Below are 72089 nucleotides of genomic sequence, written 5' to 3'. Positions count from 1 at the left end.
CAGCGGTGGGCAAGCAGGTGGCTGTTGCTAATCTCCCAGCAGATCTTGTACACTGAATCCGGGGGCTACAATTTACAGCAAAAGAAGGGCCTGCTCCTTGGAAGCGCTCTTGATATCTGAGAACTGCCAGAGAATCCCAATGTTAAAATCAATACCGTAAGACTTTGGGCAGCCACGGCCGCCCGGAAGCAGCTCTCGGGCACGGTTTTAGCCCGCTCAGTGGCCGAAGGCAGCTTTGTGGCGCGCTCTGCTCTTCCTGTCTTTCCTCCTTCTCGTGCGGTTTGGCTTCTGTACCAGTTCTGCACCGATTCCACCAGTAGTCGGGGAGGGGGCTGCCCCCACAGCAACAAGCAGGCCGCGCTGGGGCGTCGCGCAGGGCACCTCCATCCCGCCGCCGCTCACCTGCAGACAGCATCACATTTCGCAGGCCAAGTTGCCACGGCACCGCCTTCCGCTCCAGACACACACGGGAAGTCCATGGTGTGATCTGTATCTCTGACCTTCCGGTTGGAAATGAGAGGTTCCCACGACCTCTCCCTTGGCTTCCGTTAATTTGCCAGCGGGGCTCGCAGAACTCAGCAAACCCGTTTACTCACTAGCTTGCTGGTTTAGTGCCAAAGAAATTAGACGATGCCAGTCCACAGCCGGATACAGAGATGCACAGCCCAGGGTCTTCCAGGGTCTCCACATGCTCACAAACCTGGAAGGCCTCTGAACTCCTTCTTTTTGTGTTTCTATGGAGACTGTATCATGTAGGTGTGATTGATTAATAGGTGTCGTTGGCCCTTGGCAATTGATTGAGCCTCCAGCCCCTGTCTCCCTCCCGGAGGCCATGGGTGGACGTGGGACTGGAATTTCCGGCCTTCTGATCACATGGTGGTTTCCCCTGGAAACAGCCCCCATCCTTAGGTGCTTTCCAAAAATCCTCTCATTAACATGACACAAGACATATATATATATATTTTCTTTCATCCCATAGGACATTCCAAGGTTTGTAGGAGCTCTGTGCCAAAGGGACTAAGACCAACTATATATTTATTTCTTACTTTATGTCTTATTATAAATCACAACATCACAAATGTCAAACGAATACTGAGAGCAATCCTGATTCAATTCAACCTATCTAAGGGAAATTAGAATAAGAAGGGGGAATAAAGTGTGGGATATCCTGCAGATGTGCCCAGGGAAGCCATTTTCTTCAATGGCATCCATCACTGGAAGATGCACTTGTCCTCTTACCCCCATCTGCTGAATACCCATCCCTGGCCGTGGGAATAGGAAGCCTTTGACGGAGGGGAGGTCCCTGATTCCCTTGGGCGGCTCCTTAATCTTTGCTAACTTAATTTCTTTGTTGTACGCCTTTTATTTTGGACTGGATCAGATTTCTGTGGCTTTGTGTTTTTCTTTGACTTTGTGGGACTTTGCCATATTAGGTGAGAACCAATAGTTTGAATACTAAATGTGGTTTTCCCTAATTATTCATATTGCTTCACACTGCAGTCATTGGAATATGCCAATATGTGTGGATGAGTGTAGTTTTATAGTGGTTATTTGACCTGTCAATTTAGTTTCTCTGAGCAAGGGACTTATAGGCAGGGTGTTCAGCATTCAGCATAATACTACCCAGATAATTGGCACCAAATTTGTTTCACAAATATGGTAGGTTGATACCGATGAAGATGTATTTAAAATTACAGAGAAAAATTTTTCCCCAAATTTCTAATGAGTTCCCAAATTTGTATATTTTCCTTCTTTGCCTTCCCCCCACCCCCGCCCACTGTTAACACTGGGCAACACTGCTACAATTTATCATTCAATAGTTGTGCATGAAATAAGCCGCAAAATAAGCCATTATAAAAGCTAGTCAAAATGGTTGGAATTTTTTTTTTTAAATCCCAGAGGAAAGATAGGCCACAGTAATATACTAATATGCTCTTTGTGTGTGTGTGTGTGTCTGTGTTTTCTTTTCCAGGTCAGAACTGTGGAGGCTTAGTCCAGGGTCCCAATGGCACCATCGAGAGCCCAGGGTTTCCACACGGTTATCCAAACTACGCTAACTGCACGTGGATCATTATCACAGGAGAACGTAATCGGATACAATTGTCATTTCATACCTTTGCTCTTGAAGAAGATTTTGATATTTTATCAGTTTACGACGGCCAGCTCCAACAAGGGAATTTGAAAGTGAGGTAAAGTATTGGCTCTTTATATTATAGATTTAGGTAGCACTGTTTGACTTAGAGTCTGAAACTTAATTGGAATTAATTATGTGAACTTAATTACCGGAATATTTTAGTTACAATAAAGAAAAAGTAGACTGCAGATTTGTGCACTCTTTAATACTTAAAAACTTGTTATTAAAAGCAATCATTGACTTCATTTATAGACATCAAATTGTTGAAGATCTGCAAAACAATGCTGTCAAGGTAATTGAAGGAAAGTGACAATACGCCATTGTTTTTCAGCAACTGTAGATTTGAGAGAAAATGCACGAAGAGAAATGCATAAGTACAACTCAGAGAACAACAAAAGGAACTTTTATATTGTCAGAGAATACATTCACTAAAAAGTCTGGGAGGTGGGCGGAGTAAAAACATGAAAGAACGTTGAACTCTGGAGAGAATTTTTGGTTTGCACCATCATAATGCATTCTGTTCTCCATTAGTTTTCTCTTCTGATCTATGATTTTTACCATAAAGAAAGAAAAAAATATTTTCTGGAATGATTTGAAGTTACATTTTTTAAAAATTTATCAGCAAGGAAAGCATTGTACCTGTACAAGTTTATGCATTTTTTTTTAATTTGTCAAAGGAAACAGGAACATCCTATTCAAGAAAGTAGAATTTCTTAGGTAAACTGATGAACATACTTAAATAAGGCAAATAAGTCTTTACCCTTGGCTTTAAAATTCTATACTAATTAGGGACTGTTTGCTGAATATATAAAGTTAGGTAAAAAATTGACAGTGGGCAGAAGAGGTTGTATTGGTTAGATAAATGAAATGGTATTGTCGCTAATGTCAACAGAAATACACACAAGTCACATATTTGATTTTTTTTTTATTTTGTAGATTGAGAAAAGTCCTATAGAAAATTGTACATTTAGTTAATATATTGATATATTAGAGTATATGTAATTGATATATTAAATATACAATGATATATTTTCTTTGCACTTTCTTTATGCATTTTCAGATATAAAACATCTTTTGGTTTTTCTGGGTCATTTATAATATCCATTGTCTATTTTTAGAAACTCTTTTCCATTTATCCTTTTTGTCATATTGTGCACACAGTTATCTTCTTTATGGATTATTAGGTAAACTTTCTCCCGCCTAACATGTATGGCCCTATGCTTTAGATGTTTGGCAAAGTATCTATGTATTAATCCTTGGTAGTTTGATGCAAGATTGATTCCCCGCTTACTGATCTTCTAAATATTAGTTATTTACTAGTTTTTATTCCAAATAAATTATGATACTAGAGAATAGTGTTATGTTGTAATAATAGAAAGAATTATAATAGAAACTGCAAAGACTTATAAAAAAACAAAAGAGAATCCAATTTATTCAACCATGAAGTCATATGACTTTGTTAAAAGTATTTCTTTCTCATTCCATTAGAAAAACTCTTAGTATGTCCCCTTAAAAAATACTTCTTTGTCAATACTTCTATTTCCCATTTTATTTTAATTTATAATTTAAAAGGCGTTTATTCTAATTTATATCATTGTCTTTTTTATTTTATAGTGTTTTATAATTATTTTAATTTATAATTTTATTATAATTCCTACAATTCTATCTTATTCTAAAGGAAACCTGCCTGAATGTTAATTTGAGTCACTGTCTCTAAACAATTTATGTCCTCATGGTAACATTATGATCACTTTATATGTTAACTACAAAGTCTAGAAAACAGCATTCCTACCGTCTTCAGTATTATAACATGATCAGCAGTGGAAATATTAAGGATGGGACCACTAAACTCATTGTACTTTATGTCGAGGTTCCAGTGAATAGTATATAAATTGGTGTCAGTGCCTCAAAGAGCTTTATAAATATTGGTGAGTTACATGATTGGCATCCTCATTTTTTTTTTCTTACGTGGGTATTTTTACTAGAGGAGGCAAAGCAAAGAAAGCTGATAAGAAAGAACTCCTTGGGTTCCTATACATTCCTCAGTTACCTACAAATTTTTGTTTGAGACAGAGAAAAAATAGGTCCTGTTTCTGGTCTTTAAGGTGTGGAAGATGGTGTCATGTCTCCATAAAATTGTATAATCTTCCTTGTACCTTCACACTTAGAATGCCTTTGTGTGGACAGTCCATGGGGGTAGGGTAGCACTTTGGGGGACAGAAGTGGTCATTCTAGGTATCATTACACAAACGAGCAAAACATATAAAAAAAAAAAAAAGAATTCCATCGACTGCTAATTGCTATGGGTCTTTTTACTCAAATCAAAGATTTTGGATAAATAATGACATGAACTATGAAAAGGAACAGTGTCAGGGCAAACCCATGAGGTGGTTGCAACATTTCACCATTGGGTGATGGCAAAGTAGTTTTAAATAGCATCGAATTCTAATTAATGAGGTGAGGGAGACTCCAGTCTCCTTGTTGCTACGTGTTTCCCATTAGGTTTTGGAGCAGTTGTCTGTTTCTCAGGCATACATCACTCAACACTGTAAGCATCCCTGGAATTCTAAGGATCTCCTGTGACAGGACTGATGTCCTCTCTGGCCCACTGTGTTGTCACATTGTTACTTAGAGCTGTCCTGCTCTCACTTGTCACTTCATGGCTGCATAGAAACTGTTTTCATTCGCTCAGCATGTGTGCCCACAAAAAAGTTAATAATTGTTTTATTAAGGAGCTTGAGAATTTCTATAAAGAGATTTCTTTTGTTTAACCACTGTAAAGAAAATGTTTCCAAATACTCCACTATTTACATTTAATCCCCCCGTGACAGAATTTAGGATTTGGGGGTTAGGATTGTTGATATTTATGTTGCAATTTGACCTATAGTGAAGACTAACCAAATTATTTACCCTGTGTAAAGAAAAATATTCTTGAAAAGAAAAAACATATAGTTCATGTTACCATCTTGGATTGTTTATATATAGTTCAAACACATATGATGTGCCCCTCCATCAATAAATTCAATTTTAACATATAGATATTCACAGGTAAATTAAGGCTTCTCCCAGCACAAGAGAAAAGATTTGATTCAAAATTGGAAATAGAAATCTTCTCTTTGAGGAGAACCTGGCTGGCTCTGTTGGAAGAGCATGCGACTCTTTGTTCTCTAGCTCATGAGTTCGAGCCACACGTTGAGTGTAGATTTTACTTAAATAAATAAATAAACTAAAAAAATTAAAAAAAAAAAAAAGAAATCTTCTCTTTGAATTGCCTGGAATTAAAGCCACTGATTTTTATGACCTGTCACAGACCTGTCACATTTTTGCTATTTTTTTAAATCTCTGGGCTTTATAGACTCTGCCCACTCTCTTGCTTCTCAAAGCCCTACAGAGGTCCAACCAAGTAGTCATAAAGTCTTTGGTTTTTATTGGGCAACATCTCATCATTAGCTACTACCTGTGCTGATCCTCAAGAAACTGTTCCAATAAAGGCACTTGTTCTGTTGTAGATTGACCGAGACATTTTGGTTGACCAGTACACCAATACAATGACATTCCTTCCCTTGGCTCATGCCTCCTCACCCGCAAATACGATAGAAATGTATTCCTCATACTTCTGGAGGCTGACAGTCCGAGATCAAGTTGTTGGCAAATTTAATGCCTAATGAGGGCAGGTTTCTTGGCTCGTAGATGGTCGTTTTCTCCTGTGTCCTCACATGACAGAAGGAACAGGGTAGCTCTTTACGGTCCCTTTTATAAGGTCATTAATCTTATTCATGAGGCCTCCTCTCATGTTCTAATCACCTCCCAAAGGCCTTACCTTCAAATACCATTAAATTGGAAGCTAGGATTCCAACATACGAATTTGGGAGAAGGGTCACAAACATTCAGTCTGCAGCACGATGGGAGTACTTTATTTAGTTGAATAGGTTTTTCCTTGCTCTGACCTTATAAGAGAATACGTTTATCATTCTCTTTCCTCATCCTTCTCTCTATTCACCTAAGGGATGTCGTACATTCAAAAACCCATTTAATATTATACTTATTTCAGAAAATTCTCCCTGTGCTTCCCAAATTAAAAAACAAGAACCCTCCCAAAGACTTTTTTTTTCTAAGCTCCTTTAGCACTTGGCACTGACATAGACCCTGAAGCACATACTCTTTTCAAATTATACCAGCTCTGAAGTTGCCTCTAGTTGGGGACGCATATCTCTTTGTTGTGGTGTGTCAAACAGAACATATGTCCTCTGAGGTCAAGACATGTGTCGTGAGTGTGTCTTCTCTGATGATAATAGATATGTTACCTTGAAAATAGTCAACAAATCTTCATGGGGTGCTTTTGATTAAAAATACTCCTGATTCAGGGCCCCTCATCACTGTCCTCTGTGCGTGTAACCCCACATGACTTCTATCTAACTCCTCTGGATGGGCTGGAGTTAATTGTCTAAGAGAGAGGGTGCTCGCTAAATATGAAGTGGTGACGTAGCATTTATTTGTCCCTAAATCAGAAGATAATGGAAGTTGACATCAATTTCCAAATGTAATAACATTATAATGTCAAACTTTGAATGGAAATCTCATTATAACCTCAATAAATGAATAAAAGTGAGTCTATGGAGGCAAACTGTGTCATGCATATGTGGGAAAATTCCAGGATTATTGTAGAATACAAGAAAATAGCTTTGGCAGTGATCTTGACTCTCCTTCTGTGACATACAAGATTATCCTTTATTTTCTGCGCTGATGATAAAGAAGTTGGGAATTAATATGATAGGGCCATTAAAATCAGGAAATCATGAATAAGTATTGCTAACAGATCAGTTTTCTCCAATTTTTTCCTACTCTGTCATAATGTGTCTGACTGCATTAAAGTTAGCTAATAAACCTGTCTAATCTTAACTATATCTGGTGGTTTTTAGAACTTGAGAACTTTAAGCACAAAGAAGGGGTTCCACTTATATTCAGATCATATTAGACTAGAGATCTAGAAATGCCTAAATTCTGCCTTTCTGCCCCCCATTGCTGGTATGAGGTCCCTATGGAGCCATTCACAGATCGATAGATAAAAATCAAAGCATCATTCTATTTTTAGTTTGGGTGGTGACTCATGCACCAATTAAGACTCCAATAGAGGTACTGCAAAGTGGGCATAGAATATTCGATGGAGACTAGAGTCTTCTATTAATACCAGACATGTATCGTGACATCCTATCATATTCAGCCAGACACATGGTCAGGAGGAACTGGAAGGAATGGCCAGCCTGCCTACACCAGCGCCTGGTGAGGGAGGGCTCCAAAGAGAAGGGCCTAGTAGCTGAGATGAAAACACAGTAGGACAGTCCGTGCACAGCAGTGATGTCTCAGGCCATCAAACTCCAGAAGCCCAACCAATGCTTTGGTGTCTGATTAAACAGGTTCTCATACCTTCGCGAGGACACCACAGAGGAGCTGAGCGGGACAATGGTGGCGTTTGCTGTTCTCATATAAACCTGTCACAGTCCCATAATTGTGTGAATTTGTCAACAATGTTCACTCCTCTACATACATATTTTAGGTGAGGAAATAAAAGATACCTGTTTCAGATACATCTTCCAGATTTCCTTTTTCAACATATGCTTTAAATTAGCAACTCATAGGCAAGGCCGGTGCTTATTGGGTAAGGATGAGTTGATTTTCTCTTTTTTTTTTTTTTTTTAAGTTGGTTGTCTGCAGTGGGCTAGATGGAAGTGAAAGCCAATTAAACCAGAGATTCAAGGGTGACATTGTCTGAACACTGATGTATATCTATATATCCCTATGTCTATATATATATATAATTCCCCCAGCTGATTTTAATAGGTAGCTTTGGTTGAGACCAACTAGAGTGTGTATATATGTTTTATGTTTTATATATATGACATACATATATATATATATATATATATTCATAAGACCTGTGTTTATTAACAAAGATGAAATTGCTAGTAAGGAGACATCCCAGAGGTAAACTAATAAAGCACTTAAGGGAGATAGGCAGAGTTATGTTTGCAATAATGCAATAATACAAGCAAGTTTTAACATGTACTTGATTTCAGTTCCAATCACTACTTCTTTAAGCTCTGGTGATCTTTTTCTGCAGTAGCAAAAATTGATGCTTCGTTTCAATATCGTGGCCATTTTGAAGGCGGCAAACCACATTAATATGGCCAGAGAAGCCTTTTGGATCATCAGAAAAATATATATGTGTGTGTGGCAAAATGCCCCCAACTCCTATGACATTTCCTTATCCACATGCAGACATAAGGAATAGCATTGCGAGTCTCGGAAAGAGAACAGATGGACAAGAAGGCCAGTAAATAATTTGCAATAGGACTTCATTTTCTGAAGAGCTATTTTGTGGTGTTGGTCATGGGAACCTGAAAGTAGACATGGCTTTATAAAATCTACAATCTTATCCTCACTACCTGATTAAAAAAAAAAAAAAAGAAAGAAAGAAAGAACGTGGCTCATTGATTTAAACGCTCATAAAGAATAACAAAACTACTAAAAAGAAATTCTTCAGAACACATAATTTAGAAACCGTGAAGAAAATGACTGGAGAATTTGACTTCCTAAAATTTAAAATCCAAAAGCCCAATGTAAAATGGAGAAGAAGAATTCACAACAGTTATGAAAGACAAAGAGCCGTTTCCTTTATTGATAAGATACACTATCAGAAATATCAGGAAATAAAATCATTTAATTAAACATCTGGTAAAAATATGACCAAAAAGTTCAAACGTAAAAATATGAAGGCAACTGGTATACCTAAGCCAATTAAAACAATAATGTGAAATAATGTCTCACCATTCTCAATGGCAGAACTACACATTTTGATAAGTCAGGGTTTTGGGGAATTATTTTGGATATAAATTTTGAAATTTCTCACAAACTGAAAAACTATAAACACATGCATTCAGCAAGACTATGCTATGAACTTATTCTACAAACGTACCTCCAAATATGGCAAAATATATGGAAAGCAAAGTTTATGAGTGCATATTGATCATATTAAAAAAAATCAAGATTGTCTATCTTTCCACAGGGACTGGTTAAGTAAATTACAGTATATATGTAATATAAGATACCATTAAAATTAATACATGGGATCTTCAGAGGCTGATATGAAGAGATTCCTATATTTTATATTTAAAAATAAATACAGTCACAAACGTCCAATATCTCTTAACATCTTATTCTCTTATAATAGATGGTGTGTAATAATTCATCATCAAATACCATCAACAGAATTCCGGATGATGGTGGGATCTCGGAAGTGTCTTCCTGATATATAAGTGTAATCTATTGTAGTGATCTCAGTAGGGGCTGTGGGAAGCTAGACCAAGGACATCTACTCAGCCCGAGGGCTCCCAGAGGGCCTTCTGCCAGCCAGTGTCACTGTAATCAAGAGAAAATGCTGCCTTAGTCCTGAAACAGTGCGGCTACTGAGTGTCCCTGGCAGGCCTCAGTGGAGGAATGTTTTCTTTTGTTTTGTTTTGTTCCATGAGTATCTGTTGTCTGTCTTTGGAATTCTTTTTGTCGTTGTTTATTTATTTATTTTGAGAGAGAGAGCAAGCAAGGGAGCAGGGAAAGGGCAGAGAGAGAGAGAGAGGGAGAGAGAGAGAGAATCCCAAACAGGCTCTGTGCTGTCAGTGCTGAGCCCCATGCAGGGCTCGAACTCACCAACCCCGGGATCCTGACCTGAGCCAAAATCGAGTCCGTTGCTTAACCAACTGAGCCACCCAGGTGCCCCTTGTCTTTGGAATTCTGGTAGAAACATCCACATCTGGGTCTATACCTATCTCAGTGTTTATCTCTGTCCCTAACTCTATCTCGTTCTATCTCTAGCTATCTCCATCTCTCTGTCGCTCACTAGAGTGTGCTGTCTCTCTCATCCATGTTTTTGTCAGTGTTTCTCAACTAGGAGTGACTTTATGCCCCAGGAGACATTTCGCGATGTCTAGAGACAGTTTTGGTCCTTGTAATTGGGTCGAGGCACTACTGGAATGTAGCAGGTGTAATACAAAGATGCTGATAAATATCGTACAGTGCACAAGACAGCCTCACAGGACAAAGAATTATTAGTCACCAAATGTCAATAATGCCGCAGATAAAAACTCTTGAGTAGAGCACAACACCGTCTATAAAATCCGTCTATAGCTATAACCATCGACATCTGTGCGTGTACCTATATCTCTCTACATTGTTTTGCTACTCAAGGACCCAAGCCGTAAGAGATACAATAGGAGTCACCAACCAAGAGACACTTCCTGTCTGCTGTGCACGGGGAGCAGGCAGATGGTCTAATTAGATTGAACGGAAATGATGGTGTCACTTGCAGGATTGTGTCAGCGAGGAAATGGGATTTCTACGGTATTACGCATAATCAGATTTCACCAAGAATCATTTTTACATTCCCTCTCAAAAGGAAATAAAATTATTATTTTTTTTTAGCCCCTGTTTCTTGGAAAAGGAATATAAAATGTCAAAAAGTCAGTAAGATAGTGACTTTACCTCTTCTTCATGGTAGTGAGTCTACAAAAATAGTTTGGTAAAATCCCTTACTGGGAAGCTATCCATACTGATGAGCAATGAGGAGCATTGAATAATCAGATTTCTCCAAATTTCCCAGATTTTCAATGAGCTTAATGTGGATGGCCAGATTAGTAGTTGAATGACTTTTAAGATTTCCTTTTTCTCCCCTCTGGTTGTTTTAAATATTTGGACAGCAGAGCCAGTACTGATTTATAATTCTATCCTCTACAGCCGCTAACCCCCCCGGAACAGACAAAAAAAAAAAAAAATCACTTTAATTCAAATTAGGTATTAGTTGTTTAGAGGATAATTTTTTAAAGGAATGAATGCTGTATATAAAAATGTGTTAGTTATGTACTTTTAATTCACAAAATTCATTTTTAAAAAAGGAGAGGAAACTATATATAAAAATGTGTTAGTTATTCACTTTGAATTCACAAAATTCATTTTTAAAAAAGGAGAGGAAACTATATATAAAAATGTGTTAGTTATTCACTTTGAATTCACAAAATTCATTTTTAAAAAAGGAGAGGAAATTACTTAGCACCTGAAGCAATTCTTTCTTTTACTATAATAAACCCAATGACTCTCCCTTTGCATAGAAGTATGAATTCCTTTGTATCTGAACATACTAAAAATAATCAACAAGGTAAATATCTATTTTCGAAGGAGCCTTGTTTCAAACTTTTCAAATGTTAAAACTGGAGTAATTTTGATATTCGGACATTTTTACACATTTCTGCATTTAGGCAGCCAATAGTGTGGTAAAGAAAACATTGTTTAAACAATTAAGTGCATTTACAGCCCAAAGCCTTTAAATTTACATGATTCTTTCAAAGATGGCTTCCAGGAGCAGAAAATAGGGTCCTCTTTCTTAAACTTCATTTTTATTTCTGGCTTCTATCTCCCCTTGTTGACCTCATGGAACCCAGAGCATTAACTGAAACAGAATTCCGAAAACTGCTCACAGCTTCCACGTGTGTGCCTATAAGTGAAGAAAGCCTTCCAGTCTTTTCTCTGGGGTGTTCTGGTCCTGGAGGCTGAGGCAGGCTCGGGGAGGCTCTTTACGTGAATAGGGGGTACAACTTCCCAGTGCCAACTTCTTCAGAAGGCTCTGGAGCCTTGCCCTCCTCCCTACGCCCCTGAGGTCACCTACCCGAACTGGATTCCCTTGGCTTCTCGCCCTGAGCCCCGGTGTCCTTGGCCCGTCTTACCACCGCTTTCAGATCCGACAGTTTTCTCTGTGCAGCTTATTCTCAGCACAGTTGCCCAAGCCCCCGAACCGTACACGAAACCCTCACACAAGCTGCCCGGTCAGCACTCTTGTGTGACTACTGCTTGCTGCCATGTAGTTTTGTTTTGTTTTTTTTTTAAGTTATCACTTTCTTTTTTTTTTTTTTTAATTTTTTCTTAATGTTTTCTTTATTTTTGAGACAGGGAGAGACAGAGCATGAACAGGGGAGGGCCAGAGTGAGGGAGACACAGAATCTGAAACAGGCTTCAGGCTCTGAGCGGTCAGCACAGAGCCCGACGTGGGGCTCGAACTCACGGACTGCGAGATCATGACCCGAGCTGAAGTCAGACGCCCAACCGACTGAGCCACCCAGGCGCCCCTGCCATATACTTTGTGATCAACATTTGTTTCCTTTTCCCTTTAGAAACCACTAAAATAAAAGCACAATCCATACGGCCGCCTCCCTGCTTCATGGAAACAGCCCCCAGTCAACAGGGTGTATATTCACTCTGAGAGGGAGGTTTGGAAGGAGCAGGGGAACCTACATGTGAATGCTTCAAACAGCCTGTAGCCTTTCAGCCCGAGGAGACAAACTGAAATAAATAAAACCTTGCCGTCCTGGAAGTTTCAAAAACTGTCTTCCTTAATCAGACAGCTTCTCAATTTCTCCCGGGCTATCCACCGACCCTGCGTGGCATTTTCTTTGATCACAGTATCAATTCTTACAGGTCCGTGATCATCGCATCTAAGATACACCGAGCTTGTCCCGAAAAGGATTCAGACGCATTAATCAAAGTGTTTCCTTGCTTACGTTTTAAGGGTTTTCACACTATGTGCCCGTGCATCAGAAAATATTTTTTGAGATTAGATATGTCTAAAAAAGCAAATGCTTGGTATATATAATGCTTGTTTGTTTTTAAATCTAGTCGAGTTAGGCAAATACTACCTTTGAAAAGTGGCGCTGGAGGCGGAAAGAAAGCAAGCCTTACACCGGGGGCGTAGTTAAGGGTATTTACTAGGACGAATCTCACTCATACTTGTGCTCAGTAACACCTCAGGCGTCGTGGAAGAAGAGCTACTTTCCAATACAATGTATGGTGCTCACATAGGGACTTTGGAAGGATCATTTAAGCTTTGCATTGAAACCACACCGCCTGTGTGAGACTCTCCCATTCGGTATCACAAATGTGTTCGTGGTTTGGGAGACAGTAATGCGGATCTGTAGAAGGAGGTGACTATCAACGGGTGAGTTACTCTCCAGGCTGCGTGTTAGTGGCTCCTTCATGTCCACGTGTCCTAAATTACAGGCATTTGTGTGCATTTTCATTCAAAAAGCACAGCCGGAAGTGCAGTATTTTTCGAAAAGCTGTCAGCTCATTGCCATCCAGGCAAGGATGTGGTTGAGAAGGTTGAGGGACATCGAGGAAACAGCTACGGTCGAGGAAGATTAACACCCTTGGAGGCGCCGGGAAGGCAGTGGTTAGGACACAGATGGGGTGGATTTTCGGTGGAATGTGCTGTTGCTAAGGCTCCTTATTTCCTTCCACAACTGATTCCTTTCTCCCATTTTCCCTGGTGTGTTGGCATCACAGCTGTCTTCTCCCCTGTGGCAGCCTCGCTTACACCCGCCTCTAAGACACCGTCTCTTTCCAAAAGCCCCGTCTCGGGTCCCATTTTCTTAAGATCTCAGTAGCGTAAATAACAAGCAACTTGGATGAAGACTGATGAGGATAAACCCATTCATTCTGAGTTGTTAATTTACAGCCACTGCCATTGTCTTCCACGATGGCATTTCAACTTTAAAAAGGGTGCCCCCGGTGGAAGGGCACTCATGGCACAGGGTACGGCGGGCGTCATTTTGACCTGGAGGCTTGATTGCCACACGCTCCCTAGACCCGCGTTACCAAGTCACGTGGCTGCTGGAGCCGGACGGAGGCTGATAATTAGTGAGGCAGAGCCGGTGTAGGAGGATCCCCAAGGAGACCGTGTGGATGGGAGAATCAAGGTCCAGGTAGACGCAGCACCTGCTGCTGGCCTTCAGCCCACAGTTGCCAAGCAGAGTCGTGGACCTTACCCAGTGTGGCCGGAGCTTCCAACCGATCCCCAGGAGTTTCCAGCTGACGCCTCATCACGGGACACTCACTGTGAGGTGCAGTGCGGGCCCCCTGTGGAACTCCCGAGAACCCCTCCAGGCCACTTCCTCTTCCCCCGGAAGAGCGGTCAAGGCACCAGGTCTGCAGGTGCCGGTGCTTTAGCACACCCCGTCCGCCCTGCCCCCGCTCCCTCAGCAGGGGCCACCCGGGCGCCGTGCAGGCCCTGTCTGCTTTCTGGGGAGCAGGCACCAAGGCGCAGTCCATGGATGTCCCCTCGGCGCTCAAACAGCGGAGATGCTCCTGCTGGCGGGGCCCCGGTGAAGAGGTAAGCTCCCCGAGTGCAGAATGGGGTCTTGGGCTGAGTCTAAAGGGAGTGTGATGCACTGAGGCTACCCGACAGCAGAAGGCTCTAGAAACAGACAGTGACGGTCTCCTGGGACAGTTTCCAGACACTTTACAGACACTGGAGCCGCGGCCGGCCCCAACATACAGGTGCACGCCTGGGCTTGTTCGGTATTTGTGTGTGTTTGAATGCACGTTTTTTGGTGTGTTTTGGGTTTTTTTCTCTGCACGTAGTATATGAAGTGCACCAAGTTGGTGAAGTCCAGTTCTTTCTGGAGAGCAGTGTCCAGGACGGGGAGCCCAAGAGGACTCCGTGGACCCCTTCATACCCCTGGCTTCTAGAGGCAGGGGCCGGGTTTTCCCACAGCCCCAAGTTGTTCTGGGAAGGCCGTTTCATCGGTGGCAAAGCTGCAGGTCTAGTGTGGGACAGTCGCCTCCGTCATAGAGGACAGGCCTCGGGAAAGCTGGTGTGTGGGCCTGTGCACAGTGGACCGGTCTCCCGCCAGCACCCTGTGGTCCTACATCTGGGTGTGCCCCAGTCTCCGCACAGCAGGGTGCCCTGTCTTTTAGCTCCTGGGGGACTGGGGGGGCCGTGCAGGTGAGGATGGCGTGGCCTATGGTTGGCGTGGCCCCAGCAGCGAGTGGTGTTTGGACAGCGGCGAACTCGGGTCTCGAGGATGACGGACAAGGAGGAGAGCTGTGGACGGGTTTTGAGCGTCACGAAACATGACAGCAATGGCTGTACCGGGTGGGCTCCCACACAGGTCATCTGCTCGCCTGATGCACATTAGTTTCTGATTAAAAAAAAAAAAGAACACAACAAAAACCTAACGCGGTGCGGGCCCAAGGAAACGTATTTGGGCAGCGGCAGCTTGTGACCTCTGTCCTAGAAAGTTAATTAACAATCGCAGCCTTGTTAATTCCATATGTCGGTAATTCCAAAGTGATGAGCGGAGGCGTCAGCAAAACACCTGGTCCCAAAGTAACTTGCAACTTGCTGGGCTACGGTTACTTCTGTTTGAAAACTGGGAGATTTGATAAAATCTCAGAGGTGCCCGGTAGGACAGAGCTCGCCTTTTCCTGTGATGTGTACCTTATGTTGCGATGATAACGGTTTGGTTCGTCACTGGTGTATTTCTATGTGGCCCATGTCTTGGAATGAAGAAAGTCCGTGTAATTATTAGGTAGTTGGCTTGCCAAGTTTCGCTGCAAGCCTGCTATTTGGGTTTCCTGAATTAGCCCAAGTTACGTCGGATGTGTTCTAGACCTCTTCTGGTAGAACCTGGGGACGGTATTTTGAAAACTAGATTGACAAACAGAGCCTTTAATATTTCACGCTTCTTTTGAAGTGTGATAAAGGACGAGTTGTACGTACTGAAAATGTAAAACTCAAGTTCTCACCCAGCACCATAAACTGTCATCACAGTCAAGGGAACGTGTGTTTGTTACCCACGGAAGTGTCCTTGTGCCCTTTTGTGATCCATCCTGCTTTCTGCCCTTGGTTTCCAGGCAACCACTAATCTATGGTGATACTTGGGTTCGTTTGCAATTTTTAGAATTTTATATAAATTGAATTATACGCTATGTATTCTTTTTTGCCTAACTTTTTTTTTTCTGAAATAGTGACTTTTAAGATAAACCCACCTTTCCCTGTGTAACAATAGTGAATTCTTCTTATTGCCAAATAGTATATTCTACTGTATGGATATGCCACATTCGGTTTATCCCTTGTTGGTGAACATGGGTTTTGGGTTTTGTTGTTTGTTTTGTTTTTCCCAGGTTTTGCTATCAGAAATTTCCTGTGACCGATGTTTTATTTATTATTTTTTGATGCTTATTTATTTATTTTGAGAAAGAACACAAATGGTGGTGGGGAGGGGGATATCAGAGAGAGAAGGAGAGAGAGAATCCCACGCAGGCTCTGTGCTCTCAGCGCAGAGCCTGACTCAGGCTCAAACTCACCTCACGAACCATGAGATCATGACCTGAGCCAAATCGAGAGTTGGACACTTAAACAACTGAGCCACCCAGGTGCCCCTGTGTGGACAGATGTTTTGATTTCTCTCAAGCAAATACCTAGGAATGGAATGGATGGGGCGCAAAGTAAGTTTATGTTGAACTCTTGAAGACCTGATCACAATGTTTCCATGGGCCGTACCGTTTTATATTCTTAGCAGTACTTATGAATTATGGTTACTCCATGTCTTTGTCTATATTGGCATGTAAAAAGGTCTATCCTTTTTAATTTTTGTCATTCTGATGGGTATGTCATAGAGTGTCTTATTGTGGTTCTGTTAACATTTCTCTGGTCATTAATGATGTTAGTATCTTGTTATGTGCTTACTGGTCAAATATCTTCCTGTTGCAAAGTGTCTGTTAAAATCTTACACTGATAACATGTTATAGATCATTTCTCCCAAATACATTCTCTTAATGGTACATTTGGACAACAAACATTATTAATCTTGATAAAGTCCAACTTATTGGTATTTTTATTTTTGATGATTTTATTAAAAGTATATGAAATGTTTGCATATTTGCATATCACAAATAATTTCCTCTGTTTCCTTCTAAAGTTTTAATAATTGAGCTCTTCGTTGTAGGTCTATGATCCATTTGGAGTTAATTTTCATAGGTGATGTGAATTAAGGTTTCAAATTCATCTTTTTGCATATAAATTTCCAAATGTTCCAGCACTACTTATTGAAAAGGCTATGATCTTTACAAAGTTAATTTCTTGGGTATTGTGCTAGGGAAGGATAGATGCTCATTAAAAAAACAAAAGCAAAAACAAATATTCAGCTGATCTAACCTCATTTGTTAAAGGCTTCATTTTCCCTCATTGAAATGAGTTGGCCCCATTGTTGAAAATCAATTTCTGATACGTGTGAAGGACTTTTTTTTCACTGATTATCTTTTTGTTGTATTGATCATTGCAATACACAGTCGTGAAGTCATATAGAATAGATGAGGCAACCTTGTTCTCTTTGTTTTATTATTAAGTTGATGTTTATTTTAGGCCCTTTGCATTTCATAGATTCACTTAGAATTAGCTTGTCAGTTTCTATAAAAACTCCCTTGGGATTTTCTTGGGCTTGCTTTGAATCTGTAAATTTGAGAAGAATTGCCATTTTAGCGATAGTCTTCCAATACATGAATATATAAAATATCTCCCCATTTGTTTAGGTGTTCTTTGATTTCTCTCAGAATATTAAGTTACATTTATTCCTACCTACTTTCAGTGTTTTGTTATTGTTATAAACACCATTATTTATTACATTTCAGTTTTAATTGTTTGCTGACAATATGTAAGAATGATTGATTTTTTTATGTTAATGTTTGAATTCTGTGACCTTCTTAATTTCAGTTATTGTACTAGCTGTTTTGAAGATTTGCTGGGATCTTTATTTTTGTTTTTTGGGGGGGGAATTTTTGGGGGGGTGGAGGAAGAGAGAGAGAAAATCTTAAATCTTAAGCAGGCCCACGCCCAACATGGAGCCCAACTGGGATCAATCTCACCACCGTGAGATCATGACCTGAGCTCACATTGAGTCAGACACTCAACTGCCTGAACCACCCAGGCGCCCCATTGACTGGGATCTTAAACAATGTAAACCATCATATCATCTGCATAGGGAAGACGTTTTACCTCCTCCTTTGGCTTTTATTCTTGTTGGGACTATCTTGAAATGAATAGCGCCCGCAGTACCGTGGTGCATAGCAGTGATGAAAACCAGCAAACTTGCCTGAACGCAGAGGTTCTTCTGAACACAGAGGGGAAATAATGGCCAGCACAGATAACGTTGCTTGTCCTGGTCACCAACCTGTTGCCTCTCCTTTCCAGATCAGCCCTTCTTTTCCAGCTTCTTGGTGCTAGATAAGTGCCCTGTAAACAGTGCTCATTTGCCAGGTCGCAGGATGTTAAGCTTCCCAGGTGCTGCGGGGGCGCTGAAAGAGGAGGGGACCTTCCTGCTGGCTCCAGTATATGTTCCACGTCTTGTCTCTGTGTCCCCTGGCTGTGAGCCCAGTGCAGGGACTGCCAGAGGCATCACCCCCCGTAGACTTTTGCTGGCAACCCCTAGGAGGGTTCCATCATGCCCCACTAGGCATGACCGTGCTTGACCGCTCTCAACTGTGGAACCCCAGCAACCACCTCTCTGTCCCGTGACCCCTGGTCATTCTGTTCCCAATGAGTTCTGCCCCTCAGCTGGGTGGGAGGACTTTTTCCCTGTTCTTCTCTGGGTATGTCAGCCTTAAAGATAATGACTACTCTCTTTCTGTTATTCCCGTATTTCAGTTCTCTTTACCTCTCTTTGTGCTTAATCCTGTGTTAATTAATCTGTTTTTCTTTTAATCTAAAAAACAAAAAAGATTAAGTAAGCTAAGACACTTGAACTCTTACAGTTCAGATGAAGGTCATTAAAGCCTCAAACTTATTCAGGGTAATAAGACGTAGTAGTGTGTAAATATTAAACCAAATTCAGATTTTTTGGCTTCTTCACACAAAACCATGCTCATTCGAACACATTTAGTAAGAAATAACACTTGGAAATGAACTATTCTCTAATACAAAATTTCCCTGTCCAAATTAATGGAGGAGTTTTGGTCTACTGATTAGAACTTGACTGATAAATTGATTGTATGCTTTTCTTTATCAGTCTAACAAGTTTCCCTCCTCTTTGCTGAGGGTTTTATTATAAACGTGTTTAATTTTGTCAGATTGTTTTTTTGCATGAGTTGAACTGGTGGTACTTTTTCCTTTTTTCTTTATATTAATATGGTCAATTATACTGATTAGTGTTTAAAATTTTAAGCCAAAATTTCATTCTTGATAAAGCCTCGTTGGTCATAAAATACTGTCCTTTTATATACTGTTGGTTAGACTTGTTATATTTTATTACAAATTGTGTGTATACACACCCATGAGTGTTGAGGTTTCTAATTTCCTTTTTTGGTAACTTTTTCCAGATTATGCTATAAGAGTAAGGATGATCTGAAAAAATTGAGTACAGCCGTGTTTCCTAGCTCTGTTTCTCAGAAAGTTTGTGTTATTTTGATATTATTCCTTGACTAAATTCACAGAGAAATGTCTGTGTCTGGAGTTTTCTTTTGTGAACCTGTTAAAAATGAATGTATTTCCTAGATTTAGAGATTTTCAGATTTTCTATTTCTTATGTCAATTTTGGTAAAATACATTTTTCAAGATATTCGTTATGGAATGTGTTGGTACAAAATTATTGAAGTATTTTAAATTCTCTTAATGACATAGAATCTGTGGTGATAGATCATTTTTCATTTTTGATATTGGTGATTTGTATTCTTTCTAGATAAGAGTTTGTCAGATTTCTTTTTTTCTTTTCAAAGATTTTTTTTTTTTACATTGAATTTATTCTGCTCTTTTTCCAGAAATTTAACTAGAATGGAAGGCTACTGATCTACATTTATTTATTTTAAGTTCTTTTTAAATTTTTATTTATTTATTTTGAGAGAGAGAGAATGAGCAGGGGAGGGGCGGGGGGGGGGAGAGAGAGAGAGAGAGAGAGATGGCTTTTTTATATGATAAATATTTCCCTCCAAACACTATTTTATCTGCATGCCCTCCATGTTGTAGTAAATTACTAAAAAGAGTAGAGTTTGAGGTCAAATATTTGGGGTTTCCCAGCAATTTCATTGCTATTGACTTATTTCACTCCATTCTAGTGAGACCACATATTTCACATGGTCTGTGCCCTTTTTCAATTATGGAAACCTGTTTCATCTTCTTCCATTGTTCAGGGGATCTTTCATACTTTAGCTGTTAGTAAATAGGGGGAAACATTGCCCATGACCATGCAAATTTCAGACTCTGGGCAAGTCCTTTCACTTTCTCAAGGTACATAAATATGTATATGCATGTTTTATGTGTGCATATTTGTGTATATATATATAATCTATATTTCTTACAGACTTTTATAGAGAACTTGTTGCTAACACATTCAGTTGTATTCAGTAGTTGGTATTACAAACATTTCTGCATATTGTCTGAAATTACTAGTTTCTGAACACCAAACCCCATGGGGACAGGTTTTTATAGACATACTATTGCAAAAGGAAAAACTTAGATTCTCATAACTAATTATATAATCCTGTAAATATGACTATGAGTAGCAAAATGAATTCTATTAATAAAGATTGAATTCACTCGCAGTGATTATAATTTAATAAAATGTGTATGTAAAATAGTATTTATGAACACTTATAATTATGCCTCTTTTAGTAGTCTGTGCTGATTTTCCAGTGTGTAAATGTAAATCTATTATTAATGTTTAACATTTAGACTTGATTGGCATCGTGCTAATGTTTATGTTGTTATTTGTCATTAAATGAAGCCAATGATATATATATATATATTTTTTTTAATTTTTATTTATTTTTTTTGACTTACATCCAAGTTAACTAGCATATAGTGCAACAATGATTTTAGGAGTAGATTCCCTGTTGCCTCTTACCCATTTAGCCCATCCCCCTCCCACAACCCCTCTAGCAACCCTCTGCTCTCCATATTTAAGAATCTCTTCTGTTTTGTCCCCCTCCCTATTTTTATATTATTTTTGCTTCCCTTCCCTTATGTTCATCTGTTTTGTATCTTAAATTCCTCATGAGTGAAGTCCTATGATATTTGCCATTCTCTGACTAATTTCGCTTGGCATAATATCCTCCAGTTCCATCCACGTAGTTGCAAATGGCAAGATTTCATTCTTTTTGATTGCCGAGTAATACTCCATTATATATATATATATATATATATATATATGTATATATATATATATATACATATATATATATATATATATATATATATATATATATATATACACCACATCTTCTTTATCCTCAATGGACATTTGGGCTCTTTCCATATTTTGGCTATTCTTGATAGTGCTGCCATAAACATTGGGGTACATGTGTCCCTTCAAAACAGCATACCGGTATCCCTTGGATAAATACCTAGTAGTGCAATTCCTGGGTCATAGGGTAGTTCTATTTTAAAATTTTTGAGGAACTTCCATACTGTTTTCCAGAGTGGCTGCACCAGTTGGCATTCCCACCAGCAGTGCAAAAGAGGTCCTCTTTCTCCACATCATCGCCAACATCTGTTGTTGCCTGAGTTGTTAATGTTAGCCATTCTGACAGGTGTGAGCTGGCATCTCATTGTGGTTTTGATCTGTATTTCCCTGATGATTGATGTTGAGCAATTTTTCATGTGTCAGTTGGCCATCTGGGTGTCTTCTTTGGAGAAGTGTCTGTTCATGTCTTTTGCGCATTTCTTCACTGGATTATTTGGTTTTTGGATGTTGAATTTGATGAGTTCTTTATAGATTTTTGGATACCAAACCTTTATCTGATATGTCATTTGCAAATATCTTCTCCCATTCCATCGGTTGCCTTTTAGTTTTTGCTGATTGTTTCCTTTGCTGTGCAGAAGCTTTTTATTTTGATGAGGTCCCAATAGTTCATTATTGCTTTTGTTTCCCTTGCCTCCGGAGACATGTTGAGTAAGGTGTTGCTGGGGCTGAGGTCAAGAGGTTTCTGCCTGGTTTCCCCTTGATGATTTTGATGGCTTCCTGTCTTACATTTAGGTCTTTCATCCATTTTCAGTTTGTTTTTGTGTATGGTGTAAGAAAGTGGTCCAAGTTCATTCTTCTGCATGTCACTGTCCAGTGTTCCCAGCACCACTTGCTGAAGAGATTGTCTTTATTCCATTGGATATTTTTTCTTGCTTTGTCAAAGATTAGTTGGTCATACGTTTGTGGGTCCATTTCTGGGTTCTCTATTCTGTTCCATCGATCTGAGTGGCTGTCTTTGTGCCAGTACCATACTGTCTTGATGATGACAGCTTTGTAATACAGCTTGAAGTCCAGGATTGTGATGCCTCCTGCTTTCGTTTTCTTTTTCAAGATTGCTTTGGCTATTCGGGGTCTTTTCTGGTTCCATACAAATTTTAGGATTGTTTGTTCTAGCTCTGTGAAGAATGCTGGTGTTACTTTGATAGGGATTGCACTGAATATGTAGATTGCTTTGGGTAGTATTGACATTTTAACAAAATTTGTTCTTCCTATCCAGGAGCATGGAATATTTTTCCATTTTTTTGCGTGTCTTCTTCAATTTCTTTCATAAGCTTTCTATAGTTTTCAGTGTATAGAATTTTTACCTCTTTGGTTAGATTTATTCCTGGGTATTTTATGGGTTTTGGTGCGGTTGTAAATGGGATCGATTCCTTCATTTCTCTTTCTGTTGCTTCATTGTTGGTGAATAGGAATGCAACCAATTTCTGTGCGTTGATTTTGTATCCTGCCACTTTGCTGAATTCAGTTCTAGCAGTTTTTTGGTTTTTCATATAGAGTATCATGTCATCTGCAAAGAGTGAAAGTTTGACCTCCTCCTGGCCAATTTGGATGCCTTTTATTTCTTTGTGTTGTATGATGGCTGAGGCTAAGACTTCCAATACTATGTTGAATAACAGTGGCAAGAGTGGCCAGCTCTGTCTTGTCCCTGTCCTTAGGAGGAAAGCTCTCAGTTTTTCCCCATTGAGTATGATATTAGCGTTGGGCCTTTCATATATGACTTATGTGATCTCAAGGTATGATCCTTCTATCCCTACTTTCTTGAGGGTTTATATCAAGAAAGGATGCTGTATTTTGTCAAATGCTTTCTCTGCATCTGTTGAGAGGATCATGTGGTTCTCGTACTTCCTTTTATTGATGTGATGAATCACATTGTTATGCGGGCCAATGATATTTTTTTAAATAAAGTTATTTAATTCCAAATAAGATGTGTTCTGCAACTAACCTACACAAGACATCGTGTTATGTGGACACAAAGATTATTAAGACATGCCTGGTTTTCCAGGAACTCTCACTTGAGAGAGAAAGAAGACATTATTAAAGCAAGAGAATAGCAGTCTGAAGACCTTTTTAAAGTAATGTCTTTGTTACTTAAATGACATGGAGTCCCACGTGGCTAGAACAGAGTGGGAGATGTGAATGTCTGTATTGGGCAGACCTATCGTGATACTTTGCCTGCCAGTGCCAGAGGCAATGTTATGTAGCATAGAGTCTGGACTTGTGTTACAGCTGTGATTTGTAAAGATCTTTTCCACGTGCTTTCTGCACCACCCACGACCATCACCCAACCCACCATGGTTGCTATTTTATGGGAGGAAAGGCACGCACTCAGACCTGAAAAATCCGTCTCAACGCTAAACACTGGCAAACCCTGAGTGACAAATTGAAATTAAGTTCATTTGGAGCATGCGAGGCAGAGTTCATTTGATTGTGTCAATAGATTCAGCAGGATTAAAACATATGCATACTCTGCTGCTTCTCCCAAAAGGACTAAGTAAGGGGAGAATCATTTTTCTTTTCCTTTTATGAATGAAATCCAGGACAGAAGACTAGTGAAGTTCATCAAAGTCATTTATCATTGGATATTTATTTGGCACTCCTATGGAGAGGAAATGCCTAAGCAGAGAGTTGAATAGGTAAATCCTTTTTGAAACAGAATTGCATTTTTTATACTCCTTCTAGTATTACTGAAATTAGTGTTCTCTCTCCTAGAAAGATAATACAGATTTGTTCTTGTGGGTTGTATGTGTGTGTGTGTGTGTGAAGAATTCATCCTAACCAACTGTATCTTTTCCATTACACACACTCTTGCACTGTATACACGATAGATTAACTATAAGGTAATGTGAAAACTCCTGTAACATTTTCATGGAGAAGGGAAATCAGAAATACATTTGGGACTTTTTCGTGGTACTGGAAAGGTAGTGAAAACATACCTACCGCCTTCTCCCGTTTTAAAAACAACAAGACGGTCCATAAATTGCAGATTAGATCTATAAGTTTAGCTACAGTAGTGCCTGATTGAGACACAGTGAATAACTTAACCGCTTCCCATGGCAATGCTTCTGGCTATGAAGCTCAGAAAAACATCAAAAACCTGCTTCTGTTGGATATGAGAGAAGCCTGTGTGGGAGATAAGAAGATCCAACTCTATGCGTATATTTATTTCTGAAGAAAACCCTATCCTGAGATTTCTGCTTGGCTCCCGACCAGAATATAAATTAAGCTTTAGCTCCATAATAGCACCATATCTGAGTCTTGCCCACTTTTAGTTTCTTCTAAAGACCTCTAAAATATTTCTGCATTTTAAAATGCTCAGTTATGGAGCGTCTGAGGAAAGCCTGCTCATCAAGCAATGCTTCATTCACTGGATCTCCTGCTTCGAAGGAAGAACACTAAATTCCTGAATTTAGAACTATCTCAGAAGGGATAACTAGGGAAGGATATTTACAAGATCTGGCCTTGAGCCTTTTAAGATGGTTATTTCTAGATGGGAGGATTGGGTGGTCACATGGCATAGGCCCTATGAATGAATGGTCTCCAGATGTTTGTTTGTTTGTTTGATGGGGCAGGAAGGTTTCATGTGCCAACTGGTAACTTGGCCGTTAGTGCACAATTAAATGCAACTTGTATTTGTAGTGATCTTGTCGTCATTGCCCCTATTCTAAAATATTTACTATAGGAACTAAAAGCTATGCAATAACACACAAACAAGGGGAAACTTATCAAAATAAGAAGCTACCACATTATAAACACTTAAAAAGACAGATACTGCATTTTTCTTTTCATGCGATTAACAAATAGTGACTGAGTAGGAAGAATCCTGCGGGCATGGGTTCTAGGTCCTGGGGTAAGGTGATGAAGGGGAAGAGATGGGGCCCTTGATCTTGAATGAAAGATCTCACAGCAGAGACAAATAATGAACAAGTATTCTAATAATGAATGCCAAGTAACGGGGTAGAAAATAAGCGGGGTTACTGAGACCAGATTCACTGAGGGACTGGCCTTTGAGCCAAAGTCTAAGTAGTAAGAATGAACTACACGGTGATTTGGAGAACAGCCTCTCGGATGCGGGTGTCCTCACACAGTGGCCTGCAAGGGCAATGAGCTTATTTTACGACCAGGCTCTTATTTCTAAAACATGGCTTGCGTGGTTTTCCATACAATGGGCCACCCACAGGGAGGGAGTGGCTTCCAGTGGTGCTAGGAAAATCAGAATTCAGTCTAGCTGGTATTTTTTACTCATCTGCATGTTTCCACCCTGTGTTCATGGTGAGGTATTTGCTTTACCAAAAAATCAGTTTTACATATTTAGAAATGTGGAGAAATGACGTTACATGGTTCTTCGTGCTGTTCGATACTCTTGGAACCAGCTCTGGTTTCTATTTCATTTCCATTTGGAATGTGAACATTTTTGGTGAAACCTATATCAATTCTTATACTGTATCAAAGAAAAGAACTTAAGACATCTTGAAGATTTTATTTGTATTTTCTTTATTCATCTATTTGTAGGGAAGCGTCAACAGTAGCTTGGATAAAAATGACAGAGCAGATGGCAATAATAAAAATACAGCTTGTCTTAGCTTCCATAAAAATTTTAACATGTGAAATTTTTTTTGAGAATCGTATAATTGCGCTCATAAATCTATTTCTAAAACAAGTCTAAACTATCACCAATTTGTTAAAAATTTAGAAGCCTATTAGAAATCATTTATGGAATGTTAAGAACATATTAGGTAAAACAAAGCAAAACGAATACTGCTTTGAATAGATTTGCAGTTGACTGTTAAATAGACCTGCATTATTCGTGCTACCTAAGATTAAAATAAGCTAGAACTTAAAAGTCGATCAAATGTCAGGGAAAAGAATGAACCAGCTCAAAAGAGAAAATGAGCTTTAACTTTGTCCTTTGGTTTCTCAAAATAATGAAAGGTAGATGTGCGTTTGTTCTAGTATTATGGGAAGGCAGGAATGATCTTCACCACTTGGTAAATCACAGACAAATCACAGTGCCCCTAAAGTAAAACGAATTCAATGTTCCCCAACCCTCAGGTGATGGGGCGTCCATTGGAGGCTCTCATTGCTTGCTGGATCATGTTTCATGTACCTTAGAGATTTAACTGTAGTCTGTTGAACATTATCAAAACGTGATATTTTGGAGAAATGTAGGAGTGAGAAAAATCTTTGTATCTGGTATAGTGTAGTATCTTCAATACAGAGAGTGAGCATGAAAAACACGTTTGTAACCAGCTTAAAAATAATTTTTTTTCTCATAAAAATTAGCCAAAGCTCTTGAACCCTACTGTGTACTGGAACCCAGAACTCACCTCCTTTAATTCCCCTCAATGTGATTGCAGATTAGAGAGCAGTGTTCAGAAGAAAAAGGATGTGTGGACATCTTGTCGGGGTTTTTCTGTTGGTTGGTTGGTTGGTTGGTTGGTTGGTTGGTTGGTTGGTTGGTTGGTGTTTTACTTTCTGAAGATGGAATTCATTTAGAAGGTCAGGACAGACCTCTGGGATGGGTCCACCATTCATCTTGTGTTTTCAAGTCTCAAAATGCTCATGTAGAAGGGAGAACTTTACCAAAAACACAAGACCTTTTTGGTGTGCTTGTTTTGGTGTTTATTTTTAGAAGCAACAAAGGGCGCACTGTATAGGATGGCTTCTTAGAGGGGCCACACTCTCAACTGAGAACTCTTGGGTAGAATTTAGTTTCTTTCATTCCAAGATTATCTTAGGCATTAACTAACCAAAAGAATGATATGTTTTTTTTTTTTTTACATCACGATTTGAAAATGTCTCAGGCTAGAGTCTTGGTCTAAGTTTATAGAGGGGCAGCATACCAACTATTAAAGACCATAAATCCATTTACTTTAGTTAAAAAAATAATTTTCCTTTTTTATAATGGGTATTTATTATCAAGAAACAGAGCAGAGCATGAGCATGGGAGGGGCAGAGGAAGGGGGAGACACAGAATCCGAAGTAGGCTCCAGGTTCTGAGCTATGAGCACAGAGCCCAATGCAGGGATCAAACTCACAAATTGCGAGATCATGGCCTGAGCTGAAGTCAGACACTTAACCAACGCAGCCACCCAGGTACCCCTAATTTAGTTTTAAAATAGTAACCATCCTCCTTCAAATAGATTACTATCAGCTATCAGGAACAAGGTTAAAACTATCATTTTAAAATTAAATGCTATGGACTGAAATGAAGTTTTATTTAATTTTTAATATTCTTGGATTATAATAAAGATTCCTTTATAGAATTAAGCTAGTTTGGGTATTCTAGATGATAAAAGGAAATAACACCTCCTAATTCTAAAACTTGTCCGTTTACTAAGGATTTTTGGCTGTAGTAGTTCTTTTGATTTGGATTAAATTTCTGTCTTCATAGTGTGAAAACCTAAAGGTAGGTCTCATAAATGTGTTAGTTATTGAGTAAGAGACTGGATCTGCTTAATATTTTGGTGACTTTATTAAGAATTGGACATTTCTTTTTCTCAGTATTTATTTATTTTGAGAGAGAGAGAGAGAGAGAGTACATGTATGTGAGTGGGGGCTGGACCGAGAGAGAGGTGGAAAGAGCAGAGGAGGGGCAGAGAGAGGCAGGTGGCGGGGTGGGGGGGAGACAATCCCAAGCAGGCTCCGTGCGCTCAGTGCAGAGCCCGACGCGGGGCTCGATCTCACAAACTGTGAGATCATGACCTGAGCTGAAATCAGGAGTCTGACACTTAACCAACTGAGGCACCCAGGTGCCCCCCAAATTGGACATTTCTAAGTAATTAAGCTACTATGATTTAAGTGAGGAAATTGTGCCACATTTCTAAATAACCGTCTTCCTTTGCATAAGCCGGCGAACGATACTTCTGTAATTTCTCCACGTAGACGTTGGGAGTAAACTCCAGTGCTGTATGTCGCCTGTACTGGACAGCCTTTTCAGTCTTCAGGGGAAATGCCATCAAGTCCATCGTGAAGAGATTACTTAGTGATCTACAACATAGAACTTAGAGAACTTAATGTGTGTGCGTGTGTGTATGTGCACACAGGCACGTGGGGGCTTTGCACCCTTGAGTTCACACTCATGCTCACTTTTGTTTCTGTCTGAATGAGAGTCCAAGGGTGAGAATAGATTTGAAATCAGTAATTTCTTTTCCTTTTCATTGCGCCCCATTTATTTTCTGTCATGGTGTTATGCAAACTCTAATAGATTATATGGGTTTGTGGATCTAAGACAAATAGGAAATTTTTCTTATCTGAAAATGAGCATGAAGTCATTAGAGCCCACAGATTCTAATTTTCAGGTTAAATTACTTTGTGCTGCAAATATGATTGTTTTTCAGATAAATCAGAGAAAATTAGTAACATCTTAGAAAATTATCTGAGATGGGATGATTTTTATTGTTAGGAAAAGATTCGATAGCTTTTAGTTTCCATATAAGACTAAAAAAATTTTCAAAAGTGAATATTTCATTTCCTTTTAGTAAGATTAATGCATTTTAAATGCTGTAGATCTATTGTATTTTAAAATATCCTTTTAGGTAAGAAGCTTTCATCTTTCCTGCTCAAGTGAATCTTTTAAGAAAATATTAGCCCCATTATCCATGTGTGTGCGTGCGCGTGTGTGCGTGTCGGGAGGTGTCTGGGGGTGTGGAGTCTATTCAGCTAACTTTGAGTTGGCGGTTTCCATGTTCTAGATACTTTTGCGTGTGTCGGCTTACAAAATCCTCATTAGTATTTCAAGCCGAGAAATGAGAAAATCAGGTTAGAGGTGGAAGAATTTGCTCGGGCTTGAAAAGGAAGCAGACGATGGGGGCCGATGGAGGTCTTCAGTTTCCCCTTGTCTGTCCCCCTCTCCTCTTTGTATGGTGACTGTGGGGATAGTCCCTCCAGGAGAGAATCTTTTCCACCTGGTTTTAACCTTTGCGTGAAGTCTATTCAGGCCCCAGACTCAAATGAGGAGAGACCGAATGAGTCCTTGGTCCAGCTCCTCGAGATGCAATGCCTTCGGCTGCCCTCCAGGGCCCTTTTTTCTTCCTAAGCAATATATTTCTCATGCAGCCAATTTCTGTCTATCGTCCGTACTCATATGTTTATTGGCCTTCCTGCCTCTGATAATTCTCACATATGGTCTTTCAGTAAACTGTCAAGTCTGTGCTCTACTAATTATTCATACAATACTTTTAGGGCTTCTCTTCTCCTTGTTTTCCATAAAGGCTCCCGGAAATTAATCCATATGCAACAGAAACACTCCCCAATGCTGAGTTACTGGCGCAGAAGTAGACGGATGAAGGGAGTTTTTCTGGTATCACGCAGACCTTCTGCCTTCAAACATGACACCATCATTGTGCCATTTCCAGTATAAATCTCCATCTCTCTATGGTCCTGTACTAGGGGAGAGAGAGTCAGTTAAGGACCCAAATTTAATCCTCAGGCTTCTCCTCCTTGCAGGTGTAAATGATTCACCACTGCCATTTGACAGAAAATTGACGCCTTGTTGCAGGTAATTCATTAAGGGTTGTCAAGCAAACCTTGCTCAAATCACTTAACAAAGAGACAGTGGGGGGTGGGGGGGTAAGCAGGCACCTGATTAGCTATTACATAACTTGTAGTCAGTGTGTGAGTGAGTGCATTTGGTTTGCATTTGTGTTCTCTGACGAAATGCTCTTGGGTACAGGTGGACTTGTTGGTGAATTTCTGGGCCTGGGGGCCTCAGACCCAGGCTCAAAATGGAAGTTATTAGCCGGGCGAGCTTAACCAAGTCCTGGCTTCTCATTAGGTTTTCTGTATGCGTCAGTGTGGAGGTGAAATATGGCGGCTGTTTGTCCTTGCCTACCGTGGTATCCAGTCTGCAGACGGAAGTGTGCAGGAAACACTGGTTAGCTACATGCTTGTCGTAATCTCTTTGTCATTAGTCACAAACAGTAATTTTTTATACTCCAGATTGCTTCTCCTCTCACCAACTGGATGTTATTTAAATTAAGGGGAGTAGTTCTTCTCTTATATGAAGGGCAATATTTTTCTGTTTAAGAATCGTGTCTGTGGTTGTGTGTATGTGTGTGTCTTAGCTCTAATAAAAGCCTGGAAAAGTAACAAAAATCTACACCTGCTATGTAACATGTTAGCCCACACACAGATGGCTAAATCAGAATTTTAAGGGGAATCCATTTCGTGATCCTAGAGCAATTCTTGTTGTAGTTAGATCTTTGGCCACTGTGCCATCAATGTCTCCCCTAATTAATGTGTAAGATGTCTTCCAATCACATTTAGAAAGCTGTGAGCATGTATTCTAGTCTGCTCTGGTTTAGCAGACTTAGGCTTCTGTTTAGCCTCTTGATTGCATCAAAGAAGAGTGAGCTCCTCTGCGTAATAGTCTACTTGGGCTGTTCTAACAGCCTAGCAAAGTGGCGAGTCTGGTCAACAGACCTGCATCTCACATGGTGTGGAGGCTGGGAGGTCCCACGTCACTGTGCCTGCACATCTGCTGTCTGGTGAGAGCCCGCTGCCTGGTTCACAGTCATCCCCTCCAAGCTTGTCCTCACATGGAGGAGGGGGCTGGGAGCTCTCTGAGGTTTCTTTTATGAGGGCGCTGAACCCCATTCATGGGGTTCCACCTTCATGACCTCATCCCCTTCCAGTGCCCTACCTCCTAACAGTGTCGCCTTTCGGGGGCGACGTGTAACATCCTCACTTTCTGGCTGCATTGCGGGCCTAAGTCCACACATCCACGTATTCAGGAATTCTGCCGTGTCCTCGATGCAGAGACAGCTTTCACTGGGAATATAGCGATCAGAAAAAGCAAAGAGTAAAGCGGTGGACCTACAGGCACCATCCAGCTCTGTTTGCTGTTCCCCCTGTTCCTGGAAAGGATGATGTCGCTCCCAGCTGGGACATTACATCTCTGAGAGGTCCAGTGTCCTTCTCCCCAGGCCTCTTCTGTCTTCATTTCTGATTGGGAAGCAGGGAAGCACGGCCTTCTTTGCAGTCAGAGGAAATTCTTCAATTCAGAACTGAGCACGTAGAAGGAAGAGAAAAGCAAATTATGCCAACTTCAAGAATACATTCACGAGTAATTTATTGAGAATGTGAAATGGAGATCTGATTTCCGGTTGACCTTTAAGCTGCAAATTAAATGTGTTTGGGTCTTTGATGCCTGGTGAAGAATTACCATTTTTTTTACTAGATTAAATTATAATATTTGGACAAAGCAAAAGGGAAGTATTGAGTAATTTTGTTATGTTTTGAAGAGAGAATCATAAGAGAATAAAACTACAGAAAAATGTTAAAACGTGACAGAAATATACCTTGAATGAATGAAAGGGAAACCCTTTTTTTTTTTTTCTTTTCTTAACAAAACAACTGGCATTTACCAAGAGTTAAAGGGAAAGTGATTCCCATCTGTTGAAGTGATGGAAAGTGCAAACATTTTGGGGAAGACAATTTGGCAATACATATGAAAAGTCTTAATCAACTTGTATAGTTTCATAATTTCAAATCCAGGTTTTTCTTTTTTTTTTTTTTTTTTTTTTTTTTTTAACGTTTATTTATTTTTGGGACAGAGAGAGACAGAGCATGAACGGGCGAGGGGCAGAGAGAGAGGGAGACACAGAATCGGAAACAGGCTCCAGGCTCCGAGCCATCAGCCCAGAGCCCGACGCGGGGCTCGAACTCACGGACCGCGAGATCGTGACCTGGCTGAAGTCGGACGCTTAACCGACTGCGCCACCCAGGCGCCCCAAATCCAGGTTTTTCTAAGGAAAGTAAATAAACTGGGAAAAGATATATGTTCAAGAAGCTTCCTGCAGTGATGTTTAAAATACGAATTAATTGTGGGGACGCCTGGGTGGCTCAGTTGGTTGAGTGTCAGGCTCTTGGTTTGAGCTCATGCCATGATTTCATTGTTTGTGAGATTGAGTTCCATGTTGGTCTCTGTCCTGACAGCATGAAACCTGCTTGGGGTGTGTTTTCTCCCTCTCTCTCTCTCTCTCTCTCTCTGCACCTCCCACACTTGTGCTTGCTCTCTCTCTCCGTCTCAAAATAAATAAACCTTAAAAAAAAAAGATGTGAAAAAATTGGGAACAAACTAGGTGTTCATTAGGCATCACTGGGCTATCACAGGGAGGAGGGTAGTGGTGTCTGTAAGATTGGGAAATGTCTTAGTTACTGACATGAAAAGATTTTCCCAGCACATTAAGTGAAAGGCATATTAGCAAATAATACTTATAATAAAATGTCCTTTATATTGAAACTTAGGACTATGCTTATGTAGACACATACATAGATCTATGGACAGACCTGGAGAAGGACATAGAAGCAAATATTAACTGTATTTATCTCCAGGAAAAGGATACAATGGTCTGTTATCTATGACCTCCATTTACTTACCTGAAGTTTTGTAATTAGACAAAAACAAAAAACAAACAAACAAAAAAACCCAAAAAACCAGTTACTTTTCTTTTTTTTTTATTTTTTATTTTATTTTTTCAACGTTTATTTATTTTTGGGACAGAGAGAGACAGAGCATGAACAGGGGAGGGGCAGAGAGAGAGGGAGACACAGAATCGGAAACAGGCTCCAGGCTCTGAGCCATCAGCCCAGAGCCCAACGCAGGGCTCAAACTCACGGACCGCGAGATCGTGACCTGGCTGAAGTCGGACGCTTAACCGACTGCGCCACCCAGGCGCCCCATAAACCAGTTACTTTTCAAGGGAGAGATTATTGCTGTTTTCCAAAAGGAGCATGCCCTTGTTAGTTTAAATAAGCAAAAATACATGGAGTGTAGTTTCCAAGATAGAGGTTTATTCGTGTCAGTTTTTATGGATAATTAAATATTATTAAAACCATTTTACAAACAAAATCGAGGTGTTGAGCTATCCATGCACTTGCTCATTCTTATGTGTGCATGCCATCCCAAATTTTTGTAAAAAGCAACATAAGAAGTGTTATTAGATTAAGTCACATATATTTGTCAGTTTAGTCGAGAAGAGCCATTTTAAAACCATGGACCTTAATTTTTGAATAAATAAAAAGCTATTTCATCGATGAATCAGATGGCCTATCTATAACTGGTTATTTCCAGGTTCAGTGCTATGTATTTCAGTCATCATATATTTACCAAAACAGAGAAGGCAGTCTGCAGGAGACAAAACAGCAAGTAAATGCCATTTATGGGATATTTCTAATAGTGCAGCCCAGTGATCTAGGAGCTGGAGCCTGCGTTGTGGGGCAGCTGTCTCAGGTGCTGAATTCTCATTCTGTATTAACTATCAGGCCCTGGGGAAGACACCTGGCCCCTTCAGCTTTATATCCTCATCCATAAAATGAACATATATTTGAACATTCCTGCATAGAGCTGCGAGAAGGATTAAATGATCAGTGCATGTAACATGCTTGGAATGGTGCCTGATACTTTGCATTTAATACCAGAAGGACGTTGCCCAATTTCATGGATTCCACAGTCTATTGCAGGCACCTCCCACTTGATGTCTGTAAAGAATTTAACTGTTATGACTGGAATCTGGAGATTTTCTGAAGCCTTGCTTACATCCTAATTTCAAATGGAGTGATATAAAGTGGAAAGAAAAAAAAAATGGTAACCTACTAGGATTTAAATGATATGCTTTTCCTGGATGAGCAATGGGGAAACAGGGGTGTCCTTATAGTAAAGAAGTTAGGGGGAAATGAAAATGTGACCTCTTTTTTTGTGGAACAGAACGTGACACAAAGCCATGGTCATTCCTGTAGCATTTGCAAAACTATGTAAGGTATTTATGCCCTTCATATAAATACATACTAATAATTTTTAAATATTAGTATTTTAAAATATTTATTTATTTAGAGAGCATGAAAGGGGGAGGGGCAGAGAGAGAGGGAGAGAGAATCCTAAGTAGGCTCCACACTTTCAGCACAGAGCTTTATGACAAACGGTGAGACCAGAACCTTAGTCAAATTAAGAGTCAGAGGCACAACCAACTGAGCCACCCAGATGCCCCTGATAATTGCCTTTTAATGAGATTATTCCTTTTATTTTAGATGATAAAAGTTGCACATCCTATGTCTCTTGCATTTTTACCATAGCTATCCCAGGGCCTTGTTTGATATTCAATCAGAATGCATTCCCACCTGATATTCATTTGTTTGGTTGGTTCTGGTGTAATACTTCATGCCCCTTTATCATTTATTTTTTGTTATTGTTTCTTTATTTTAATGGTTCTAGCATTGGCAGCTTATAAGATAAGCAACATAAAATCTTTGCAAGTTACTGGACTTACAAGAATAGAAATTTAAAACATGTCATTTTGAGGGGTGCCCGGGTGGCTCAGTCAGTTAAACATGCGACTCGATTTCGGTTCAGGTCATGATCTCAAGGTTTGTGAAATTGAGCCCTGAGTTGGATCTGTGTTGACAGCTTGCAGCCTGCTTGGGAGTCTCTCCCTCTCCCCCTCCTTCTGCTTGTGCACATGCATACGCTCGCTCTCTCTTCCAAAATAAATAAATAAACTTAAAAAAAATAATTTTGATTGGTTTAGTCTCCATGATGTCAGTAGCTGATTATTCTCAGTTTTATATACAGTGTTTAGTAAAATATAGGAAAAAAAGTCTTTGAAAATCAATCTACTAAATTATTGATTAACATAATGATTAATAAAAGAGTAGTAAGGACCCTTGGGGTCAGCAGTTCCTCATATTAAGTATAAGAAAACTAAAGCAGAAAAATTGTTGTGAGGGCTTTTAATCTGATTCTTCTGATTTCTTGTTGTTGTTCAAGTTTTCCATGTTCCTTATAGCACTTCAACAAGAAAAAGTACATGAGTATTTACCAGAGTTCAATAAAATTCACAGTAGTTAACTTTAGATACATTTTTCAGTGGCCAGTTAAAACAAATGCATGTTCTGGTTCTCAGTGCTGTAGGACATAGCCTGTTCTTCCACTCATGATCCTTACATTGTTATCAAGTGCATCGCAAATTAAACTGGGTATTTCCAAACTTCCTGAAAGCAAACTAATTAAGGAAGTACATTAACTCATAAGAGAACATCCATTGTTACATGCCCAATTTTATGAATGCCTGAAGGATGATTTCCATTATTCCACAAGGAAGACTTTAGGACTTTGTTTGATAAGTAATAATTAAAAATTTACTGTGAAGATTGCTAAGATAATTATTAATGATATAAATTACTAGCGTTCCTTACCTTGATCTTGGGAAAACGTAGTCTAATTACAATGCTGGTATCTAGGATGGAGAGTCAACTTGAATACCCCATATAGTAAATCATTTTCTTGACTTGCAGTCAAACGCCATGTTCAACCCATCAGCCAATCACACTGGCTCTACTTCTGTGGTCTGAATGCTTGTGTCCCCCTCCCCCAAATTCATATGTTGAAATCTTAATCCCCAAGTTGATGGTGTCAGGCGGTGGGGCCCTGGGAGGTGATTAGGACATGAGTGTGGAGCCCCATGAATGGAATCAATGCCCTTCCAAACGAGGCCCTACAGAGCTCCTTCATCACTTCCTTCATACGAGGGTACAGCTAGGGTTTGGCCGTCGAGAAACTCGCCCCCACCCGACCATGACACCGCCCTGCTCTCAGACTTCAGCCTCCAGAACTGTGAGAAACAAATTTCTGTTGTGCGTCAGCCACTCACCAAGGGGTGTTTTGTTATAGAAGCCTGGGGGGTACTAAGACAGCCTTCAAAATCAGTTTAGAACATGGCTTCTTCTCATGCCCTCTACCTCTAAGGCATAGTAGAGCCACCGCTATGGCTTACCTGGGTCATGTCAGCAGCCTCCTTACCATTTTCCTGCTTCAGCCCTTGAGCCCCACAGCTCACGGTGGCAGCCAGAGAGTGCCTCTGACCACTCACATCACATCATGGGCATGGGATCTGGCCATCACATCATGGGGCTCCGGTGCTCCAAACATTTCTGTGGCTTTCCGTCTTCTTTGAAGCAAAAGCTAAACTCTTTACCTTGCCCTCCAGAGTCTGGGGTCTGATCTTCTATCATGCCATCCTCCTTGCTAAATTCCAGCTTCATTGCCTCCCTCCTCACCAGCCCCACCCCTGCTTCTGCTGTTCTTTGTAAACACATGAGGTAGATAGACTCTCTGGAGGCTTCACCTGCCTCCTTCACATGCTGCAATGTCCTTCTCCAGCAAGGACCGACCTCTCCCTCACTTTCATTAGACTTGTGATCACCTGTCACCCTATTAATTATGCCTTCCCTGGCCACTGTGCAAAACAGAATCTGGGGCTCCCGGGTGGCTCAGTCGGTTAAGTGACCAACTCTTGATTTTGGCTCAGGTCATGATCTCACAGTTCATGGGATCGAGCCCTGCAGCAGTCTCTGGTCTGACATCACAGAGCCTGATTGGGATTTTCTCTTTCTCTTTGTATGTCTGCCTACCTGCCTGCCTGTCTCTCTCTGTCTGTTTCTCTGGCCCTCCCGCCTGGCACTCTAGCTCTCAAAATAAATAAACTCTGAAAATATCAAATATGTTTTCTGTTACGTGGTTTCTTTCATATTTTATACTTACCGCCATCGGAATTATTTTATCCTTATTTTTTTGCTCATTATCTACCCCTCAGCCCTGCAACCACCAGAATTTAAGCTTCTTCAATGCAACGATCTGGTCTTTTCTATTCACTGTATTCCCAAGGCTTAAAAAAGTGCTTGAAACCCCAATAAGCATCCATCAATGTGGGTCCAGTAAACAAATATATGTGTGAATAAAAAAATTCCAGAATTGAAGAGTAAATATTCTATTTTTAGACAGTATCATTGAGTTGCTTCAAATATGATGCTGCTTCACAAAATTTAACTGGCATCTTAGTTTCAAATTTTTTATGCATTTTATTTTTTAAATGTTTACTTTTAAGAGAGAGAGCACCTGCATGAGTTGGGGAGCAGCAGAAGAGAGGGGCCCAGAGGATGCAAAGCTGGCTCTGTGGTGAGAGCAGAGTCAGACATAGGGCTCAAACTCACAAACCGTGACATGAGCCGAAGTAGGATGCTTAACCAACTGAGCCACCCAGATGCATTTTACATGTGAGCCATCCCTGTGCATTTTATATGTGAGAAGATCCGCTTACCTACACTGAAATAGGACATTGCTAACATACTGGAGAGAAAGTTTGAGGAATCATTTTTACCTCATTTTTAACGGAAGCATCATATTTCTGGATCTCTAAAAGTAATTCTCTAATGTTTTTGGAGATGACATTGTTTCTTTGCTGATTCTTTCCCGTTTTCCTCCTGCTCCAGGGTGTAAAACTGGAGGAGAGATCAATCACAAAAGACCACATGCAGAAGTTGTCCAAGCGAACAAAGCACTTGGGCGGTTACTGCAATGTTCAGCCCACCTTTGCCTCCTCTGGCTTCTTTCAAGGGACTGTCCACTATTATCTGGTCCTTGGGAGGACCTTGCTGTTTTTCAGCAGCTCACAGGCCTGCTGCCAATGCCACCTTCCTCTGGCCACATTGAGCCACACGCACAACTGAGGGTGGGAAGGGCTTGGCATCAGGGGGTGCTGTGGGCACAGTAGAAGTGACCAGGGAGCCCAGGAAAGGCTTGGAGCTATGCCTCTGGCCCTGAACGGAGCTCTTCTCTTTTCTCTCCTTTTCCTTGACTGTTTCCTTGCCAATTCATGAGAAATCATTTTCAAAGAGACCATATTTCTAAGTCCTAGTCCCTTGTCTGAGGTTCTCTTTTACTTCTAAGTGGAGGGTGATTTTTCCTTCGAAATCTCAGCCATGCAAAATGCACGGAGCTGGAAAGAGGACCAAATGAGAGAGATTCCCATGTCCTGTGGTTTGGAACCACTGGGCAAGTGTGAACCGTTAGTGCAAATCACTCAATACACCTGGCTGTGCATAGGTAGAGGTCTCCCCTCCTGCTTCCTTTTGGGGGTTTCCAGAATAGAAATGCACCCACTGAGCCCAGAGGCTGCTGTCTGGCTCCCACTTTCCCAGTGCTGTGTTCTGCATCGGCTGTGCCCCTGCCTGTCTAGGATGCTCTCCAGTCAAAAGCACATTTCCTTCTCTCAGCTTTGGTCTTGAGGATATTCCAAATGCCGCTGCTCCAGACTCATTTGACTGTGCTCTTACACAGCAGTGACAATGTGAGAACTTCACCGCCATCAAATTCCACCTGCTGGAGGGTGGGGGCGCCTTCCCTCACCGAGTGAGACGTCTGAGGCCACAGAGCCGAGGAACCACTCTTTTTATCCTTTCCCAGGACTACACAGTAAAAGCATCTATTTAAACATTATTTAAAAAAAAAAAATGTAAAGCCGAATGTGGTGGCAGAAAATGTCAGGCTTGCTTTCATTGAGTATCTGTCAGGTTTGCGCCCCAGTCCCTTTAGTGACGGGATCATTATCCTGTTTGTGATTGTGATTTTCCTGTCGCACGCTGTTTAGTCCCGATTTAACTACTCAGACTTTCTGGTAAGTTAGATTCGTAGAAGGGAATAAAGCTGAGATGAATGATCGCAATCAGGATCATTCTGGGGGGTCAATACTGGCTGATTCTATATTGAGTGTTTGTCCACTTCCTACGTAATTAGGTTTACGGGACTCAGCCTCTGTTTGGTTTTCAGTGTTCAGTTTGAGCACAAACACGAGAATAACAAAGCCGTGCATACATGCCCTTCGTTTTCTTCCCTAAACACCTAGTGTGGACTCGTGCCTCTTGGTCACAGATTTTCCTTTGCCATGGGACTTAGTCACGCAAAACATGGGTTGCCATACGGGACAGATTGTAACTGCTGATGCACACGGCTGAGAACAGATGTCATAGATTCTTACACTCACCTTGATCCAGTTTTTCTGCTGTTTGTAAGGACGTCTAATCGAGCTTACTGCCTGCAAGATCATGGTGTTGGTGACAGAATTTCAGTTTGGGTTCAGGTTCAAAGAGAGCCAACCTTGTGAAAAATCTTTAAGGTATGCTCTGTTGGGCATTCTCTGGGCTCACTGCCTTGTTTGCAAAGTTAACATACCCATGATTGTGGTCTTAAATGTAGAGTATATTTGAAAATGTTTTCTCTTTTCTAGAAGTTGTGATCTCAAATGATGTACTCATTTCAGTTTTTGTATGTACATTATATATACAAGTACAGACATCTGTGTACATCTGTACGTACATCTGTATATCCACACATCTATTTATCTGTATATAAAATATGTAAAAGTAATTGTTAGCTCAGCAGGAGTTAGGCAGGATTTTGGTGGCCAGCCACGAGACGTGATGAGGGTTATTGCTTAAGCTTTCTGGACAGCACTGCAGGGGACCCTTTTCATTTCTGGCACAGACCCTCAAGGACAAATCACCAATCTGGCAGAGTCTGGGGAGTGCCGGAGCAATTGTGAGCCCCATGCACAATCTTAGGCCGCAGTAAATCTTGAATAATTGCCTTTTGCTCTCAAGGATCTTCCATTCTCTACAGATGCTAGGCTGAGGAAAAAGGAGATGTAACTAAAGATTGAGCAAGAACCATATTCATGTTAGAATTTTACAAAGTTAGCTGCAAATAATGTTTCGTGTTTAAATATTCCCAGTAAATCCACGTGTCATTATCCGTTCCAAATCAGAGTAATAATGAGGACGTATTCAGGGACCCATTATTTTCTTTTTATTTTTGAATAAATAAGGCATCATCTAGAAAATACTTACTGAAGATTTTAGGTTTTCTCTTGACAGATTGAAAATTTAGGAAAATTTAAAGTCCGTTTATTTATAGCTTCTGTAATGATAGTTAAGGTAGAAGCTAATAACCGTAAGAAGAAATGAACCCACGTAAACAGCATATCCTGTGAACTCGATCCTCCTTCCAGAGGCATTAATCTTTAGTGTTGACGAATAATATTTTATACATATAAGAAAATTTAATGCAGATTCTTGCTTCATCATACAGACACCAATGTCTTACATCCATTGGATTTTATCTTATGTACATTTATGGTAAAGATATTCAAGCTTAAAAACTTAAGGACAGAATAGTCATGTCTGCTATTCTGATTATATAAGGACTTTGGAATTGGTTTACAACTGTAAAACTAATATGTTTTAGAATGTAGGTGCAAATATAAAGACTAGAATAAAAATCATTTATAGATCTACAAACTACAGTTAACAACTGTCAGCAAATTGGTATGTAGCCTTCCAATTTCTAAAAAATAACCTACATAGTAAATAGATTATAAAATATGCCAACATTGTAAACTATTTAGGAGCGTATATAAGTCTGTGTTAATAAGTGTTCATTTAGAAAATTGAAACATATGCAAAAAATTTTCCAAAGTAGTACTTATAAGTTAAAAAGTGTTCTTCCACAAAGTATTTAAAGTATATGTTGCTCTTTCAAATGTTGGGAATTATTGTGTTTAATCTGATATAAATGGCAACCAAAACCATTCTTTATCTTTTTCCTAAAGGTGAATCTTATGCTACCCAATGTTTAGAAACTGAAAAAAATCATACTATTTGATATGACAGACAACCCACATCATTTTGAGATAATTTTGACTGAGATGATTATTTTCACGTTTGGCATTAAATATTTTTCAAAGCTAACTAAAAGGGATTGTGAGGTCGCATAATAGTTATTTTTGTTTTAATTTTTTTCAGAGGGTGTCTTATGAAAATGGAATAATACTTTATTATTTACACACAATTTCTAGGAATCCAGCTGGTTAAATAACATAGATTTCAAATGGAAATTGACCTTCGTGCATCAGATTTTGATAGGAGTTTTTAAAAAGTTGATAAATTGGAATTTTTAAGATAAAAGAACTGAAGACAAAATTTGTAACGTTAAAAAAAAACCAGTATGAAATATTCATGGTAGGCCCATGGTTCAAGAGAGAATTTTCATTTGTTGCGCTAGAGTGTAAGGCAATATTTTTAAGGATGTGATTTCAATTGATACTTGTTTAAATTCATAAACGTCGCAATGTCTCCATAAAAAATTGCAACTCCAACTGATTTCATCATAATTAAATCCTCATTCTTCTGTTATGTAGAATTAGAATCATACTGTAATTCTCTCAAATTTCAATTAGAAAATCAATGGTATTTAATTATTAAATAACTTAGTAAATCATTAAATAATTTGAATATCATGGTGTTGCATTCTCTTCCATCAATATAGTTCTCATCACAGTAAAGATTAAAAAATGATCGCTCTCTTCATTATTCATCAGTACAGGATAAAGTTAACTTGGCTCTATGGTGATTGTAGGGCATCACCTAGAATACGCTTATTACAGATTTTTTTTTGTAGCAGTTCTGTCTAAATTCTGGTGGCTTTTGGGGCACCTGGGTAGCTCAGCCAGTTAAGCATCTGACTCTTGATTTTGGCTTATGTCATGATGTCACATGTCCCGTGGGTTCATGGAATCGAGCCACATGTTGGGCTCCACTCGGAGTGTGGAGCTTGCTTGGGATTCTCTCTCATCCTCTCTTTGTGTCTGTCTGTCTGTCTGTCTCTCTCAAAATAAATAAATATTAAAACACCGGTGGTTTGCTCATGGGCTACAGCCACGGAGATACTAAGACAAAACATTTCAAGTCAGGAAGTATTGCCACTTGTTCTAGCGTGAAAGGAAAGTAGATCTTCCAACTTCTCTAAATTTCACACAAGTTCCTTTCCTTACGAAGTCCCCCCGCCCTGCCCTGCCACAACCCTGTCTCAATAATTGTAATAACAAACACTTCCTTTAATATTAACAGTTTTATTCTGCCAATGCATAAGTGCTTTATAATGTTCCACATGTGGCTGGCTATCTTAAGGTCTCAGCTCTGCACCTTACAAATAATCAACACTGTGTTCCTGTGTCCTTTATCTGAGACCTACAGATTAGTAGTCAGTTTCTACTGGCCGTCAGTATGTCTACGCCACCTCCTTACGTGTCATTCGGTCCTGTGCGAGACATCTTGAGTGGCTCACCTGCGCAGGGCCCCTTTCTTCTTCGCTAATGAGAATATTCCTCCCATGAAACAACCTCCGACAACATCAATTTTCAATGACATCCGGTGGAAACGCAATGCCTCCAGGCAGGCAGTAAGAGAAAATAATTTTCACATTAAGCCAGTTGGCCTCAGGGAACATGGAGAACAAAACTGCAGCTTTCCTGAGGCTCTTATCTCAATGAGTGCAATTGGTAACTTTGCTGATACGTTCTTTATCTGTTTCTGTGTTCATGCTTCTTTGAGAATGCCTGCTGGCCAATGTCATTTTGAAGGTAAAGATAAAAACTTTCTGGGAGTGCGGTTGTTCACTCTGGAGACTCTGCCCCTCTACCTGTGGGCTGCTTTCAGCAGTGGATCCGGTCTTGCTCATGTCATGGGAAGGCAGCGTCATGCTCCAGCCCTGGTCCTGCTCCGCATAGTTTCTCATCCAGAACCCGGGGTGAAAGAACCACTTGGACCTCGTATCTGCTATCGACACTAGGGATATGCCACTCTCCAGGCAAAGAAAAAGAGAAGACAAATTGGCCAAATTCATGGCGTCTCTCAGAGTTTCTGCTGAGACGTGGACGATCGAGGTCATTCACTTTCCACTGGGCCACGTTCATGGGGCCACTGCATCTTCTCTACCTGTAGGAGGCACTGAGAGTCCTAATGTGAGGAATAGAACTTCTCTTACAGGGAAGGTGTGTAGAGATCAGTGCAACATCTCCCACATTTAGTAGTCCACAAACGTTGAGGGCTGGTAGAGAAGTACTGAACTTGAATTCAACAATTAATATTCCATCTTATTGGTTTTGTGTCCGTAGAATGTCCTATAATGTCCCTATGCCTCCTTTCCTCTTTTGGGATGTCACACAAGTCCTACCAGTTACCGAGGTTCAAAACCCAATGAGATGATGTTTGTGGGAGAGTGTTCGAGATGGAGGAGATTTATACAAAACCAAATCTGGAAAACGCCCACCTTGGCAGATGCTTCCGGGACTCACCGGTGGACTCCCACTTTAGTCCAGACCCCAGTGACTCAGTTCCCTTCACATTGGTGTGTAAAATGCAGGGAAAGAGGAGGGTTGCAGCCACCTTTTGCACCCAGGAAGCAATTTATTTTTTATTTTATTTTTATTTTTTTCAATATATGAAATTTGTTGTCAATTTGGTTTCCATACAACACCCAGTGCTCATCCCAAAAGGTGCCCTCCTCAATACCCATCACCCACCCTCTCCGCCCTCCCACCCCCCATCAACCCTCAGTTTGTTCTCAGTTTTTAACAGTCTCTTATGCTTTGGCTCTCTCCCACTCTAACCTCTTTTTTTTTTTTTTTTCTTCCCCTCCCCCATGGGTTTCTGTTAAGTTTCTCAGGATCCACATAAGAGTGAAAACATATGGTATCTGTCTTTCTCTGTATGGCTTATTTCACTTAGCATCACACTCTCCAGTTCCATCCATGTTGCTACAAAGGGCCATATTTCATTCTTTCTCATTGCCACATAGTACTCCATTGTGTATATAAGCCACAATTTCTTTATCCATTCATCAGTTGATGGACATTTAGGCTTTTTCCATAATTTGGCTATTGTTGCACTTGTACCCCAGGACGCAATTTAAATAAGCAGAACAGTTCATTCTTCTAAAAGGGACAAGGCTCAGACTCTGAGTTTCAAAAATTGGTGAAATTTCCCAGGAATGCCCATAAACATTTTTTTGGTATTCTCTTCTCCCTGTATTTTTCTCATGCTTTTTAGCTAACTGAGACATTTCCTTGGGACACATTTGTACCTTGCATTATTATTTTTTTGTAAGAGAACCTCCTCAAAAATCAATAGACATACAGAGATAACAAAACTTTTTGTTTAAGAGTAACACAGACTATCTTTCAGACATATAAACTGGTCAATATTGAGCGGTTTTTCTTCTGAAATTTGAGGCTACTAGCAACTTATACTGATGCACGAATTTCTATAAATTCCTGAGCAGATAAGCCTACACCTTCTATTCCTATGAGCAGAAAAGAATGCCGGTCCCTCGTTTTTGTGTGTGAAATAGTTTTATCAACTTTTCATTTAGTTTATGGCCATGTTTGGTACTTAATTTGACAAATAATATTTGATGTTGAATTCAAACCATAGAATTTGTGCTTTTTTAGGTTGGAAAACTCACGGGGAAAGAGTTCTTTCACCGTGTTTAGTTATAATCCACATACGAAAAGAGATGCAGATGTAGATATTCAGCATGTTAGATCTGTTAACAGAATTTAAGAAAAGACATTGATGATCAGCTGGGCTTACTTCTGAAACAGGGCACATATTCATCAATAGCTGTGCCTTCACATTGATGGTGACAACTGTATATTTGACCTCACATTTGGTAACAGAGTTAAAGCTATAACAAAATATATTCCCATTGCTATATCTCTTACTTACAGCTTCCAAGGTAATCCCTGGAGGTAAAATCCAGCTGGCGGAAGGGAAGAGAGAGGATGTATTACACTGTAGGAGGTTTTCATAGGCTAGATATGGAAATGGTATCTGTCATTTGCACCCATGTTCCGCTGGGCATGACATAGCCCCAGGGCCCCAACTAAGCAAGAGGTTCTGGGAACTGGAGCCCCTACCCACGCTGCTGCTTCCCGGTTACAAAAGTGGGGAACAAACTATTTGTGGACACCTGGTGATCTTTGCTACATGGGGCAAAACCCAAACCTTCGTTTCCAGGTATTACCTGTGAACAGCTCCTCCTGGGGGAAGTAGGGGCTGTCCATCTGGGTTTGAAACTTAAACCTACCACTTATTAGTTAGATTACCTTTAGAAATTTATGCAGATCTCTCTGGATATAAGATCAATTATCTCTAATATAGGTTACATACTTGACAGGGTTGTTATGATAAATGCTATATGAAAGGCACTTAGCTCTCAATAGCCACTTGATTAATAATGATAATTGTTACTGTTTTGGTTCTCTACTAAGTACTCATGGACCATTTTCAGCATCTGTGCACATGGCTAGAACCTGGTCAATTCTCTGGTCGTTGTGTGAGTCATGCTGGTGGTTACATATTTTGAGTGTCCTCTCAAGTGGCCAAATACATAAAATAATGAAATGGAAGACAAAGAAGTGTGAGAAAGAGGAATATACTTTTCTGTCCTGACCTACAGGTTTTTCTAATTTTATATGTTTACGACATAGTCAATCTCTTTAATGTGAAATGATTAGTGTTTTTTTTTTTTAGTGTTTATTTATTTTGAGAGAGAGAGAGAGAGAACCTATGTGCAAGAGGGGAAGAGGCAGAGAGAGAGAGAGGAAGAGAGAGAATCCCAAGCAGGTTCCACAATGTCAGCATAGAGCCCCACACCGGGCTTGAACTCAGGAACCCTGAGATCATGACCTGAACTGAAATCAAGGGTCATTTAACCGACTGAGCCACCCTGATGCCCCAAATGATTAGTGTTCCTTATAGAACTCAGAAGGTCCATTCAAATGTGAACTTCCACTTGTTTTCTGTCAATGATGTGGAGTCTATTCTAACTATGAACATTAGATTTTCTTCCTCCAGGAAGTCATTCTTGCCTTAAGCGTCTCCTTAATTCCTGATGAGCACAAAGTGATGTGACCACATGATCCCCTGCACTGTGCAATTTGTCTCCTTGCCACAGGCACATGGTAGAATTCTTTAACCTTTCTGTTGTGTTTGAATCATGTTGATTTTTTTTTTACAGTTGAAAGTCTTAATGTCTTCCTAAAGTTACAGACTGCCAATCTAATTTTATTTTATTTTATTTTATTTTATTTTATTTTATTTTATTTTATTTTATTTTATTTTATTTTATTCTATTCTATTCTATTCTATTCTATTTTCAGACTGCCAATCTATTTTAGACCTTAGTCTGTAGACATGTTCTTACCCTTTTAACTGTAATATTAGAGTGTTCCTGGAGTTAAGGCATCTTATGTGGCTACTTTAGATATAAATGAGGAGTAAATTAAGATTAAAATCTAACATATTTCTTGCAGATCCTAACCTTGCAGGTTAGAATTTTTTTTAACGTTTTCATTCATTTTTTTGAGAGACAGAGACTGTGAGCAGGGAAGGGGCAGAGAGAGAGGAAGACACAGAATCTGAAGCAGGCTTCAGGCTCTGAGCTGTCAGCACAGAGCGCGGGGCTCGAACCCACGAACCGAGATGTCATGACCTGAGCCGAACTTAGATGCTTAACAGATTGAGCCACCCAGGCGCCGCAGAAAATTTTAAATTTATTCTAATTTGATTTTTTTTTAATTTTTAAATGTTTTATTTATTTTTGAGAGAGAGAGTGAGAACAGGGGAGGGGCAGAGAGAGAAGGGGAGTCAGAATCTGAAGGAGGCTCCAGTCTCTGATCTGTCAGCGCAGAGTGCAATGCAGGGCTTGAACTCACAAGCTGTGAGACCGTGATCTGAGCTGAAGTAAGACATTTAATTGACTGAGCCACCCAGGCACCCCAGAAAGACTAACTTGATTTTAAACTTTGGTTTTTGTACAATGGAAATTGTTATTTGAAAACTTTTACTGAATCTGGACAAAATGTCCTGTCCTTCTCCTACAAGAAATGATAGCTACTTGTTATTTTAATGAGCTTAGTCAAGTGAAATCCTTCTTGTTTAAAACTTACCCTAGCTCTGTGATTAAAAATAATACACATTGTAGATGCAGCTCCATCAAGACAGGCTTTCCATCGCTTGTCCACTCACATGAGCACTTCTCATCCACCTATGTAAATCTTTCAGAAAAAAATCAGGTAGTTGGGTTCTTAGTGCAGTTAATGTTACTGAGAGTATTTAATATGGAAAGAAATATGTCTGAAATGGATCACTTACAATCTTTAACACCTTTTAGGTTTTCCTTGAGTTTTGTTGGCAGATACATTGTAACAGAAATGTCGCACTCGTAGCTAGGGTTGATTTTGTGGTTGGTGGTGTCATAAAGCAGCCACCATCACGACGGAAACAAGGCCATGTGCAAACTCCTGTTAGTGGTGGTGACTTCTATTACCTTATATACCCGTGCCATGGCTGATGACTGAACACTATTTATTCCGGCAAATCCAACACTGTTTTCAGCTGTTTGTAGTGCTAGGTGCCCAGGGTAGCAATTATAATTCAAGTAGAAAATAGAGCTCATCACTGTGCGTGAGTGGGACTGGTGTAGCACAAATTAGACAGGAGAGCTCTCGGGCATCTAAATATTAATCCCTACAACTATGATAATCCCATTTACAAAAGCTTTGCTTATCTAATGTGCATTTTGATTGGGGTTGGATTGGTAAAGCGATCCAGGGGGAGTTTGGGGAAGCATTTTCCCTAGTTTATTTAAGTGTCTCATTAAAGGCAAGTTATTATGAACACAGAGAAGATGTATAAAGAAACTCTGGTGTGGGGCGCCTCAATGGCTCAGTCAATTACGCATCTAACTCCTGGACTCTCGATTTTGGCTAGGTCATGATCTCACAGTTTGTGAGTTTGAGCCCCTGTTGGCCTCTGCACTGACAATGTGGAGCCTACTTGGGATTCTGTCTCTCTCTCTGCCCCTCCCCTGCTCTCTTTCTCTCTCAAAATAAATAAACATTAAAAAAAAGAAACTCTTGTGTAATTTTGCATACACATATAAAATTTTATAAAAAATTGTATGTTGAAAAATGATCAGTGATGACACAGGTTTGTCATAAGATCACCTGCAATTCTTTTAGATCCTCCGTTATCCAGATATTATGTGATTCATTTGTGTCTCTTTCACTAGACTGCAAGCTTTTGTGAGGACACGTGTGACTCTATTTGTATGTCCAGTACAGAGCACAATGTCAGGTCTATTGGGGACATTCAGTAATTTTCCCGCTGAAATAGAAGAAAAGCTAAAACATACCATTTTCCGTGGAATATACAGTGATGGGCCACAGAAGTTAATGATACTTTTGTAGCAAAATGTATGTGCTGACCGTGATCTATGCTAAAGATATTAAAAGTCTATAATTTTGATCCAAAATTTACTAATCATTTTTATTTAATCAATTATTCATTCATTTTAGAGACAGCATGAGGGGGGGAGAGGGGCAGAGACAGAGGCGGGCTGGGGGGGGAGAATCTCAAGCAGGCTTCATGCTCCAGTTGGAACCCAGTGTGGGAGCTGCTTCCATGAACCTGACCCGAAATTAAGAATCAGATATTCAACCCACTGAGCCGCTCTGCCACCCCCTTACTTATGATTTCTATATTTCATTTTATGTTGCATGACTTTGGAAAAAGTTTCTCTTCAAATAGAATTGAAAATACAAACTACGGAAGTGGACAAGTGTATGTTTTTTACAGAGCCAATAAGGTAGTTAAGATAAAAAGAACAGTTCAAGTCCATTAAAAAGAACAGTTCATATGAAAGCAGTATGTGAACCAGGATTTGGGGCATGAGTTCAGAACCTCATTCGGGTCAGTATACATCAAACTGCTTTCAGTCTGTGAAACGGAAGGGCCATCTCTCTTGTTTGAAAGGGTGATGTCAAGGATCTGCTAAGATAATATATTTACATGGATTTCTCAGATGTCTCAGATTAGGAGGCAAAGGCCGTTGGATCCTTAAATGACCATTATCATTATTAGAAACCACGTAGCTTATCATGGCATTCAGTCAGTCAGCATAACATTTTATTAATTACATTTGTCAGCTGAAAAGGAATTGCTTGTGAGGGCTTCCAAATGCGAGACTTAGCAACATTTTGTTTTTGTATCTCAGTTATTGCTTATCCCTTTCAAAATATTCTCTTCTTGAAAGCAGTGCAGTTGGACCCAGTGTCGAAGCAGCATGAGTCCACATTCTAGAAAGGAAGTAGCAGCAGTGATTACACAGAGTTAACAAAGACAGAAAGGTAATTAAAAAAAAATGTTTTTATTACGTTTCTTTATTTTTGAGAGGCAGAGAGAGACACAGCATGAGTGGGAGAGGGGCAGAGAGAGAGGGGGAAACAGAATTTGAAGCAGGCTCCAGGCTCTGAGCCCTCAGCCCAGAGCCCGACGTGGGGCTCGAACCCACAAACCTTGAAATCATGACCCGAGCCGAAGTCGGACACTCAACCGACTGAGCCACCCGGTACCCCGAAAGGTAATTTTTAATCTCTATAAAATTGTCTTTAAAAGGCAGGTAAATATTTTGTTTGCAAAAATGATTATCGTTAAGGAACGTTTCATGCATTGTACATGCAATTTTAAGTATTATAACTCTGTAATACAAATAACTTGCCAAACTCCCGGTATTTGTTTAGAAAAGAATAAAAAAAAAAATCTGAGGGCTGTCTAGAAATTATTTTTCCAGAAATTTTTCTTGAGACCTTTTCTTTTGAAATCTTTCTTTTTTTCTTTAATTTTTTTTTAATGTTTATTTATTTTGAGAGAGAGAGAGAGAGAGACAGAGCATGAGCAGGGGAGGTACAAAGAGTGAGAGAGGGAGCCATAGATTCTGAAGTAGGCTCTGGGCTCTGAGCTGTCAGCACAGAGCCCGACGTGGGGCTCGAACTCACGAGCTGTGAGATCATGACCTGAACCAAAGTCGGACACTCAACCGACTGAGCCACCCTTGAAACCAAGGCGCCCCTTGGAATCTTTCTGAAGGCAGTCCTGAAAACTGGGTTGGCTCTCCCTTCCATGATCATTAATAAAATGCGTTGTGATTTTTTGTCTTTACTCATCCAACTTCCCCACTAAACCCAAATTCATTGGTGCCAGGAACTTCATCTGTTCCAGATTTACTCAATCCTCAAACTCAGAGTTTTAGAACCCCTGACTCTATCCATGGTACATTGGGCATAGTGCACAGAGAAACTGGCCATAAGTAGAGGGGGACTGGGGACGATTGCTCCATTGAGGGAGCATGAAAAGCACAATTGTGTCACATGGCAGATTTGGTCATTATGAGGATGTGGGATGTCTGAATTGGAGACTTGCAAGTGATGCCATTACAGCAATGACAAGATTTACAGGGGACCCTAAGGATGGGAGGCTGAGTGCACAGTGGTTTTGATGCCAAAGAGATCAAGGAATTGAGAGGTTGGGGTAGATGGTGATGCCCCTGTGGACATTGCAGTGCCCAAGAAAGAAGTAACACTGGAAAGAGAAAGGTGCTACCATGTTCAATGATGAAAGCTGAAGTAAGGGTTAGGGTTAGGAAACTGCCCCCCAGTTTCTCTGTGCTCTAATGATGTTTGGGGGTATTTTTAAGTAGAGAAAAGTACAATGTGGAGGAAGCAACATAGTGAAGTCACCTCTGCTGCATCTCCAGGATAAGGCTACGGTAGCTGTCAGAGGTTTCACAAACCAAAAGCCACTGTTGGAAAAGGCTTCAGCTGGAAGCCCCAGGATCGGAAGAGCCCTCCCAGCCCCTCCCAGCCCCTCCCAGCCCCTCCCAGCCCTGCCCATGGTTGTGAGCATACTATGAGAATTTAGTAGATGGATGATTGGATGGATGGATGAATGAAAAGAAAATTAATTAGGTGAATGTATGAATAAAGAAACAAAAAGAAAATCAATCAACATGATTATCCTTTGTAGAGCCTTGTCTTTTCGTTTCGCATGTTTTGCCTTCTGTCTCAGAATCGTAGAGTTAAAACCCACGCAAGCCTCCTTGAGTTCTGTTCTTATGGACCTACGTTCTAGGATGTTTCAGATATTCACTAATACTCTTTTCCTTTGGAAAACTCAAGGTTTGCCAGAATTCCTCAGGCTTTTAAATGCCAGCTGTGTTGTAGCCGCAAAGAAATGCCACACCTGTATTTATCGTGCTGAACTTTGCTGATCGGTTCCAACAGTGAAATCACAGTACATCACAGGGACCAAAATGTGTCGCCTTTCATCTCATTGCTTTGGCCTGTAGAGTCAGAAAGAGCCAATCAGTGAATTATAATCTGTGACCTCAACAATTCAGAATGCTCTAGATCCCGGAATTATTTACAACAACCAGTTCTACCCAGCGTAATAAACAGTTACGCAGAAATGACGCACGGGACGCTTAGCTGTTGTGAGGAGGCTACAGTCCTAGTAAAAGGTGGTATGTGTGCCTCAAGGAGCAGAGTCCGAGGAGGATAGACATCCAAGTAAACTGGCATTTAACACTTTCAAATGTACTACAGTTTTTCACGAAGTCCATTTTGGTAAGAGGGTGACCTGAGCAGCAGTGCAAAATGCAGGTTTTGAAATTGAAAGACCAGGTTCAGATGCTTTTGCTGTTTTTATCTGTCAGGGTTGAGTTGTGTTTCCCCTAAAAAGCCCAGGTTGAAATCCTAATCCCTACTAACTCCAAATGTCATTTTGCTTGGAAACAGTCCTTGATAGAAGGAATATGTTCACATGAAGACACTAGGGTGGGTCTTAATCCAGTAGGACTCGTGTCCTCGTTAAGAACTGGGGATTTAGACTCACAGACAGGCACAGAGGAAGGACGGCCATGTGAAAACGGAGGAGTGCGGACGTGGGTCCACGCACCAAGGAACACCAGTGATGGCAGAAAACCACCAGAAGCCGGGAGGGGCGAGCCTTCAGTTGTTAGAGGGGGCTCCTCCCTCCACGACTGTAAGACCATGCATTTCTGTTGTGTTAAGCCAAACCAGCCTGTGGCCCTTGGTTATGGCAGGCCTAGCAGATGAAGACCTTTTCTACAAGATGCTTGAGAAAGGCACTTAGCTTTCTGGAGCATGCTGACCTTTCCGTAACGTGGAAATGGTGTTGCGCAATAGCTGGGGATCTTTTGGTAAGATGAAAAGACATCCCTCATGCGGAACAACTTGTACACAATTGGTTTTTAATGAGTGGAAGTTGTTACTATGACATTTTTAAAAAATTTTATTTAAATTTATTTATTTAGATGGAGAGAGAGGCAGAGAGAGGGAGAAAGAGAATCCCAAGCAGGCTCCACGCTGGCAGTGTAGAGCCCGAGGTGGGACTCCATCTCACGAACTGTGAGATCATGAGCTGAAATCAAAAGTCGGGTGCTTCACTGACTGGGCCACCAGGTGCCCCACTCTGCTGTTTTTAAAATAAAGTATTTTCAGACCCTTAAGAATCCTGATCATAAAAAAATCATGAAAACATGAAAATGTTTTTGTTATTTTCTATTTTCATTATAAAGTGTGATTATGTATAAAGTTTAGGTGCTACAAACACTCACTTTATAAGCAATTTATAATTGAAAATTAATCCAAGACTCTAAAAGCATTCTTTTATTCCGTACTTCCATTAAATAGCCATTCTCCCATGCTTGAGGGTATTTCTAGTGAGATGAAACACTTTGCCAAAAATGCATAATTAGCACCAAAATTATTACGCTAATTTTTTTTTATCATGACAATAACGAAGCTTTAGCCGTGCTGCGGTGCTGTTTAATTAATTTGCCACGTACATGTTAAAAGGAGGAGTAATAAACGGGGAAATAAAATTAATGCTCATGTTTCTGCGGAAATTCTATTAACCTTGCTTTTCAGCACCAGCATGTAGCACGGGCTTCCACGCCAGTTTACGTTCACGTGGCGTGAACACCTGCTTGTGTCGACATTGTGCAAACTGACTGTCCTCCACTCACCCTAAAAATGTAACGAGGCTGAGGGCTGGTGTGAGTGAATGATTTGAGACCTAAGATAAGATATCCAAGTTTTGTTTTGTTTTGTTTTGTTTTGTTTTGTTTTGTTTTAACTCCTCTAACATATAGACACATGGTATTTCTAAAATACAATTATGGGGGCAGCTGGGTGGCTCAGTCGGTTAAGCATCTGACTTCGCCTCCGGTCATGGTCTCGAAGTTTGTGAGTTCGAGCCCCATCTCAGGCTCTGTGCTGACAGCTCAGAGCCTGGAACCTGCTTTGGATTCTGTGTCTCCCCCCTCTCTCTCTGCCTCTCCTCAGCTTGTGTACATACTCTCTGTCAAAAATAAACATTAAAAAATAATTAAAAGAAACCCTAAAATACAGTTTATGAATTTCACACTTATGAAAAACCTGAGTAAACACGTGTAGAAAGCAAAGCTCACCTGTAAATGCTGACTAAAAATTTCTAAATATACATTGTAGAATTTGGGATTCAGTTAATATAAGGTAAAGGAGATTCCGTAATATTACATTGGAGTACAAAACAGAAAATTCAAAATATCAGTAGGTTATTAATTTATGTTTATAAACTTCTACAATATGATTTAGCCCTAATTTCTGGTTTTTATAATGTTAGTCAAATATAACATAAGGAAGGATACTTGAAAAACATTGGTGTGATTTTGCTGGAATGCTTCGAAAGCATTCCAATTGAAGACAGATATACCACGTTGACCACTGTTAATGCAATACTCACCTGGAAATGTTGATTAATGCAGCCACCAAGAGAATCCAATAAGAGATAGAAATGTTTATTTATTTATTTATTTATTTTTGGATTAGAGTATAGTTGACACGCAAGGTTACATTAGTTTCAGGGGGACAACGTCATGATTCCACACCAGCAGCCATTATGTTGCGCTGTAGCTGGAAGTCTGTGTCTCTCACTCCCCTTCAGCCATCTTGCCAATCTCGCCACATCCCTCCCTCTGGCAGCCATCAGTGCTCTGTCTTTACGGGGCTGTTGGTGCTTTTTTTTTTTTTCTCCATTTGTTTTGCTACTTCAATTCCACGTAAGTGAGATCAAATGATATTTGTCTTTCCCTGCCTGGCTTGTCTCACTTCGCCTAATTCTCTCTACATCTATGTATGTTGTTGTTGCAGACGGCAAAGTCCTGTTGCTTTTTTATGGCTGAGTAATATTCCATCGAAGAGATATTTTGTTGCTGTTGTGGTGGTGGTGGTTAACTAGGAGCTTGAAATTAATCATGAGAGGATTTTTGCTACATTTTTTTCCAGTTTTATTGAGATCTAACATATGAAACGATGTAATGAAGGGGCACAGCAGAACGATTTGACTGTGGGAGAATTTACGCCATAGAAATTGACAAGTGCCAAACATCAGGGCTGCCCCCTTCCCCCAGAGAGCCAATTGGTAGCTAGTTACTAGCATCCCACTACCGCTAGATGGATATGCCTGTGTGACCCTGAGACCTCCCACGCAGCTGTTATAAAACTCCCATAGTTTCCTTCCTGGCCATACTGAGTCAGCTGCTGCTTGTACGACCGTTACCGCTATCTCCACCTGTACGGGGCCCTGTACCAGCGACTGTCTCTTCTGACGTGTCCTCCATCCTGTCAGAGTGGGTACCCTTCCCCTCTCCCCAGGGGCTCTACTGATAGTCCCCGATGTGCCTTGTTCCGTGGCTTCCAGGCTGTCTCCCGCTGCCACCACCTCACTGCTGACCAAGTGCCACTCAATACCGTCAAGAAGCCATCACCTCGCTTAACTGCATTCAGCCTTCTGTAACCTTCATAGAGAATTGACATAAACTTTAAGGCCTGTCCCAATCCCACACTAACCTGCATGTCTGCACCGTCTCCTACTGATGGAGGAAGGACCTGGTCTGCCATCACTACTACCCTTGGACCAACCAAAAGCTTAGTTGGGCCAACTCTGGTGGAGACTCTCATAACAAAGTTGGCGTTGTCTCACTCACTCCGTGCTTACCCATCTCAGATGACTCAGACTTTCGCAGATGTCCGAGTGCAGTTACAATAGATCCCCAGCACTGTTCAGGCTTTCCTTATGTTTGCAATGCTTTTTTCCTCTGCCTTTTGTCCACCTAGGATAATCTCATCCATAAATCAAGCCCTCGTTCTACTAGATTCTCTGTGCTTTTGTCTTAATATAGTGCAAGAAGGCTTTTCTTTTTTTCAAATTTTATTTTCATTCCAGTATAGTTAGCATACGCTGTTATATTAGTTTCAGGTATAAAATGCAGTGATGTGACACCCATACATCACCCAGTGTTCATGGCAAGTGCACTGCTTAATCCCCATCATCTGTTTAGCCCATCCCCCCACCCACTTCCCATTTGTTCTTTATAGTTAAGATAATGTTGCTTCGTTTGCCTCTCTTTTTTTTCCCCTTTGTTCATTTGTTTCCTAAATTCCACATATGAGTGAAATCATAGGGTATTTGTCTTTCTCTAACTGATTTATTTCACTTAGCATTATACTTTCTAGCGCCATCCATGTTGTTGCAAATGGCAAGATTTCATTTTTGTTTATGGTCAAATAGTTTTCCATTGTATGTACATACCACATCGTCTTATCCATCCATCAGTTGATGCATATGTGGGCTGCTTCCTTAATTTGGCTATTGTAAATAATGTGGAAATAAACCTAGGGGTGCGTGTATCGCTTTGAATTAGTGGTTTTGTATTTTTTGGGTAGATAACCGGTAGCGTGAATACGAGATCGTAGGATGGTTCTATTTTGAACTTTTTCAGGCAACTCCATACTCTTTTCCAAAGTGGCTGCGCAGGTTTGGATTCTCACCAACAGTGCAAGAGGATTCCTTTTTCTCCACGTCCTCGCCAACACCTATTGTTTTGGATTTTAGCCACTCTGACAGGTGTGAGGTAGTCTCATACTGTGGTTTTGACTGCGTAGCCCGAGAAGAATGTATAACTTCTTCCTCAGTGTTCTCAGTCACTTTTTCTTTTACCCTGTATTTGGTGGTTCTTCTTGGCGGTGGGAAGTTTCTTTACGGTCAGAGAACATTGCTTACTTCTTCATCTGTACTCCACTGTTCAGTCAGGACCTAATAGTGTGTGACAAGTAGTAAGTACTGAAGAGACAGTTAAGGAAAACGTGCACTTAGCACTCAGTACTTTCAATACTGGTGGAATGTATGCAAGCTGAGAACAAGGTAGAGTACCACATTCTGACGATGTCTGCTGGAGACCAGAAGGCTGACAGCAGGAGGACATGCTTTTGGGCAGCACCGAAGATGTAGATGGTCAGACATGAGGATTCAGATAAGATGGCCACCCCCACCCATAGCCATAAGCTCTGGTGTTTTATAGGGATCACCAGCTCTGTGGTCGTTGGTAAGACCTGGGCATATCCTCGTTTCACAGAAACGTATATGATTCATTTCCGCAAAGTAAACTTGATTCATCAGGAAAAGCTCAGTTGTGCCCTATGTTTTCTTAATAAAGAAAAAATCTTTAATTCATCTTGGGAGAAAAAAACCCTTCCAAAAATTGAGTTTTTAACGGGATCCTCCTGGATGCATAATGACAATCATATAGGCAAGCTACCAAGAAGAAAAAACAGCTATCCTGAATTTCACACTATCTTAAAATTTGAGTCTTCTTGTAATTCTATCCATATTATAGAAGTCAGCAACTACCTGTAGAAACATATTATTAACAATAGTTTTCTATTTTTAAATATATGAATGTATATTAACATAATATATACATCTGAAATATTAAGATTAAATATTAATATTAAATAACATGTATGTTTAACAACATATATGGACAACAGACAAAATAATTTTAAGCACTATGGTGGGCATGTCACATATATGAAATCAAATTTATTGGCATTCTATCTACTAGAACAATCTTATCTAGCACTTTTGAACAACTACAGTTCAATAACATAAATGCAGTAAGTCTAAATACTTTGCCTACCTTAGTGTTGAATAAATATACAAATGTTAAAATTGAACATATTCTGGATGTGACTTTTATTTTCATTGAAACGGATTATGTTGCTCATGGCTGTCTCCAAGAACTTCTGTGTTGCCATGGTTACTGTCCTAGTCCATTCTGGCTGCCATGACAAAAGACCACAGAGTGGGTGGCCTATAAATGGTAAACATTTATTTCTCACAGTTCTGGAAGCTGGGCGTCCAAGAACAAGGCACCAGACAGATTTGGTGTCTGGTGAAAGCCAGTGCCCTAAACAGCATGTTCTTGCTCTGTCCCCCTCACATGGCAGAGGAGGTGCAGAAGTTCTGTGGGGTCCCCTTTGTAAGGGCACTAATCCCATTCGGGAAGCTCCCGCATCATGACCTGAGTGCTCCCCAAAGGCCTCCCCTCCTCTGCCATCATGTCAGGGCATTGGACTCCATTGAACGATTTTGCAGGCAAGTGGACATTCGATCTAGAATGGTCACCATGTTTCTGGTTTCAAGGAAGAGGCTGGATGGCACCCTCGGTGATAAGTTGTGTAGATTAGTTATGTGGATCTCCTCTTAAAAACATGGCATAAACAGGGGTGCCTGGGTGGCTCAGTCGGTTGAGCGTCCAGCGTCGGCTCAGGTCATGATTTCATGGTTAATGGGTTCAAGCCCCACGTCAGCTGTGCTGACAGCTCAGAGCCTGGAACCTGCTTCGGATTCTGTGTCTCCCTCTTTCTCTCTGCCCCTCTCCCCGCTTGCACTCTGTCTCTCTCTCAAAAATAAACACTCAAAAAAAAAAAAAAACAACATGGCATAAACAATAATTGGGAGAAAATTAACATTGTGTTACAAGAAGAAATTGCCAGTTACTGTAGGTGTGCCTATATAGCATTGATCAGACATTTCATAAATATCCGTGTGCCTTGTCATATCGTGCTTCATTTTGTTGTGCTTCAGATACTGCACTTGTTTTTTTTTTATTTTTTTTTTTTAAATGAAGGTTTGCGGCAACCCTGCCCTGAGCAAGGCTATTGGCACCATTTTCCCAACAGCATGTGTTGACTTTGTGTATCTGTGTCACGTTTTGGTGATTCTCACAATATTTCAAACTTTTTCATTGCTATATGTGTTACGGTGATAGGTAATCAGTGTTTACAACTTGTTGAAAGCTCAGATGATGGTTATCCTCTGTTAGCAATGAAGTATTTTTGAATTTTTAAAATTTTTTGGTTGTTGTTTTTGAGAGTGAGACAGTTGGGGAGTTGGGGAGGGACAGAGAGAGAGGGAGAAAGGGAATCTGAAGCAGGCTCCAGACTCTGAGCTGTCAGCACAGAGCCCCACGCGGGGCTTGCACCAGTGAACCATGAGATCATGACCTGAGCCGAAGTCAGACGCTTAACCAACTGAGCCACCCAGGTGCCCCAGCAATGAAGTATTTTTAAATTAAACTATGTACATTATTTTTTTAGACACAATGCTATTACACACTTAGTAGACTATAGTACACGGTAAATGTAACTTTTATGTGCACTGGGAAACCAAAATTTCATTTGACTCTGTTTATTGCAGTTGTCTGGAACCAAACCCACAATATCCCTGGGGTATGCCATTGTATGGCTCCACAAAAGATAATCACAACATTAAAAAAAAAAAAAAAGAACGAATATTTGTAGGCAGTTTGCCTTCTAGAACAAGAAGTATGATAAGCATGTGCTCACTCTAGGAACCTCAAATTCCAGGTGAAGTGTATTGAATTGGACCAGAGCCATGTATTCAGATGGTCTCAGAAGTAAAGCTTAGCACCATCCGGGTTTCTGTCACATTCTCAAGATCGTTTGTACGCTGCATTCCAGAAACTGTTAACATATTCTTGATACCCTTTGACATGCCAGATATATGGTTTTTCTGCCTTCCATCACACATCTTTTATCTTTTTGCCGTGATCCCTGCACTGTAGAAATCCTCTATTCATGACGGCAGCCAGCAAAAAAGTTACAGAAGCGGGGTGCCTGGGTGGCTCAGTCGGTTGAGCGTCCGACTTTGGTTCAGGTCATGAGTTTGCAGCTCATGGGTTCAAGCCCTGGGTCGGGTCTGTGCCGACAGCTCAGAGCCTGGAGCCTGCTTCGGATACTGTGTCTCCCTCTCTCATGCTGCTCCCCCCCACCACCTTCACACTCTGTGTCTCTGTCCTTCAAAAATAAATAAACTAAAAAAAATAATAACTAGTTAATTGAAAAATTACAAGAGTTATTTACACCTGCTCTTTGCCGTGTGAGCACACATGCCTAACGATATTGTACAGTGACCACCTTCGTTGTGCCGTGATGAGCTAGCAATTAACGGTGTAAGCAGGCTTCATATTACAAAGTCATGATTAATAAACCCTTGTGGACACCGTCACCCGAGGGGCGAGTCGTGAGTTGCTCCGTGCTTGTGCTTCCCAGGCACGGAGAAGCAGAGAGCATATTAGCTTTCACTTAACCTGCTAATTGTTAACATTGCAGAAGCAGAAATTTTCTGTTTCTGTGATTGATTTTTCTGTTCAGAAAACCTCAGAAGAGTGAGATAGCGTGGCTAATACTTTGAATTAGGCAGAAAATAAGTATAGGAATAATTGAGGTAACGTTTTGGTTGACGGTGTAGGCAGAGGGAGAAAATAGTTTAGAAATACAAAATTCAATGTATTGACTTTGTAATCATAAACGTATTCTTTCAGATCACCACGATAAGCTCATCCCATTCCCCTCTTCACTCTGTACTTTGCTCTCTGAGAGCAATAATAAATAAGTTTGCCTTTTAGACACATTTGCAAATTACTGACAGTACAAGGGCAATGTTTTCCATTTCGCTATTTTTATATTAATATCCCATAATGTTTTTTACTACATAGTTATTATAAGTGTGTGCAAACATTTTTCAAGGGACAGAGAAACCGGTGAGCGCCTTTGATCCACCATCACTATAATATATAGATACGATATTTCTGCATACATATACTCTTCAAGGAACGGTGTCCCTGTGAGTGCCTTTGATCCACCATCACACTCCTCGTCAGGGGAAATCATGAACACCCTCTCTGGAAAGAAATAAGGATCAGGAAGCGTATCCTTGTCCCCACCCACCCCGGGAGTAACCACACAGATGTGTCCTCTACCCTGCATTTGAAAAGATGATCTGATATTCTGCTTTTTTCTTTTACGGGAATATCAGCATTTAGTGGAGCCCTAAACACTCATTCTGATGGCCATTTATCTGCTGTCCGTCTCGGCGTTACATTTCATCTCCGTCTACTGGAATTCACTGCTAAGACAGTATGTCACAGTATTTGAGATGTCATTTACAAGGATCTCAACTTTATTTTATTTTTTTAAGGATCTCAACCTTAAAAAGTCATTAGCTACTATAGACAGCAAACCCAGAGGCGCTTCGGAATAGGAAACATTTATTAGATATGCTTTACCTTCTTTTTGTTTAATATTCTGGCTTAAATGATGGCACGCTCATATTTCAGAGAAGCATCTAGTTAGCGCTTACTGGGTATGGTTGCCTTTAAATTACGAGGGAAAATAAATCCCTTTAAAGCCTAGAGTCAGTTTTCCACTGAGTTTTAAACTGATTACAGGTGGGTTTTAAGTTGTTTTTCTCTCAAATTTCTGAGGGGATTCCAATTTTTACACTGTAATAAAGTACAGAAGCTGTTTATTTTTATTTTTAAGGGTGTGGTAAGGTAAAATGTTGAGCGAGGTGACATCCAGAAGTCCATAATGTGAAAACTGCTTGGATTCACGTTTTCTCTACACATAGTCCTTTGCTTTTTTAAAAGAAGACAGAGACGGATAAAATCTTTCCGCCAGTGCTTAGGAAAGCAACAGCTTCTAAGGCGTATTTGTTGTCAGTAAATGAGATCACAGGCATGAGTTTGGGTACAGTTATTTGTAAGTGAAGGTTGTTTTTTTCTTCTTTACACATCTAGGAAAAGTTCTGTATCAGAAGGAATGTCTTTAGGACTTGAACCGCTTGGAACAAGGGTAATTTTGCAGATGTGTTTCTCTCGAGAACGGCCAACCCTTTGGAAAACTGTATTAGAATTATCCATCTTATTTTTGTCAGGGAAAGTAAAGAGTGTCAAGCTCTCTTCAAACTGTGTATCAGTCTTGGGTACTCATTTTAGTGGTGCAACAGACAGACTGAGAAAACTCATTTTCCTGGGGGTATTACATAATCTTAAAAAAATACCCATTTGCTGGTTGGTTCTTCACCGTGGCCGGTAAAATCACTGTGAAAAGAGGGATCCTCATCCATTGGCTTTCGTGGGATATTGACTGTATATAACAAAGTCAGAATTTTTGTTTTGTGGGATTAAAATATATGTAAAATTAATTAAAACTTCAGGCAGCTTTTAGTGAATGTCTGTATCATTACTTTTTCGTCATTCTTGTATAGATGTAGACCCCATAGAGTGCACATTCATGCATGTAAGTCTTCATTTGTTCATTAGACAGAGTCCATTAAGCTCTTCTATCAAATCTTAACTCCAGGTACTGGATACACCAAGTTGAAAAACTTGCTATAGCAAAGTATGGCAAGATACACCTGCATGGGAAGCGACTGGGATACAATATCATCATGGAGAAACGTATATGGTGCCGGGAAGAAACGCAAATCTCTCAGCACGTTGTCCCTTTCCTTGTCATTTTGCTCTAGGGAACATGGTGTGATGGCATTTGATGTGAACGTTGGTAACTTTTTAGAATGGGACTTCAGTGCTGTTTTAATGCTGCAAATCACCAGCAGAGAACCGTCTTCATCCAAAGGTCCTAGAGGAAGTAAAGCATGGCACAAGACACTTAAAAGAATATGTCCCTAACAGTATTCTTGGAATATGGCCACACTGTTGTCATCTTTTAAAAGGAGGTGTTGGGGCGCTTGACTGGCTCATTTGGCTGAGCCTCTGACTCTTGATTTCAGCTCCCGTCATGATCCCAGGGTCGTGGGATAGAGCCCCATGTCAGGCTCCAGGCTGAGTAGGCAGCCTGCTTAGGATTCATTCTCTCTCTCTCTCTCTCTCTCTCTCTCTCTCTCTCTCTCTCTCTCTCCCCCTCTCCCTCTCCCTCTCCCTCTCCCTCTCCCTCTCCCTCTCCCTCTCCCTCTCCCTCCCTCTGCTCCTTACCCCACTCGTGCACGCTCGCGCACTCTCTCTCTCTCTCTTTCAAAAAGATAAAAATAAATCTTTAAAAAGGAGTTAGGTGTTATTTTGATCATTAAACCAGTACATTCTACGTTCGTATATAGAAACCTGATTGAGCAGGTGGAGAAAGAAATGTACTAGTGTAAAAAGAGTAGGGTGGTATAACTTAATGCATTAGATGTTTTGTAATTTTCACGTGAACGTATAAACTTCTCTCTCTCATGTTCACTTGAGAATCATTAATTCAGAGACTAACGATCATTTAGAGACCGTATCTTTCTACACCTCATATTACTGAAAACTGCTGCATATTTTTATAAGAGAATATTGGGGTGGGAGAAATAGTTTTGAGATTGAGGCTTCTGCAGTGTGAGCCCTTGTTAAATCAAGTCTATATAAAAGAAGCCTGTGTTTATATAAGAAGCGACTCAAGCAGGGCTGCAGATCCTCATCAAAAGTTGGCTGAATTGATATTTTTGTATATATCGCAATCCCATGGAAAATTAATTTTATCAATACAGATAGTCACTGTCCTTTTACACCTGCTCATCAGCTTATCCTCTGTATCTTTCCTCACTCCTTACTGCACCTACATGTTTCCAGCTGATATCATGTGTCTTCTCCCTGTAAGACCCATGAGGATTTCCCCAGTTTTTGTTTATCTGGGAATGGCTTCATTGTGTTCAAGTGATTGCCATGAGGCTTAAACCTCTAGGCTGGCAATCATTTTATTGCAGTTACATAAAGATCTCACTGGTTACCTTCTGGCTTCCGTTTTTCCGGGGAGAAACCAGTCCCCAGCCTAGGCGCCCTTTGGACATTCTTTTCTAGATGACGGACTTTAAGGTCTTCCTTCAATGCATCCCGCCTTTTCACTTTTGTGTTACTTGATGTCTTTAATCAGTCATGGAAAATCACCTGCCCTGGTCTCTTCAAATACAGCTTTTGCTCTGTTTTTTTTTTTTTTCTTTTTTCTTTTCTCCTGTGGAGAAACATCGTTTACTATTTCTCCCCTTACCCCTCTTCTAAGACAACCATTCCTCATTTACCATCGTTTTCTCTGTTTCCAGCATTTTGTCCTGACCTTTCTCCCAGATCGCTAATGCTCTCTTCGTTGCCTAATCTGCTACTCATTTACTTATTTTTTTTTTTTTGTTTCACTTATTGCCTTTTTTCAATTGCGGAATTTCCATTTGATTTCTTTTTGTTATTGATGCCAATTCTCCCCTGACTTCCTTTATCCTATGTTCTAGTATCTTGAGCACATTAATCACAGTTATTATAAAATCAAGTTTTGATAACTTCAGTTTCTGGACTTCCTGTGAATCTCTCTGTGATCTGCCTTTTTCCGCTCACTCTGTGATCATTTGCTTTTCCTCTGGAATGCTGGCGATATTGGAGATACATATGCATGTATTTGACCAGAGGACCCTCTGAATGAAAGACTGTAGGCATCGTCTGAGATTCTGGATGATGCTAGTTTGCCCCAGAGAGGGCCTCCTTATCCTTCTGACTGGCAGTTCAACCCCAGCAGACCGCCTAACACAATCTAAATTTGAGCTCTACACCGGATTTCAGCCTTTGTGAGCACAGGTCTGTTCCAGGTGGGGCCTTAATGGGGCTAGCGCCCATTAAAAGCCCTTTAGGAATTGTTAGCACTGACTAAAAACCTCCTTCCTGAATCCTATACTCCTTTCTCTTCCTCACTACTATGAGATTTCAGAAACGCTGCTTAGCTTCTCAGTAGATGTTTCCTGAGTGGCCCTGGCTCGGGGTGGCAGAGAGCCGCTCTGAGCTCCCCCCTGGTTTCCTTCCCCCTGTCATTCTCCTTCCTCAAGTTGTCGCTGCCCTTATACTGCACCCAGGCCTTCAAAGCAACCATTAGCCTCGTATATAGTTTATCTAGGTTTCCTAATTGAATTCAGCGGGAGTCTTGGTGTGAGACAAGCTGTTCTCCTGTCTCCAGAAGAACATGCGCTGAGTGCTTTTTTCCAAGTCGGTCCTCTACCGCTGCAACAGCAACTTCAAGTGCTTCTTAGGTGCCAGGCGTGTGTCACTACAAGCATCAGTGATGGAGTCGGTGCTCACGGACCCCTAACAGAGCGACTCCATGACAGGGAGGGACTCAGAAGCCAGAGCCAGCTGGGTCCTTTCCCCTGCGATGCATAAGCACCTCACCGGGCGAGCTTACCAAACGCTCCCCTGCCCTGGATTTTACCTTGTACTTTTCAGCTGTCGTCGAAGACCCCCCACACCACACTCTTGTGCTATGTGATTGACTTGAAGTTGATGTGGGGGCCATTTGGAGCAGGTCTGATGTCGGAGACGGCTTAGATGTAGGTGGCGGCTGGGTGCCCTGGGCTTCCTGGCTCCTTTGCCCAGAGCCCGGCAATGACAGTCGCCACTGTGCAAGTTCCTGGCTGCTTTCAGGGTCGTGTTGGTGTGACAGGAGCCCCCACCAACAGTTCTCTGATCATTGCTCTAAGTCCCCTGCGTACCCTGTTGGGAGCGCAGACTGAGTACAAGCAATCCCCTTTTCAACTATCTCTATTTTAAACCTGGGGAATTAATTCCTCCATACACTCCCTTCTAAAATATGAGTCTTTTTACCAAATGTTTTTGAACTTTTATTTATTTTTGGTGGGGGGGGGGAGAGAGTGAGCCTGAGCGGGGGAGGGGGAGAGAAGGATGGGGAGAGAGGGAATCTCAAACGGACTCCACACGGTCAGTGTAGAACCCGATGTGGGGCTCGAACTCGGGAACCCTGAGATCATGACCTGCGCCAAAATCCAGAGTCTGCTGCTTAACTGACAGAGCCACTCAGGTGCCCGTAAACTATGAATCGTAATGAAATATTGAGTGTTGATGCAGTGCTTGCCAAAATGAATCTATCTTATATTTGTAAAATGGATACCTGAACTTCACACATTTTACATAAAAGATTATCTCATGTTCAAGCACCATTCTGTTTACAAAATAGAAAACAACTCCTGATGAGATCTGCCAAGCTGAAAAGGATAAAACTTGGGGTCCTGTCTTAGACATATAGCTAAAAAAAATTATATTGACAGGCAATAGCGTTTAATTAAATAAGAGTATATTAAATTCACAATATTTTATTACTTCCCTCTGATTTTGCTTTGTCCTTTTTGTACATAAAATAAACACTGTGCCGTGCCTAAGTACTTTTAAATCCAATATAAAACAATTTTTTCCTTGCCAGGCTGGTTGTATCAGCAAGCCAACTAAATGTACAAATGTAATTTATTATTCAGAAACACTATCCTTGAAAAGAAGCTCTTTCTACCTTTTCAAAGCTTAATTAAAATCATCTTACTATTTTACCCTACATGTTTTAAAATGATTTTCCATGTTCCATGGATTTGTTTGCCCAGTGTCATGTCACGTGTCTACGATACGCTACGTATTGGGAACACGGCAAGGACTTAGATGGCTAGATATTTTCCTTCTCAGCACCTAAACTGAATTCTGCAGTTTAATTGTCTCCAAGGAGATGCCAGGCATGATGGCAAGGAAAAATGCAACAAGTTGTCCACATTCATTGAGTTGAAAATCCAGTTTGGAGCAGACGTGACGTACAAGAGAGAGCGAGATATAAGTCCATCATGAGGAAATCCAGTGTTAGGAGAACACCAAAGAGAAAGAGACTCATTTTGGATGATGTAATTGGGGGCAGCTTCAGGGAGTTGTAACACTGGCTTCAGAAGACAGGTTGCCTTTTTGTTAAGCAAAGCAGAAGACTCATTTAATGGTACGATTGGAGAAGCCGGGGGAGAGCTAGTTGGTGTGGGTAAGATATGGCGGAGGGAAGTTGAGCAACTTGTGTGAGACCTCAGATGTGGCTATGGACTGACTCTGGAACCTGACTACCTGACCCTGAACGTGGGCCTTGCCACCCAGTATTTGTGTGATGTTAGGGAATTTCCACACCTTCTCTGTGCCTCTGTTTCTTCACCTGGAAGGTGGCTGAAACAGTATTTATGACATAGCAGTACATTAAGGGTTAAAGCAGTACCTGGTATATAATAAGTGCCATATGAGTTATTTAGAGAAACGAACTAAATATTTTGTTTTTCTTTGGGTCTCTCTGTACACACACACACACACACACACACACACACACACACACCCCGAAAGAAAAAAACAACACATTCAGGTATGTAATGAACTAAGTTATTACTGTAAAGCTATATTACAGCTCACAGGGATAGAGCGATACATCAGATCATTAAAAATGAAATACACTTTTACAAATACCAACCTAAAAAAATGTAGGTACAGCTATATCCTCAGAGTTATATACTTAGTTATACAGTTAGCAAATTTATACAAATTAGGCAGATTTATGCAGTTGAAAACATTTTTAACTGAGATTCGAATCGTAGAATTGGATGGAAACACAGAACAGGGAAGTGATAGATTGAAGACTGAGAACTCAGATTGGCATCAGGACACTGAATTCTCTAGAAAGTTTTCCTATAGAGATGTCCTTAAAACACAGATTTGAAGGGGCGCCTGGGTGGCTCAGTGGGTTAAGCGGCCGACTTCGGCTCAGGTCATGATCTCGCAGTCTGTGAGTTCAAGCCCTGCGTCGGGCTCTGTGCTGACAGCTCAGAGCCTGGAGCCTGTTTCAGATTCTGTGTTTCCCTCTGTCTCTGCCCTTCCCCTGTTCATGCTCTGTCTCTCTCTGTCTCAAAGATAAATAAACGTTAAAAAAAAAACAAAACACAGATTTGAAGATAATCACCTTCATGAAGATTTTCCTGATTGCCTCAGAACAACCTCAAATTCTTCCTTCTGAACTCTTCTGTTCATGACATATACATACAGCACTTTTTCTTTTTTTTATCTAGAGCTTTTTCTAGATGTTATCTCCCCTGCCCTTTGTAACCTGTTTGTATGGAATTCTAGAAATTCCTTTCAGTGTCTCAAACTGGTTTATACATGATAATCATTCAAATATATATTTTTCAAGGGCACCTGGGTGACTCAGTTGGTTAAGCACCCGACTTCGGTTCAGGTCATGATCTCACAGCTCATGAGTTCAAGCCCCGCATCAGGCTCTGTGCTGACAGCTCAGAGTCTGGAGCCTGCTTCGGATTCTGTGTCTCCCTCTCTCTCTGCTCCTCTCCCACTCATGCTCTCTCTCTTTCAAAAATAAATAAACATTAAAAAATTAAAAAAATGTTTAAATATGTATATTTTTCAGTGTAATTAATGAGAAGGTGTTCTTTTGGAAGTCATTATAATTCAGTATATTGATTTAATATTTTTACAAAGTTTTTACAAAATAACTGAAAAAATCTAGTCAAATGGGCTTTCTGTTATGCCTCCACTCCAGCTTATAGCAATAGATTTTAAAACAATATAGAAAATGAATAATATTCTAAATGTCTTTGAAATGGTCTGTGCTTATTAAATTCACATTGGAGAACACCATTTACTCCCTTTAAAAATGCTTTTTTGTTCCAGCTTATGGTAAAATATGAGAAACTTTGAACATAGGTGGAAAAAATGCTGGAAACAATCTTTGAGTTAAATTGTGAGCTCTTGCAAAGTAGGCTTTTTTTATGGGCGTTGATTAATGGTCAGTTCTATGGCCAAGTTCTTGGTTCACCAAGTATGTGATCCCTGAAGTCCAAAACTTGCTGGGAAGCTGGATCCATTCGATTTTTCTCTGACCATCGAGAGCTGTAATTGAACCTATGCTTGTTTCCTGTGACTGGATAAGTTTACCATATTTATTCATTAAATGCATATTTATTCAGGGTCTGCCATGAGCCAGAGAATTTGCAAGTCAGGGGATGTAGTTCTAAAGACCTATTCTTTATTCTCAGTGAGCTTTCAGTCAAGTGTAGGCAAATAAAATAAGATACACGTGGAAATGCTCCAAGAGGGTACAATGAGGCAGCGCTCGGAGGGAGTAATTTGTCCTCCTTATTGTGAGTTCAGGGAAAAACCTTTAGAGAGGAAGTGAAGTCTACACTGGGCTGTGAATAATGAGTGTGACTCACCTGCTGAGGAAGAAAAGATCCTGGTTCCTGTCTGAGGGCACACCACGCTGAACACTGGACAGGCTGTGGGTGGCAAGCTGGCCAAGTGGGCAGCAAGTGAGAGGAAGAAATGGGTGGTCGGGGGCTTCCTGGATCCTGAGAGCTCAGATGAATAACCGAGTCGTGCATCTATGTCAGAAACCAAAACCCTCAGAAAAAGAAGATTCACCACTTGGGGCACTCAGAGCAAGTGCCACAGGCTCAGCTCCCCTAAGGGAGAAGCTCCAAAATATGTGGGGGCATCCTCATTAGGATAAATTATAAGATCTGCCATGAAGACAACTCCTAAGTCAGCCAATCTGAAGTGCTTAACTGTCCATTGGGTGAGTTTCCGCCTCTCACCTGGTATATTTGACTTTGATCCTTTCAAAGGGAAATCTGAAATCGAGAAATAAAACCAGTACAAAAGGAAACTAAAGGAACAGAGAACATTAGTGTATATTTTGTGCATGTTATATGTAAATATACAAATTATCATGTAATCCTTGACCTATTCTTTATAAGCAAGGCACTACTAAAGAAATAAAAATTTGTGATTTAATACCTGTCACCATGGAGATAGGTTCACACTGTGTTTATTGAATTAGAAAATTTAGCTGAGAGCTTTGGGGATTTACACATGCATAAATCTAAATAATCATCTGGTTAATTCTTGACAAATATGTTTAATCATAACTGAAGTATGTAACTAAAACCATGTGGAAAAACACGTGAGATAAAACTAGATTGTTCGGGGGCACCTGGAGGGCTCAGTCTGTTAAGCATCCAATTTTGGCTCAAGTCATGATCTCAGAATCCATGAGTTCCAGCCCCACGTCGGGCTCTGTGCTGACAGCTCGGAGCCTGGAGCCTGCTTCGTATTCTGTTTCTCCCTCTCTGTCTGTCTGTCCCTCCCATGCTCATGCTCTGTGTCTCAAAAATAAATGTCAAAAATTTTTTTAATGAAAAAATTAAAGTATTAACACTTAGGTAAATTTCTGTAAGTATTTTAATATTTGAATTGGGATGCATGTGGATAAATATTAACATGCGTTTATAAAAAGTTGAGTTAAATTTCGGGGAGTCATGTTCCGTCTTTGGGCAATTAAAACTGAAAGCAATTATTTTATGTATTTTTTTCATTTACAAAACATACAAGTACCTATATTAAAATTAAATGCTAATTCAAAAAGATACATGCACCTCTATGTTTAGTGCAACATTATTTATAATAGCTAAGTTACAGAAGCAATGCAAATGTCCATTCATATATGATATATGAACAGATAAGGAAAATGTTGGGGGGGTGTAGTGGAATATTACTCAGCCATAAAAAAGAATTATATCCCGCCATTTGCTGCAACACGGATGCCCCTAGAGGGCATAATGTTAAGTGAAATAAGTCAAAGAAAGGCAAATACCATATGGTTTCAATCATATGTAGAATTTGATTCAACATAGACAAAAGAGAAGAGATCCTCCCCCACCAAAAAAAACAAAAACAAAAAGCAAAAAACAAAACTGTTAAATACAGAGAACAAACTGGTGTTTGCCAGTGAGAAGTGAAGGGGTCAGTGAAATAGATAAGGGGGATTGAGAGGCACAGACTCACAAAAGTTAAATAAGTGACAGAAATAATACAGCATAGGAAATGAGCCAATAAGATGGTAATGATGCTTTTTGGTGATAGATGGGTACCACACTTTTGTGGTCAGTACTGAGTAATGTATAGAGTTGTTGACTTAGTATGTTCTACGCCTGAAAGTGATAAACTCTGAATGTTAATTATACTTTGCTAAAAATAAAACAAAAACGTGAGTACCTACGTATACAATTGAAGATCAACACGTGTGGTATACAGTGATACCTCCACAATACCAAAAGGAAACCTCAGCTGTGGTCCTTGCTCTCTTGGTATAGTGGGAGAGAGTCCTTGATCAAACACTATGTGAATGAATATATGTGTGTATATATATATATATATATATACACACACACACACTTTGATATATATACATACTTTGCAACCATGTTAAGGACTATGAGGGGAATGCTATGAGAAGATTCACCGAGAAGAGATTATCTAGTCCAGGCAGTGAAATGAGAAAAGACATCTTCTATCGACTGAAGGATGAACAGGGGTGAATGAGAATGAGGAGAGGGACTCCAGGTAAACCCTCAAGGCAAAAGGAAGCTGGGTACTTGGGTCGAGGGGCTGGGAAGTGTTTGGAGCCCAGGTTGGGTAGAGACTGGGACAGGATGAGCCTGAGGGCCAAGGAGGGCACATTTCACAGAGCGCCGGGGTCCTCTCTCCCCTTTTGGCCCGTGTCCGTGTCTGTGAAGAGAGACGAGAGAGCCATGAAGAGAAGACACGGTACAATCATACGAATGGATGTGGGAAGGTCACTTAATGAGTAATTGCCAGTGTCCATCCAAGATAGCATGGAAGCTTGGACTGAGGACGTGCTGGTGGACGTGGATGGAAGCGAACAGATTTGCGAACTTGGTCATATGGTATAGGACTATCTGATTTATATACTTAAAAGCCACTGTGGTTGACAAGGGGAAATACAGAGGAATGAGCTTGCCAACAGAAGGCTATGAGCTTGCCTAGTTGAGAGACCCAGATGGCTTGGGACCAAGGCAGTAGTTGAAGGCAAAAGCCAACAAGAATGGTTATAGGTGGGTCTGGAGTACAAGAAAAGAAGAAAATCAAGAAATAGGACCCTTGTCCCTGTAAATCAATATAGTTTGCATCTTCAGAACAACACTTGCAGGTAGACAATTTTCTTCTTATTTTATCATCAAGGGAAATAGGGTTCAAACAGGTTACACAACATGTCAGAGCTAGTTAGTAATGGAGGCAGCTTTCACTCTGGAAGTTGGTTTGACAGCAAAGTGCATGCTTTTCCTCTGCACCCTGATGCCTCCCTGAAGATAAGTGAAATGACCTGCCAAATGTCCCATAAACAGATGGTAAATAGTGGAGATGGTTTTGCGACCCGGGATGTAGATTTCTGAAGTTCCCCGTTTCTTACCTCAGGCTCAACATTGATGCAAACTGTTATCGCCACTTTGTAGAATGACATCATGACATAAACAAGAGCATAGTGACACCAGTCACTTGTGGAATTAATGAGAATCACCTTCATCTTTTAATTGCCATAGGAGACATTAACTGTATGCTCAGGAGAATCCTAAGTAACCTTGGAAGAGGTTCTTGGCCATGCTGGTTGAGAGTTGGTCTCCATAAATATTTGTTGAATGGGAGACTGAACCCTGCACCTACTCGTTAATGCATTCTGGCCAGATTATATCCTGTGATAAATTATGGGTATATTTTGAAGAACTTTGTTCTCTAGGAGCCATTTTTTTTCCTGATAGTTACTGATGAAGCATGCTACTAAAATGAAGTTTCACTTAACTAATATTATGGAGGTCATTAAGAATGCTTTATGTATAGTCGATATTGAAACAATATTTTAAAGTGTATATGTTATTGGATCATAAAAAGCTTCATTTAGGTTGCATTTTGTAACAAAAGGCTCACGAATGTAAAGGTTTTTATTTTTGTTTGGCTTTGAGTTCATTTTTCTGTTTATTTTTTAAAATTTAAATCCCAGTTGGTTAGCATATGGTACAATAATGATTTCAGGAGTAGAATTTAGTGATTGCTCATTTACATATAACAGTCAGTACTCATCTCAAGTCCCCTCCCTTACGCCCATCATCCATGGTGCCCATCCCGCACCCAACACCCCTCCTGCAACCCCCAGTTTGTTCTCTGTATTCAAGAGTCTCTTAGGGTTTGCCCCTCTCATTTTTATCTTATTTTTGCTTGCCTTCCTGTACGTTCATCTGTTTTGTTTCATAAATTCTACAAGTGAAATCATATGATATTTGTCTTTCTCAGACTGACTTATTTCACCTAACACAACTCACCCTAGTTCCATCCACGTTGTTGCGGATGCCAAGATTTCATTCTTTTTGATCGCTGAGTAATATTCCATTGTGTGTGTGTGTGCACACATACATACATTCATGTGTGTGTATGTATATATGTA

Source organism: Lynx canadensis, chromosome B1 (assembly GCF_007474595.2).
Source record: "Lynx canadensis isolate LIC74 chromosome B1, mLynCan4.pri.v2, whole genome shotgun sequence".
NCBI classification, from domain to species: Eukaryota; Metazoa; Chordata; class Mammalia; order Carnivora; family Felidae; genus Lynx; species Lynx canadensis.
The sequence above is the reverse complement of the archived record's forward strand: the minus strand, read 5'-3'. Positions refer to the sequence as shown.